This window comes from Balaenoptera physalus (genome assembly GCF_965194825.1).
Source record: "Balaenoptera physalus genome assembly, chromosome: 6".
Taxonomy (NCBI): domain Eukaryota; kingdom Metazoa; phylum Chordata; class Mammalia; order Artiodactyla; family Balaenopteridae; genus Balaenoptera; species Balaenoptera physalus.
In genome coordinates, this window is record NC_138885.1 from 32,027,037 (window position 1) to 32,099,125 (window position 72,089).

Sequence of the window (72,089 nt, forward strand, 5' to 3'; positions counted from 1 at the left end):
AATTGATACTAGTGAAGATATTTCCACAGAGAAAGGCAATCACAGATTCATTAAAAAACTTATGGTTCATCAAATAGAAAGGGATGAGGATTGGATAATTTACCATATTGGGGTTAACAGAGATATACAAACCATGTGAAATATATAATCACCAAAGACGTACGGAAGACCAGGAGAAGACTACTCAACATTGTGTCATAACCTATATGGGAAAAGGATGCGAGGAAGAATAGATACACGTATATGTGTGAAAGAACCACATTTGCCCACCTAGAACAAACAAACCATTGTAATCAAATTTGCTTGGATAAAAAATAAAAAGTAAATTATAAATATGAACAACAAGTAATGAGACATAAACATAAAGGGCTTTTTCCTGGCACATTCCATTCTAATTTACAACCTAGAACACCACTTCCATTAAGGCTCTGTTTCCCCAGTTACCAAATTTGGTAAAGGAGAAATGATGCCACCTTGTGGCCGTTTCCTGCAAGAGCAGCTTTAAACTCACAGCTAAGGGTCACTTAACATTCACAAGGACTCAGGGCTGTAAAGGACACCTGCCCTAAAAAATTGTGCTGAAGTAGGGAATGGACAAAAATTTCAAAACAGGCAAATGTTTCCAGAAGAGAGTATGAATATTAACGTTTTACTCACGCTCTTTTAAAAAAAAGGAAAATGGATAAAAGCTCAACCTCAGGGAGTGTTAGACCCATGAAATCTAATCTACAAAAAGTTTCAACTTACACCAGTCGACTGACCATCAGCAAAAAGTCTACAAACAATAAATGCTGACGGGGTTTTAGAGAACTGTGTACCCTCTACCTGCTGGTGAGACGTAAAGGGGTAACGGCCAATAATGAGAACAGAAAGGAGCTGTGTTTAAAAGTAAAAATGGAGGTACCATTCAATCCAGCAGGCGCACCATTGGACCTCTCACCGGAGAAGACAAGAATCGAGAAGACACAGGCCGCAAAAGCTTCAGTGCAGCCTTATTCACAATAGCCAAGACAGTGAAGGAATCAAAATGTCCAACAACAGGTGAATAGATAAAGAAGAAGTGGTCCATGTACACAATGGAATATTAGCCATGGAAAACAATGAACCATTGTTCTTTGAGGCACCACAAATGAGTCTGGAGATAATCACGAAACATGAGGTAAGTCCGAAAGCAAAAGACCTATATTCTATGATATCACTTACAGGCGTTATCTAATAACTGACACAAATGAACATATTTCCAAAGAGAAAGACAGTCACAGATTTAGAAAACAAACTATGCTCATCTAAAAGGAAAGGTGGGGGGAGTGGATAAATTAAGGTTAGTGTTACTATATGTATACAAACACATATTACATACATATCTCAAAAAGACCTACCATATAGAAGGGAGGTGTGCGGAACCCTCTGTAACATTTTACATGGGAAGGGGATCTGTACTTGAATAGACATATATAATGTACAAATGAACCAGATTGTGTACACCTCGGACAAACAATATTCTAAGCTTTACTCCAATTAAAAAAATTTTTAAAACCAAGAAGAAATAATGAGACATAAACTTATGGGGGTTTCTCCATGCACATTCCAATATAATTTACAACCTAGGAACACGACTTCCAGAAAGGCTCTGCTGCCCTAGTACCCAGATTTGGGAATGGAGGAATGCTGCCTGCTTGAGGCCACTTCCCACAACAGCAGCTTTTAACCCATTACTAAAGGTCACTAAATATGCACCACACTTGCAGTTCGGGAAATGAGACCTGCTCTCTAAAAAAATTCTGGGCTGGAAAATCGACCAAAAAATTTAACAGAGGGCAAGCTTCCAAGAAGACAATTTCAAGAATTATATTGTACTCCCAACTGTTTCCTTTTTTTAGCAGAAAAGAAAACGGCAGAGAAAAATGATGAGTTTTATGAATTTTCAAAGACATGCAAACCCAAAGTACAAAAACCTATCAGCTCACACCAGCCAGAAGGGCCATTAGCATAAATGCTGCAAACAATAAATGCTGAAGCGATTGTGGAGAAATGCGTACCCTCGATTCTAAGGGGGACGTGGTAAGAGCCACTAATGAAAACACAAAGAAGGTGCTTTGATAAGGGTAACACGGTGCTACCAGTCAATCAATCACACCCACTGCTGGGCCTATCACCTGAGAAAATGAGAATCAAAAAGTCACAGGCTTGGGGCTTCCCTGGTGGTGCAGTGGTTGAGAGTCTGCCTGCCAATGCAGGGCACACGGGTTCGAGCCCCGGTCTGGGAAGATCCCACATGCCGCGGAGCAACTGGGCCCGTGAGCCACAACCACTGAGCCTGCGCGCATGGAGCCTGTGCTCCGCAACAAGAGAGGCCGCGATAGTGAGAGACCCACGCACCGCGATGAAGAGTGGCCCCCGCTCGCCGCAACTACAGAAAGCCCTCGCGCACAAACGAAGATCCAACACAGCCAAAAATAAATAAATAAATAAATAAATAAATAAATAAATAAATATTAAAAAAAAAAGTCACAGGCTGGCAATCCTGCACTCCAACAATATTTACCATAGCCAACACTTGGAAGCAATGAAAATGTCCATCAACTGAGGAATGCACAAAGTAGAAGTGGTCCAAGTACACAGTGGAAAATTATTCCAATAAAAAATAAAAATTAAATTTAAAAATCCAACAAAAGTAAAGAGACATCAGCTTGTGTGGGTTTCTCCGGGCACACTCCACTCTAATTTATAACCGAGTAACACCACAGGCCGCAAGGGCATTTCCCTAGTTACCAGGGTGGGGAACATAGAAAGGCTGCCACCCTCTGGCAGTTACCTGCAAAAACAGCTTTAAGGCCTGTGCTAATGGTCATTTCATAGGAAGAATTAATGCAGGACTGTAAATGAAACATGCCCTCAATATGTCTTGAGGGAGGTAATGGCCAAAACATTTCAAAATGTGACACATACTTTAAGAGAACACTTTGAAGAACTAAGGGGTAATCACAGCTTGAAAAATAAAAAGGATATGCCTTAAAGCTCAGTTTCAACGGATTATGAGGCACATGCGAATTCAACCAAAAAGAGGTATCAGCTCACACTTGTCAGAAAAACCATCAGCAAGAAAACTACAAACAATAAATGCTGAAGCTGTTGTGGAGAAATGCATACCCTCAACTCCAAGGGGGACGTAACTTGGAAAGGGCCACAAATGAGAACAGAATGGAGGTGCCTTAAAAAGGTAAACATTGAGCTACCATATGATCCAGCAGGCCCACTCCTCGACCTATAATCTAAGAAGAGAGAATTGGAAAGACACAGGCAGGCAAATCTGCATTGCACAGTATTACAATAGCCAAGATATGGAGGTAACCAAAAAGTCCACCAACAGATGGGTGGACAAAGAAGAACTCCTCCATGTATAGATGGAATATTCGCTAGTGAAAAAAATGAAACAATGCCATTTGCAGCACCATAGATGAGTCTAGACGTAATCACACCACCTGTAGTAAGTGAGAAAGTAAAAGACACATATCCTATCATATCACTTTTAGGAGTTACATAAAAATTGATACTAGTGAAGATATTTCCACAGAGAAAGGCAATCACAGATTCATTAAAAAACTTATGGTTCATCAAATAGAAAGGGATGAGGATTGGATAATTTACCATATTGGGGTTAACAGAGATATACAAACCATGTGAAATATATAATCACCAAAGACGTACGGAAGACCAGGAGAAGACTACTCAACATTGTGTCATAACCTATATGGGAAAAGGATGCGAGGAAGAATAGATACACGTATATGTGTGAAAGAACCACATTTGCCCACCTAGAACAAACAAACCATTGTAATCAAATTTGCTTGGATAAAAAATAAAAAGTAAATTATAAATATGAACAACAAGTAATGAGACATAAACATAAAGGGCTTTTTCCTGGCACATTCCATTCTAATTTACAACCTAGAACACCACTTCCATTAAGGCTCTGTTTCCCCAGTTACCAAATTTGGTAAAGGAGAAATGATGCCACCTTGTGGCCGTTTCCTGCAAGAGCAGCTTTAAACTCACAGCTAAGGGTCACTTAACATTCACAAGGACTCAGGGCTGTAAAGGACACCTGCCCTAAAAAATTGTGCTGAAGTAGGGAATGGACAAAAATTTCAAAACAGGCAAATGTTTCCAGAAGAGAGTATGAATATTAACGTTTTACTCACGCTCTTTTAAAAAAAAGGAAAATGGATAAAAGCTCAACCTCAGGGAGTGTTAGACCCATGAAATCTAATCTACAAAAAGTTTCAACTTACACCAGTCGACTGACCATCAGCAAAAAGTCTACAAACAATAAATGCTGACGGGGTTTTAGAGAACTGTGTACCCTCTACCTGCTGGTGAGACGTAAAGGGGTAACGGCCAATAATGAGAACAGAAAGGAGCTGTGTTTAAAAGTAAAAATGGAGGTACCATTCAATCCAGCAGGCGCACCATTGGACCTCTCACTGGAGAAGACAAGAATCGAGAAGACACAGGCCGCAAAAGCTTCAGTGCAGCCTTATTCACAATAGCCAAGACAGTGAAGGAATCAAAATGTCCAACAACAGGTGAATAGATAAAGAAGAAGTGGTCCATGTACACAATGGAATATTAGCCATGGAAAACAATGAACCATTGTTCTTTGAGGCACCACAAATGAGTCTGGAGATAATCACGAAACATGAGGTAAGTCCGAAAGCAAAAGACCTATATTCTATGATATCACTTACAGGCGTTATCTAATAACTGACACAAATGAACATATTTCCAAAGAGAAAGACAGTCACAGATTTAGAAAACAAACTATGCTCATCTAAAAGGAAAGGTGGGGGGAGTGGATAAATTAAGGTTAGTGTTACTATATGTATACAAACACATATTACATACATATCTCAAAAAGACCTACCATATAGAAGGGAGGTGTGCGGAACCCTCTGTAACATTTTACATGGGAAGGGGATCTGTACTTGAATAGACATATATAATGTACAAATGAACCAGATTGTGTACACCTCGGACAAACAATATTCTAAGCTTTACTCCAATTAAAAAAATTTTTAAAACCAAGAAGAAATAATGAGACATAAACTTATGGGGGTTTCTCCATGCACATTCCAATATAATTTACAACCTAGGAACACGACTTCCAGAAAGGCTCTGCTGCCCTAGTACCCAGATTTGGGAATGGAGGAATGCTGCCTGCTTGAGGCCACTTCCCACAACAGCAGCTTTTAACCCATTACTAAAGGTCACTAAATATGCACCACACTTGCAGTTCGGGAAATGAGACCTGCTCTCTAAAAAAATTCTGGGCTGGAAAATCGACCAAAAAATTTAACAGAGGGCAAGCTTCCAAGAAGACAATTTCAAGAATTATATTGTACTCCCAACTGTTTCCTTTTTTTAGCAGAAAAGAAAACGGCAGAGAAAAATGATGAGTTTTATGAATTTTCAAAGACATGCAAACCCAAAGTACAAAAACCTATCAGCTCACACCAGCCAGAAGGGCCATTAGCATAAATGCTGCAAACAATAAATGCTGAAGCGATTGTGGAGAAATGCGTACCCTCGATTCTAAGGGGGACGTGGTAAGAGCCACTAATGAAAACACAAAGAAGGTGCTTTGATAAGGGTAACACGGTGCTACCAGTCAATCAATCACACCCACTGCTGGGCCTATCACCTGAGAAAATGAGAATCAAAAAGTCACAGGCTTGGGGCTTCCCTGGTGGTGCAGTGGTTGAGAGTCTGCCTGCCAATGCAGGGCACACGGGTTCGAGCCCCGGTCTGGGAAGATCCCACATGCCGCGGAGCAACTGGGCCCGTGAGCCACAACCACTGAGCCTGCGCGCATGGAGCCTGTGCTCCGCAACAAGAGAGGCCGCGATAGTGAGAGACCCACGCACCGCGATGAAGAGTGGCCCCCGCTCGCCGCAACTACAGAAAGCCCTCGCGCACAAACGAAGATCCAACACAGCCAAAAATAAATAAATAAATAAATAAATAAATAAATAAATAAATATTAAAAAAAAAAGTCACAGGCTGGCAATCCTGCACTCCAACAATATTTACCATAGCCAACACTTGGAAGCAATGAAAATGTCCATCAACTGAGGAATGCACAAAGTAGAAGTGGTCCAAGTACACAGTGGAAAATTATTCCAATAAAAAATAAAAATTAAATTTAAAAATCCAACAAAAGTAAAGAGACATCAGCTTGTGTGGGTTTCTCCGGGCACACTCCACTCTAATTTATAACCGAGTAACACCACAGGCCGCAAGGGCATTTCCCTAGTTACCAGGGTGGGGAACATAGAAAGGCTGCCACCCTCTGGCAGTTACCTGCAAAAACAGCTTTAAGGCCTGTGCTAATGGTCATTTCATAGGAAGAATTAATGCAGGACTGTAAATGAAACATGCCCTCAATATGTCTTGAGGGAGGTAATGGCCAAAACATTTCAAAATGTGACACATACTTTAAGAGAACACTTTGAAGAACTAAGGGGTAATCACAGCTTGAAAAATAAAAAGGATATGCCTTAAAGCTCAGTTTCAACGGATTATGAGGCACATGCGAATTCAACCAAAAAGAGGTATCAGCTCACACTTGTCAGAAAAACCATCAGCAAGAAAACTACAAACAATAAATGCTGAAGCTGTTGTGGAGAAATGCATACCCTCAACTCCAAGGGGCACGTAACTTGGAAAGGGCCACAAATGAGAACAGAATGGAGGTGCCTTAAAAAGGTAAACATTGAGCTACCATATGATCCAGCAGGCCCACTCCTCGACCTATAATCTAAGAAGAGAGAATTGGAAAGACACTGGCAGGCAAATCTGCATTGCTCAGTATTACAATAGCCAAGATATGGAGGTAACCAAAAAGTCCACCAACAGATGGGTGGACAAAGAAGAACTCCTCCATGTATAGATGGAATATTCGCTAGTGAAAAAAATGAAACAATGCCATTTGCAGCACCATAGATGAGTCTAGACGTAATCACACCACCTGTAGTAAGTGAGAAAGTAAAAGACACATATCCTATCATATCACTTTTAGGAGTTACATAAAAATTGATACTAGTGAAGATATTTCCACAGAGAAAGGCAATCACAGATTCATTAAAAAACTTATGGTTCATCAAATAGAAAGGGATGAGGATTGGATAATTTACCATATTGGGGTTAACAGAGATATACAAACCATGTGAAATATATAATCACCAAAGACGTACGGAAGACCAGGAGAAGACTACTCAACATTGTGTCATAACCTATATGGGAAAAGGATGCGAGGAAGAATAGATACACGTATATGTGTGAAAGAACCACATTTGCCCACCTAGAACAAACAAACCATTGTAATCAAATTTGCTTGGATAAAAAATAAAAAGTAAATTATAAATATGAACAACAAGTAATGAGACATAAACATAAAGGGCTTTTTCCTGGCACATTCCATTCTAATTTACAACCTAGAACACCACTTCCATTAAGGCTCTGTTTCCCCAGTTACCAAATTTGGTAAAGGAGAAATGATGCCACCTTGTGGCCGTTTCCTGCAAGAGCAGCTTTAAACTCACAGCTAAGGGTCACTTAACATTCACAAGGACTCAGGGCTGTAAAGGACACCTGCCCTAAAAAATTGTGCTGAAGTAGGGAATGCTGAAGTAGGGAATGGACAAAAATTTCAAAACAGGCAAATGTTTCCAGAAGAGAGTATGAATATTAACGTTTTACTCACGCTCTTTTAAAACAAAGGAAAATGGATAAAAGCTCAACCTCAGGGAGTGTTAGACCCATGAAATCTAATCTACAAAAAGTTTCAACTTACACCAGTCGACTGACCATCAGCAAAAAGTCTACAAACAATAAATGCTGACGGGGTTTTAGAGAACTGTGTACCCTCTACCTGCTGGTGAGACGTAAAGGGGTAACGGCCAATAATGAGAACAGAAAGGAGCTGTGTTTAAAAGTAAAAATGGAGGTACCATTCAATCCAGCAGGCGCACCATTGGACCTCTCACCGGAGAAGACAAGAATCGAGAAGACACAGGCCGCAAAAGCTTCAGTGCAGCCTTATTCACAATAGCCAAGACAGTGAAGGAATCAAAATGTCCAACAACAGGTGAATAGATAAAGAAGAAGTGGTCCATGTACACAATGGAATATTAGCCATGGAAAACAATGAACCATTGTTCTTTGAGGCACCACAAATGAGTCTGGAGATAATCACGAAACATGAGGTAAGTCCGAAAGCAAAAGACCTATATTCTATGATATCACTTACAGGCGTTATCTAATAACTGACACAAATGAACATATTTCCAAAGAGAAAGACAGTCACAGATTTAGAAAACAAACTATGCTCATCTAAAAGGAAAGGTGGGGGGAGTGGATAAATTAAGGTTAGTGTTACTATATGTATACAAACACATATTACATACATATCTCAAAAAGACCTACCATATAGAAGGGAGGTGTGCGGAACCCTCTGTAACATTTTACATGGGAAGGGGATCTGTACTTGAATAGACATATATAATGTACAAATGAACCAGATTGTGTACACCTCGGACAAACAATATTCTAAGCTTTACTCCAATTAAAAAAATGTTTAAAACCAAGAAGAAATAATGAGACATAAACTTATGGGGGTTTCTCCATGCACATTCCAATATAATTTACAACCTAGGAACACGACTTCCAGAAAGGCTCTGCTGCCCTAGTACCCAGATTTGGGAATGGAGGAATGCTGCCTGCTTGAGGCCACTTCCCACAACAGCAGCTTTTAACCCATTACTAAAGGTCACTAAATATGCACCACACTTGCAGTTCGGGAAATGAGACCTGCTCTCTAAAAAAATTCTGGGCTGGAAAATCGACCAAAAAATTTAACAGAGGGCAAGCTTCCAAGAAGACAATTTCAAGAATTATATTGTACTCCCAACTGTTTCCTTTTTTTAGCAGAAAAGAAAACGGCAGAGAAAAATGATGAGTTTTATGAATTTTCAAAGACATGCAAACCCAAAGTACAAAAACCTATCAGCTCACACCAGCCAGAAGGGCCATTAGCATAAATGCTGCAAACAATAAATGCTGAAGCGATTGTGGAGAAATGCGTACCCTCGATTCTAAGGGGGACGTGGTAAGAGCCACTAATGAAAACACAAAGAAGGTGCTTTGATAAGGGTAACACGGTGCTACCAGTCAATCAATCACACCCACTGCTGGGCCTATCACCTGAGAAAATGAGAATCAAAAAGTCACAGGCTTGGGGCTTCCCTGGTGGTGCAGTGGTTGAGAGTCTGCCTGCCAATGCAGGGCACACGGGTTCGAGCCCCGGTCTGGGAAGATCCCACATGCCGCGGAGCAACTGGGCCCGTGAGCCACAACCACTGAGCCTGCGCGCATGGAGCCTGTGCTCCGCAACAAGAGAGGCCGCGATAGTGAGAGACCCACGCACCGCGATGAAGAGTGGCCCCCGCTCGCCGCAACTACAGAAAGCCCTCGCGCACAAACGAAGATCCAACACAGCCAAAAATAAATAAATAAATAAATAAATAAATAAATAAATAAATAAATAAATAAATATTAAAAAAAAAAGTCACAGGCTGGCAATCCTGCACTCCAACAATATTTACCATAGCCAACACTTGGAAGCAATGAAAATGTCCATCAACTGAGGAATGCACAAAGTAGAAGTGGTCCAAGTACACAGTGGAAAATTATTCCAATAAAAAATAAAAATTAAATTTAAAAATCCAACAAAAGTAAAGAGACATCAGCTTGTGTGGGTTTCTCCGGGCACACTCCACTCTAATTTATAACCGAGTAACACCACAGGCCGCAAGGGCATTTCCCTAGTTACCAGGGTGGGGAACATAGAAAGGCTGCCACCCTCTGGCAGTTACCTGCAAAAACAGCTTTAAGGCCTGTGCTAATGGTCATTTCATAGGAAGAATTAATGCAGGACTGTAAATGAAACATGCCCTCAATATGTCTTGAGGGAGGTAATGGCCAAAACATTTCAAAATGTGACACATACTTTAAGAGAACACTTTGAAGAACTAAGGGGTAATCACAGCTTGAAAAATAAAAAGGATATGCCTTAAAGCTCAGTTTCAACGGATTATGAGGCACATGCGAATTCAACCAAAAAGAGGTATCAGCTCACACTTGTCAGAAAAACCATCAGCAAGAAAACTACAAACAATAAATGCTGAAGCTGTTGTGGAGAAATGCATACCCTCAACTCCAAGGGGCACGTAACTTGGAAAGGGCCACAAATGAGAACAGAATGGAGGTGCCTTAAAAAGGTAAACATTGAGCTACCATATGATCCAGCAGGCCCACTCCTCGACCTATAATCTAAGAAGAGAGAATTGGAAAGACACTGGCAGGCAAATCTGCATTGCTCAGTATTACAATAGCCAAGATATGGAGGTAACCAAAAAGTCCACCAACAGATGGGTGGACAAAGAAGAACTCCTCCATGTATAGATGGAATATTCGCTAGTGAAAAAAATGAAACAATGCCATTTGCAGCACCATAGATGAGTCTAGACGTAATCACACCACCTGTAGTAAGTGAGAAAGTAAAAGACACATATCCTATCATATCACTTTTAGGAGTTACATAAAAATTGATACTAGTGAAGATATTTCCACAGAGAAAGGCAATCACAGATTCATTAAAAAACTTATGGTTCATCAAATAGAAAGGGATGAGGATTGGATAATTTACCATATTGGGGTTAACAGAGATATACAAACCATGTGAAATATATAATCACCAAAGACGTACGGAAGACCAGGAGAAGACTACTCAACATTGTGTCATAACCTATATGGGAAAAGGATGCGAGGAAGAATAGATACACGTATATGTGTGAAAGAACCACATTTGCCCACCTAGAACAAACAAACCATTGTAATCAAATTTGCTTGGATAAAAAATAAAAAGTAAATTATAAATATGAACAACAAGTAATGAGACATAAACATAAAGGGCTTTTTCCTGGCACATTCCATTCTAATTTACAACCTAGAACACCACTTCCATTAAGGCTCTGTTTCCCCAGTTACCAAATTTGGTAAAGGAGAAATGATGCCACCTTGTGGCCGTTTCCTGCAAGAGCAGCTTTAAACTCACAGCTAAGGGTCACTTAACATTCACAAGGACTCAGGGCTGTAAAGGACACCTGCCCTAAAAAATTGTGCTGAAGTAGGGAATGGACAAAAATTTCAAAACAGGCAAATGTTTCCAGAAGAGAGTATGAATATTAACGTTTTACTCACGCTCTTTTAAAAAAAAGGAAAATGGATAAAAGCTCAACCTCAGGGAGTGTTAGACCCATGAAATCTAATCTACAAAAAGTTTCAACTTACACCAGTCGACTGACCATCAGCAAAAAGTCTACAAACAATAAATGCTGACGGGGTTTTAGAGAACTGTGTACCCTCTACCTGCTGGTGAGACGTAAAGGGGTAACGGCCAATAATGAGAACAGAAAGGAGCTGTGTTTAAAAGTAAAAATGGAGGTACCATTCAATCCAGCAGGCGCACCATTGGACCTCTCACCGGAGAAGACAAGAATCGAGAAGACACAGGCCGCAAAAGCTTCAGTGCAGCCTTATTCACAATAGCCAAGACAGTGAAGGAATCAAAATGTCCAACAACAGGTGAATAGATAAAGAAGAAGTGGTCCATGTACACAATGGAATATTAGCCATGGAAAACAATGAACCATTGTTCTTTGAGGCACCACAAATGAGTCTGGAGATAATCACGAAACATGAGGTAAGTCCGAAAGCAAAAGACCTATATTCTATGATATCACTTACAGGCGTTATCTAATAACTGACACAAATGAACATATTTCCAAAGAGAAAGACAGTCACAGATTTAGAAAACAAACTATGCTCATCTAAAAGGAAAGGTGGGGGGAGTGGATAAATTAAGGTTAGTGTTACTATATGTATACAAACACATATTACATACATATCTCAAAAAGACCTACCATATAGAAGGGAGGTGTGCGGAACCCTCTGTAACATTTTACATGGGAAGGGGATCTGTACTTGAATAGACATATATAATGTACAAATGAACCAGATTGTGTACACCTCGGACAAACAATATTCTAAGCTTTACTCCAATTAAAAAAATTTTTAAAACCAAGAAGAAATAATGAGACATAAACTTATGGGGGTTTCTCCATGCACATTCCAATATAATTTACAACCTAGGAACACGACTTCCAGAAAGGCTCTGCTGCCCTAGTACCCAGATTTGGGAATGGAGGAATGCTGCCTGCTTGAGGCCACTTCCCACAACAGCAGCTTTTAACCCATTACTAAAGGTCACTAAATATGCACCACACTTGCAGTTCGGGAAATGAGACCTGCTCTCTAAAAAAATTCTGGGCTGGAAAATCGACCAAAAAATTTAACAGAGGGCAAGCTTCCAAGAAGACAATTTCAAGAATTATATTGTACTCCCAACTGTTTCCTTTTTTTAGCAGAAAAGAAAACGGCAGAGAAAAATGATGAGTTTTATGAATTTTCAAAGACATGCAAACCCAAAGTACAAAAACCTATCAGCTCACACCAGCCAGAAGGGCCATTAGCATAAATGCTGCAAACAATAAATGCTGAAGCGATTGTGGAGAAATGCGTACCCTCGATTCTAAGGGGGACGTGGTAAGAGCCACTAATGAAAACACAAAGAAGGTGCTTTGATAAGGGTAACACGGTGCTACCAGTCAATCAATCACACCCACTGCTGGGCCTATCACCTGAGAAAATGAGAATCAAAAAGTCACAGGCTTGGGGCTTCCCTGGTGGTGCAGTGGTTGAGAGTCTGCCTGCCAATGCAGGGCACACGGGTTCGAGCCCCGGTCTGGGAAGATCCCACATGCCGCGGAGCAACTGGCCCCGTGAGCCACAACCACTGAGCCTGCGCGCATGGAGCCTGTGCTCCGCAACAAGAGAGGCCGCGATAGTGAGAGACCCACGCACCGCGATGAAGAGTGGCCCCCGCTCGCCGCAACTACAGAAAGCCCTCGCGCACAAACGAAGATCCAACACAGCCAAAAATAAATAAATAAATAAATAAATAAATAAATAAATAAATAAATAAATAAATATTAAAAAAAAAAGTCACAGGCTGGCAATCCTGCACTCCAACAATATTTACCATAGCCAACACTTGGAAGCAATGAAAATGTCCATCAACTGAGGAATGCACAAAGTAGAAGTGGTCCAAGTACACAGTGGAAAATTATTCCAATAAAAAATAAAAATTAAATTTAAAAATCCAACAAAAGTAAAGAGACATCAGCTTGTGTGGGTTTCTCCGGGCACACTCCACTCTAATTTATAACCGAGTAACACCACAGGCCGCAAGGGCATTTCCCTAGTTACCAGGGTGGGGAACATAGAAAGGCTGCCACCCTCTGGCAGTTACCTGCAAAAACAGCTTTAAGGCCTGTGCTAATGGTCATTTCATAGGAAGAATTAATGCAGGACTGTAAATGAAACATGCCCTCAATATGTCTTGAGGGAGGTAATGGCCAAAACATTTCAAAATGTGACACATACTTTAAGAGAACACTTTGAAGAACTAAGGGGTAATCACAGCTTGAAAAATAAAAAGGATATGCCTTAAAGCTCAGTTTCAACGGATTATGAGGCACATGCGAATTCAACCAAAAAGAGGTATCAGCTCACACTTGTCAGAAAAACCATCAGCAAGAAAACTACAAACAATAAATGCTGAAGCTGTTGTGGAGAAATGCATACCCTCAACTCCAAGGGGCACGTAACTTGGAAAGGGCCACAAATGAGAACAGAATGGAGGTGCCTTAAAAAGGTAAACATTGAGCTACCATATGATCCAGCAGGCCCACTCCTCGACCTATAATCTAAGAAGAGAGAATTGGAAAGACACTGGCAGGCAAATCTGCATTGCTCAGTATTACAATAGCCAAGATATGGAGGTAACCAAAAAGTCCACCAACAGATGGGTGGACAAAGAAGAACTCCTCCATGTATAGATGGAATATTCGCTAGTGAAAAAAATGAAACAATGCCATTTGCAGCACCATAGATGAGTCTAGACGTAATCACACCACCTGTAGTAAGTGAGAAAGTAAAAGACACATATCCTATCATATCACTTTTAGGAGTTACATAAAAATTGATACTAGTGAAGATATTTCCACAGAGAAAGGCAATCACAGATTCATTAAAAAACTTATGGTTCATCAAATAGAAAGGGATGAGGATTGGATAATTTACCATATTGGGGTTAACAGAGATATACAAACCATGTGAAATATATAATCACCAAAGACGTACGGAAGACCAGGAGAAGACTACTCAACATTGTGTCATAACCTATATGGGAAAAGGATGCGAGGAAGAATAGATACACGTATATGTGTGAAAGAACCACATTTGCCCACCTAGAACAAACAAACCATTGTAATCAAATTTGCTTGGATAAAAAATAAAAAGTAAATTATAAATATGAACAACAAGTAATGAGACATAAACATAAAGGGCTTTTTCCTGGCACATTCCATTCTAATTTACAACCTAGAACACCACTTCCATTAAGGCTCTGTTTCCCCAGTTACCAAATTTGGTAAAGGAGAAATGATGCCACCTTGTGGCCGTTTCCTGCAAGAGCAGCTTTAAACTCACAGCTAAGGGTCACTTAACATTCACAAGGACTCAGGGCTGTAAAGGACACCTGCCCTAAAAAATTGTGCTGAAGTAGGGAATGGACAAAAATTTCAAAACAGGCAAATGTTTCCAGAAGAGAGTATGAATATTAACGTTTTACTCACGCTCTTTTAAAAAAAAGGAAAATGGATAAAAGCTCAACCTCAGGGAGTGTTAGACCCATGAAATCTAATCTACAAAAAGTTTCAACTTACACCAGTCGACTGACCATCAGCAAAAAGTCTACAAACAATAAATGCTGACGGGGTTTTAGAGAACTGTGTACCCTCTACCTGCTGGTGAGACGTAAAGGGGTAACGGCCAATAATGAGAACAGAAAGGAGCTGTGTTTAAAAGTAAAAATGGAGGTACCATTCAATCCAGCAGGCGCACCATTGGACCTCTCACCGGAGAAGACAAGAATCGAGAAGACACAGGCCGCAAAAGCTTCAGTGCAGCCTTATTCACAATAGCCAAGACAGTGAAGGAATCAAAATGTCCAACAACAGGTGAATAGATAAAGAAGAAGTGGTCCATGTACACAATGGAATATTAGCCATGGAAAACAATGAACCATTGTTCTTTGAGGCACCACAAATGAGTCTGGAGATAATCACGAAACATGAGGTAAGTCCGAAAGCAAAAGACCTATATTCTATGATATCACTTACAGGCGTTATCTAATAACTGACACAAATGAACATATTTCCAAAGAGAAAGACAGTCACAGATTTAGAAAACAAACTATGCTCATCTAAAAGGAAAGGTGGGGGGAGTGGATAAATTAAGGTTAGTGTTACTATATGTATACAAACACATATTACATACATATCTCAAAAAGACCTACCATATAGAAGGGAGGTGTGCGGAACCCTCTGTAACATTTTACATGGGAAGGGGATCTGTACTTGAATAGACATATATAATGTACAAATGAACCAGATTGTGTACACCTCGGACAAACAATATTCTAAGCTTTACTCCAATTAAAAAAAATTTTAAAACCAAGAAGAAATAATGAGACATAAACTTATGGGGGTTTCTCCATGCACATTCCAATATAATTTACAACCTAGGAACACAACTTCCAGAAAGGCTCTGCTGCCCTAGTACCCAGATTTGGGAATGGAGGAATGCTGCCTGCTTGAGGCCACTTCCCACAACAGCAGCTTTTAACCCATTACTAAAGGTCACTAAATATGCACCACACTTGCAGTTCGGGAAATGAGACCTGCTCTCTAAAAAATTCTGGGCTGGAAAATCGACCAAAAAATTTAACAGAGGGCAAGCTTCCAAGAAGACAATTTCAAGAATTATATTGTACTCCCAACTGTTTCCTTTTTTTAGCAGAAAAGAAAACGGCAGAGAAAAATGATGAGTTTTATGAATTTTCAAAGACATGAAAACCCAAAGTACAAAAACCTATCAGCTCACACCAGCCAGAAGGGCCATTAGCATAAATGCTGCAAACAATAAATGCTGAAGCGATTGTGGAGAAATGCGTACCCTCGATTCTAAGGGGGACGTGGTAAGAGCCACTAATGAAAACACAAAGAAGGTGCTTTGATAAGGGTAACACGGTGCTACCAGTCAATCAATCACACCCACTGCTGGGCCTATCACCTGAGAAAATGAGAATCAAAAAGTCACAGGCTTGGGGCTTCCCTGGTGGTGCAGTGGTTGAGAGTCTGCCTGCCAATGCAGGGCACACGGGTTCGAGCCCCGGTCTGGGAAGATCCCACATGCCGCGGAGCAACTGGGCCCGTGAGCCACAACCACTGAGCCTGCGCGCATGGAGCCTGTGCTCCGCAACAAGAGAGGCCGCGATAGTGAGAGACCCACGCACCGCGATGAAGAGTGGCCCCCGCTCGCCGCAACTACAGAAAGCCCTCGCGCACAAACGAAGATCCAACACAGCCAAAAATAAATAAATAAATAAATAAATAAATAAATAAATAAATATTAAAAAAAAAAGTCACAGGCTGGCAATCCTGCACTCCAACAATATTTACCATAGCCAACACTTGGAAGCAATGAAAATGTCCATCAACTGAGGAATGCACAAAGTAGAAGTGGTCCAAGTACACAGTGGAAAATTATTCCAATAAAAAATAAAAATTAAATTTAAAAATCCAACAAAAGTAAAGAGACATCAGCTTGTGTGGGTTTCTCCGGGCAGACTCCACTCTAATTTATAACCGAGTAACACCACAGGCCGCAAGGGCATTTCCCTAGTTACCAGGGTGGGGAACATAGAAAGGCTGCCACCCTCTGGCAGTTACCTGCAAAAACAGCTTTAAGGCCTGTGCTAATGGTCATTTCATAGGAAGAATTAATGCAGGACTGTAAATGAAACATGCCCTCAATATGTCTTGAGGGAGGTAATGGCCAAAACATTTCAAAATGTGACACATACTTTAAGAGAACACTTTGAAGAACTAAGGGGTAATCACAGCTTGAAAAATAAAAAGGATATGCCTTAAAGCTCAGTTTCAACGGATTATGAGGCACATGCGAATTCAACCAAAAAGAGGTATCAGCTCACACTTGTCAGAAAAACCATCAGCAAGAAAACTACAAACAATAAATGCTGAAGCTGTTGTGGAGAAATGCATACCCTCAACTCCAAGGGGGACGTAACTTGGAAAGGGCCACAAATGAGAACAGAATGGAGGTGCCTTAAAAAGGTAAACATTGAGCTACCATATGATCCAGCAGGCCCACTCCTCGACCTATAATCTAAGAAGAGAGAATTGGAAAGACACAGGCAGGCAAATCTGCATTGCACAGTATTACAATAGCCAAGATATGGAGGTAACCAAAAAGTCCACCAACAGATGGGTGGACAAAGAAGAACTCCTCCATGTATAGATGGAATATTCGCTAGTGAAAAAAATGAAACAATGCCATTTGCAGCACCATAGATGAGTCTAGACGTAATCACACCACCTGTAGTAAGTGAGAAAGTAAAAGACACATATCCTATCATATCACTTTTAGGAGTTACATAAAAATTGATACTAGTGAAGATATTTCCACAGAGAAAGGCAATCACAGATTCATTAAAAAACTTATGGTTCATCAAATAGAAAGGGATGAGGATTGGATAATTTACCATATTGGGGTTAACAGAGATATACAAACCATGTGAAATATATAATCACCAAAGACGTACGGAAGACCAGGAGAAGACTACTCAACATTGTGTCATAACCTATATGGGAAAAGGATGCGAGGAAGAATAGATACACGTATATGTGTGAAAGAACCACATTTGCCCACCTAGAACAAACAAACCATTGTAATCAAATTTGCTTGGATAAAAAATAAAAAGTAAATTATAAATATGAACAACAAGTAATGAGACATAAACATAAAGGGCTTTTTCCTGGCACATTCCATTCTAATTTACAACCTAGAACACCACTTCCATTAAGGCTCTGTTTCCCCAGTTACCAAATTTGGTAAAGGAGAAATGATGCCACCTTGTGGCCGTTTCCTGCAAGAGCAGCTTTAAACTCACAGCTAAGGGTCACTTAACATTCACAAGGACTCAGGGCTGTAAAGGACACCTGCCCTAAAAAATTGTGCTGAAGTAGGGAATGGACAAAAATTTCAAAACAGGCAAATGTTTCCAGAAGAGAGTATGAATATTAACGTTTTACTCACGCTCTTTTAAAAAAAAGGAAAATGGATAAAAGCTCAACCTCAGGGAGTGTTAGACCCATGAAATCTAATCTACAAAAAGTTTCAACTTACACCAGTCGACTGACCATCAGCAAAAAGTCTACAAACAATAAATGCTGACGGGGTTTTAGAGAACTGTGTACCCTCTACCTGCTGGTGAGACGTAAAGGGGTAACGGCCAATAATGAGAACAGAAAGGAGCTGTGTTTAAAAGTAAAAATGGAGGTACCATTCAATCCAGCAGGCGCACCATTGGACCTCTCACCGGAGAAGACAAGAATCGAGAAGACACAGGCCGCAAAAGCTTCAGTGCAGCCTTATTCACAATAGCCAAGACAGTGAAGGAATCAAAATGTCCAACAACAGGTGAATAGATAAAGAAGAAGTGGTCCATGTACACAATGGAATATTAGCCATGGAAAACAATGAACCATTGTTCTTTGAGGCACCACAAATGAGTCTGGAGATAATCACGAAACATGAGGTAAGTCCGAAAGCAAAAGACCTATATTCTATGATATCACTTACAGGCGTTATCTAATAACTGACACAAATGAACATATTTCCAAAGAGAAAGACAGTCACAGATTTAGAAAACAAACTATGCTCATCTAAAAGGAAAGGTGGGGGGAGTGGATAAATTAAGGTTAGTGTTACTATATGTATACAAACACATATTACATACATATCTCAAAAAGACCTACCATATAGAAGGGAGGTGTGCGGAACCCTCTGTAACATTTTACATGGGAAGGGGATCTGTACTTGAATAGACATATATAATGTAGAAATGAACCAGATTGTGTACACCTCGGACAAACAATATTCTAAGCTTTACTCCAATTAAAAAAATTTTTAAAACCAAGAAGAAATAATGAGACATAAACTTATGGGGGTTTCTCCATGCACATTCCAATATAATTTACAACCTAGGAACACGACTTCCAGAAAGGCTCTGCTGCCCTAGTACCCAGATTTGGGAATGGAGGAATGCTGCCTGCTTGAGGCCACTTCCCACAACAGCAGCTTTTAACCCATTACTAAAGGTCACTAAATATGCACCACACTTGCAGTTCGGGAAATGAGACCTGCTCTCTAAAAAAATTCTGGGCTGGAAAATCGACCAAAAAATTTAACAGAGGGCAAGCTTCCAAGAAGACAATTTCAAGAATTATATTGTACTCCCAACTGTTTCCTTTTTTTAGCAGAAAAGAAAACGGCAGAGAAAAATGATGAGTTTTATGAATTTTCAAAGACATGAAAACCCAAAGTACAAAAACCTATCAGCTCACACCAGCCAGAAGGGCCATTAGCATAAATGCTGCAAACAATAAATGCTGAAGCGATTGTGGATAAATGCGTACCCTCGATTCTAAGGGGGACGTGGTAAGAGCCACTAATGAAAACACAAAGAAGGTGCTTTGATAAGGGTAACACGGTGCTACCAGTCAATCAATCACACCCACTGCTGGGCCTATCACCTGAGAAAATGAGAATCAAAAAGTCACAGGCTTGGGGCTTCCCTGGTGGTGCAGTGGTTGAGAGTCTGCCTGCCAATGCAGGGCACACGGGTTCGAGCCCCGGTCTGGGAAGATCCCACATGCCGCGGAGCAACTGGGCCCGTGAGCCACAACCACTGAGCCTGCGCGCATGGAGCCTGTGCTCCGCAACAAGAGAGGCCGCGATAGTGAGAGACCCACGCACCGCGATGAAGAGTGGCCCCCGCTCGCCGCAACTACAGAAAGCCCTCGCGCACAAACGAAGATCCAACACAGCCAAAAATAAATAAATAAATAAATAAATAAATAAATAAATAAATATTAAAAAAAAAAGTCACAGGCTGGCAATCCTGCACTCCAACAATATTTACCATAGCCAACACTTGGAAGCAATGAAAATGTCCATCAACTGAGGAATGCACAAAGTAGAAGTGGTCCAAGTACACAGTGGAAAATTATTCCAATAAAAAATAAAAATTAAATTTAAAAATCCAACAAAAGTAAAGAGACATCAGCTTGTGTGGGTTTCTCCGGGCAGACTCCACTCTAATTTATAACCGAGTAACACCACAGGCCGCAAGGGCATTTCCCTAGTTACCAGGGTGGGGAACATAGAAAGGCTGCCACCCTCTGGCAGTTACCTGCAAAAACAGCTTTAAGGCCTGTGCTAATGGTCATTTCATAGGAAGAATTAATGCAGGACTGTAAATGAAACATGCCCTCAATATGTCTTGAGGGAGGTAATGGCCAAAACATTTCAAAATGTGACACATACTTTAAGAGAACACTTTGAAGAACTAAGGGGTAATCACAGCTTGAAAAATAAAAAGGATATGCCTTAAAGCTCAGTTTCAACGGATTATGAGGCACATGCGAATTCAACCAAAAAGAGGTATCAGCTCACACTTGTCAGAAAAACCATCAGCAAGAAAACTACAAACAATAAATGCTGAAGCTGTTGTGGAGAAATGCATACCCTCAACTCCAAGGGGGACGCAACTTGGAAAGGGCCACAAATGACAACAGAATGGAGGTGCCTTAAAAAGGTAAACATTGAGCTACCATATGATCCAGCAGGCCCACTCCTCGACCTATAATCTAAGAAGAGAGAATTGGAAAGACACAGGCAGGCAAATCTGCATTGCACAGTATTACAATAGCCAAGATATGGAGTTAACCAAAAAGTCCACCAACAGATGGGTGGACAAAGAAGAACTCCTCCATGTATAGATGGAATATTCGCTAGTGAAAAAAATGAAACAATGCCATTTGCAGCACCATAGATGAGTCTAGACGTAATCACACCACCTGTAGTAAGTGAGAAAGTAAAAGACACATATCCTATCATATCACTTTTAGGAGTTACATAAAAATTGATACTAGTGAAGATATTTCCACAGAGAAAGGCAATCACAGATTCATTAAAAAACTTATGGTTCATCAAATAGAAAGGGATGAGGATTGGATAATTTACCATATTGGGGTTAACAGAGATATACAAACCATGTGAAATATATAATCACCAAAGACGTACGGAAGACCAGGAGAAGACTACTCAACATTGTGTCATAACCTATATGGGAAAAGGATGCGAGGAAGAATAGATACACGTATATGTGTGAAAGAACCACATTTGCCCACCTAGAACAAACAAACCATTGTAATCAAATTTGCTTGGATAAAAAATAAAAAGTAAATTATAAATATGAACAACAAGTAATGAGACATAAACATAAAGGGCTTTTTCCTGGCACATTCCATTCTAATTTACAACCTAGAACACCACTTCCATTAAGGCTCTGTTTCCCCAGTTACCAAATTTGGTAAAGGAGAAATGATGCCTCCTTGTGGCCGTTTCCTGCAAGAGCAGCTTTAAACTCACGGCTAAGGGTCACTTAACATTCACAAGGACTCAGGGCTGTAAAGGACACCTGCCCTAAAAAATTGTGCTGAAGTAGGGAATGGACAAAAATTTCAAAACAGGCAAATGTTTCCAGAAGAGAGTATGAATATTAACGTTTTACTCACGCTCTTTTAAAAAAAAGGAAAATGGATAAAAGCTCAACCTCAGGGAGTGTTAGACCCATGAAATCTAATCTACAAAAAGTTTCAACTTACACCAGTCGACTGACCATCAGCAAAAAGTCTACAAACAATAAATGCTGACGGGGTTTTAGAGAACTGTGTACCCTCTACCTGCTGGTGAGACGTAAAGGGGTAACGGCCAATAATGAGAACAGAAAGGAGCTGTGTTTAAAAGTAAAAATGGAGGTACCATTCAATCCAGCAGGCGCACCATTGGACCTCTCACCGGAGAAGACAAGAATCGAGAAGACACAGGCCGCAAAAGCTTCAGTGCAGCCTTATTCACAATAGCCAAGACAGTGAAGGAATCAAAATGTCCAACAACAGGTGAATAGATAAAGAAGAAGTGGTCCATGTACACAATGGAATATTAGCCATGGAAAACAATGAACCATTGTTCTTTGAGGCACCACAAATGAGTCTGGAGATAATCACGAAACATGAGGTAAGTCCGAAAGCAAAAGACCTATATTCTATGATATCACTTACAGGCGTTATCTAATAACTGACACAAATGAACATATTTCCAAAGAGAAAGACAGTCACAGATTTAGAAAACAAACTATGCTCATCTAAAAGGAAAGGTGGGGGGAGTGGATAAATTAAGGTTAGTGTTACTATATGTATACAAACACATATTATATACATATCTCAAAAAGACCTACCATATAGAAGGGAGGTGTGCGGAACCCTCTGTAACATTTTACATGGGAAGGGGATCTGTACTTGAATAGACATATATAATGTACAAATGAACCAGATTGTGTACACCTCGGACAAACAATATTCTAAGCTTTACTCCAATTAAAAAAAATTTTAAAACCAAGAAGAAATAATGAGACATAAACTTATGGGGGTTTCTCCATGCACATTCCAATATAATTTACAACCTAGGAACACGACTTCCAGAAAGGCTCTGCTGCCCTAGTACCCAGATTTGGGAATGGAGGAATGCTGCCTGCTTGAGGCCACTTCCCACAACAGCAGCTTTTATCCCATTACTAAAGGTCACTAAATATGCACCACACTTGCAGTTCGGGAAATGAGACCTGCTCTCTAAAAAATTCTGGGCTGGAAAATCGACCAAAAAATTTAACAGAGGGAAAGCTTCCAAGAAGACAATTTCAAGAATTATATTGTACTCCCAACTGTTTCCTTTTTTTAGCAGAAAAGAAAACGGCAGAGAAAAATGATGAGTTTTATGAATTTTCAAAGACATGAAAACCCAAAGTACAAAAACCTATCAGCTCACACCAGCCAGAAGGGCCATTAGCATAAATGCTGCAAACAATAAATGCTGAAGCGATTGTGGAGAAATGCGTACCCTCGATTCTAAGGGGGACGTGGTAAGAGCCACTAATGAAAACACAAAGAAGGTGCTTTGATAAGGGTAACACGGTGCTACCAGTCAATCAATCACACCCACTGCTGGGCCTATCACCTGAGAAAATGAGAATCAAAAAGTCACAGGCTTGGGGCTTCCCTGGTGGTGCAGTGGTTGAGAGTCTGCCTGCCAATGCAGGGCACACGGGTTCGAGCCCCGGTCTGGGAAGATCCCACATGCCGCGGAGCAACTGGGCCCGTGAGCCACAACCACTGAGCCTGCGCGCATGGAGCCTGTGCTCCGCAACAAGAGAGGCCGCGATAGTGAGAGACCCACGCACCGCGATGAAGAGTGGCCCCCGCTCGCCGCAACTACAGAAAGCCCTCGCGCACAAACGAAGATCCAACACAGCCAAAAATAAATAAATAAATAAATAAATAAATAAATAAATATTAAAAAAAAAGTCACAGGCTGGCAATCCTGCACTCCAACAATATTTACCATAGCCAACACTTGGAAGCAATGAAAATGTCCATCAACTGAGGAATGCACAAAGTAGAAGTGGTCCAAGTACACAGTGGAAAATTATTCCAATAAAAAATAAAAATTAAATTTAAAAATCCAACAAAAGTAAAGAGACATCAGCTTGTGTGGGTTTCTCCGGGCACACTCCACTCTAATTTATAACCGAGTAACACCACAGGCCGCAAGGGCATTTCCCTAGTTACCAGGGTGGGGAACATAGAAAGGCTGCCACCCTCTGGCAGTTACCTGCAAAAACAGCTTTAAGGCCTGTGCTAATGGTCATTTCATAGGAAGAATTAATGCAGGACTGTAAATGAAACATGCCCTCAATATGTCTTGAGGGAGGTAATGGCCAAAACATTTCAAAATGTGACACATACTTTAAGAGAACACTTTGAAGAACTAAGGGGTAATCACAGCTTGAAAAATAAAAAGGATATGCCTTAAAGCTCAGTTTCAACGGATTATGAGGCACATGCGAATTCAACCAAAAAGAGGTATCAGCTCACACTTGTCAGAAAAACCATCAGCAAGAAAACTACAAACAATAAATGCTGAAGCTGTTGTGGAGAAATGCATACCCTCAACTCCAAGGGGCACGTAACTTGGAAAGGGCCACAAATGAGAACAGAATGGAGGTGCCTTAAAAAGGTAAACATTGAGCTACCATATGATCCAGCAGGCCCACTCCTCGACCTATAATCTAAGAAGAGAGAATTGGAAAGACACTGGCAGGCAAATCTGCATTGCTCAGTATTACAATAGCCAAGATATGGAGGTAACCAAAAAGTCCACCAACAGATGGGTGGACAAAGAAGAACTCCTCCATGTATAGATGGAATATTCGCTAGTGAAAAAAATGAAACAATGCCATTTGCAGCACCATAGATGAGTCTAGACGTAATCACACCACCTGTAGTAAGTGAGAAAGTAAAAGACACATATCCTATCATATCACTTTTAGGAGTTACATAAAAATTGATACTAGTGAAGATATTTCCACAGAGAAAGGCAATCACAGATTCATTAAAAAACTTATGGTTCATCAAATAGAAAGGGATGAGGATTGGATAATTTACCATATTGGGGTTAACAGAGATATACAAACCATGTGAAATATATAATCACCAAAGACGTACGGAAGACCAGGAGAAGACTACTCAACATTGTGTCATAACCTATATGGGAAAAGGATGCGAGGAAGAATAGATACACGTATATGTGTGAAAGAACCACATTTGCCCACCTAGAACAAACAAACCATTGTAATCAAATTTGCTTGGATAAAAAATAAAAAGTAAATTATAAATATGAACAACAAGTAATGAGACATAAACATAAAGGGCTTTTTCCTGGCACATTCCATTCTAATTTACAACCTAGAACACCACTTCCATTAAGGCTCTGTTTCCCCAGTTACCAAATTTGGTAAAGGAGAAATGATGCCACCTTGTGGCCGTTTCCTGCAAGAGCAGCTTTAAACTCACAGCTAAGGGTCACTTAACATTCACAAGGACTCAGGGCTGTAAAGGACACCTGCCCTAAAAAATTGTGCTGAAGTAGGGAATGGACAAAAATTTCAAAACAGGCAAATGTTTCCAGAAGAGAGTATGAATATTAACGTTTTACTCACGCTCTTTTAAAAAAAAGGAAAATGGATAAAAGCTCAACCTCAGGGAGTGTTAGACCCATGAAATCTAATCTACAAAAAGTTTCAACTTACACCAGTCGACTGACCATCAGCAAAAAGTCTACAAACAATAAATGCTGACGGGGTTTTAGAGAACTGTGTACCCTCTACCTGCTGGTGAGACGTAAAGGGGTAACGGCCAATAATGAGAACAGAAAGGAGCTGTGTTTAAAAGTAAAAATGGAGGTACCATTCAATCCAGCAGGCGCACCATTGGACCTCTCACCGGAGAAGACAAGAATCGAGAAGACACAGGCCGCAAAAGCTTCAGTGCAGCCTTATTCACAATAGCCAAGACAGTGAAGGAATCAAAATGTCCAACAACAGGTGAATAGATAAAGAAGAAGTGGTCCATGTACACAATGGAATATTAGCCATGGAAAACAATGAACCATTGTTCTTTGAGGCACCACAAATGAGTCTGGAGATAATCACGAAACATGAGGTAAGTCCGAAAGCAAAAGACCTATATTCTATGATATCACTTACAGGCGTTATCTAATAACTGACACAAATGAACATATTTCCAAAGAGAAAGACAGTCACAGATTTAGAAAACAAACTATGCTCATCTAAAAGGAAAGGTGGGGGGAGTGGATAAATTAAGGTTAGTGTTACTATATGTATACAAACACATATTACATACATATCTCAAAAAGACCTACCATATAGAAGGGAGGTGTGCGGAACCCTCTGTAACATTTTACATGGGAAGGGGATCTGTACTTGAATAGACATATATAATGTAGAAATGAACCAGATTGTGTACACCTCGGACAAACAATATTCTAAGCTTTACTCCAATTAAAAAAATTTTTAAAACCAAGAAGAAATAATGAGACATAAACTTATGGGGGTTTCTCCATGCACATTCCAATATAATTTACAACCTAGGAACACGACTTCCAGAAAGGCTCTGCTGCCCTAGTACCCAGATTTGGGAATGGAGGAATGCTGCCTGCTTGAGGCCACTTCCCACAACAGCAGCTTTTAACCCATTACTAAAGGTCACTAAATATGCACCACACTTGCAGTTCGGGAAATGAGACCTGCTCTCTAAAAAAATTCTGGGCTGGAAAATCGACCAAAAAATTTAACAGAGGGCAAGCTTCCAAGAAGACAATTTCAAGAATTATATTGTACTCCCAACTGTTTCCTTTTTTTAGCAGAAAAGAAAACGGCAGAGAAAAATGATGAGTTTTATGAATTTTCAAAGACATGCAAACCCAAAGTACAAAAACCTATCAGCTCACACCAGCCAGAAGGGCCATTAGCATAAATGCTGCAAACAATAAATGCTGAAGCGATTGTGGAGAAATGCGTACCCTCGATTCTAAGGGGGACGTGGTAAGAGCCACTAATGAAAACACAAAGAAGGTGCTTTGATAAGGGTAACACGGTGCTACCAGTCAATCAATCACACCCACTGCTGGGCCTATCACCTGAGAAAATGAGAATCAAAAAGTCACAGGCTTGGGGCTTCCCTGGTGGTGCAGTGGTTGAGAGTCTGCCTGCCAATGCAGGGCACACGGGTTCGAGCCCCGGTCTGGGAAGATCCCACATGCCGCGGAGCAACTGGGCCCGTGAGCCACAACCACTGAGCCTGCGCGCATGGAGCCTGTGCTCCGCAACAAGAGAGGCCGCGATAGTGAGAGACCCACGCACCGCGATGAAGAGTGGCCCCCGCTCGCCGCAACTACAGAAAGCCCTCGCGCACAAACGAAGATCCAACACAGCCAAAAATAAATAAATAAATAAATAAATAAATAAATAAATAAATATTAAAAAAAAAAGTCACAGGCTGGCAATCCTGCACTCCAACAATATTTACCATAGCCAACACTTGGAAGCAATGAAAATGTCCATCAACTGAGGAATGCACAAAGTAGAAGTGGTCCAAGTACACAGTGGAAAATTATTCCAATAAAAAATAAAAATTAAATTTAAAAATCCAACAAAAGTAAAGAGACATCAGCTTGTGTGGGTTTCTCCGGGCAGACTCCACTCTAATTTATAACCGAGTAACACCACAGGCCGCAAGGGCATTTCCCTAGTTACCAGGGTGGGGAACATAGAAAGGCTGCCACCCTCTGGCAGTTACCTGCAAAAACAGCTTTAAGGCCTGTGCTAATGGTCATTTCATAGGAAGAATTAATGCAGGACTGTAAATGAAACATGCCCTCAATATGTCTTGAGGGAGGTAATGGCCAAAACATTTCAAAATGTGACACATACTTTAAGAGAACACTTTGAAGAACTAAGGGGTAATCACAGCTTGAAAAATAAAAAGGATATGCCTTAAAGCTCAGTTTCAACGGATTATGAGGCACATGCGAATTCAACCAAAAAGAGGTATCAGCTCACACTTGTCAGAAAAACCATCAGCAAGAAAACTACAAACAATAAATGCTGAAGCTGTTGTGGAGAAATGCATACCCTCAACTCCAAGGGGGACGTAACTTGGAAAGGGCCACAAATGAGAACAGAATGGAGGTGCCTTAAAAAGGTAAACATTGAGCTACCATATGATCCAGCAGGCCCACTCCTCGACCTATAATCTAAGAAGAGAGAATTGGAAAGACACAGGCAGGCAAATCTGCATTGCACAGTATTACAATAGCCAAGATATGGAGGTAACCAAAAAGTCCACCAACAGATGGGTGGACAAAGAAGAACTCCTCCATGTATAGATGGAATATTCGCTAGTGAAAAAAATGAAACAATGCCATTTGCAGCACCATAGATGAGTCTAGACGTAATCACACCACCTGTAGTAAGTGAGAAAGTAAAAGACACATATCCTATCATATCACTTTTAGGAGTTACATAAAAATTGATACTAGTGAAGATATTTCCACAGAGAAAGGCAATCACAGATTCATTAAAAAACTTATGGTTCATCAAATAGAAAGGGATGAGGATTGGATAATTTACCATATTGGGGTTAACAGAGATATACAAACCATGTGAAATATATAATCACCAAAGACGTACGGAAGACCAGGAGAAGACTACTCAACATTGTGTCATAACCTATATGGGAAAAGGATGCGAGGAAGAATAGATACACGTATATGTGTGAAAGAACCACATTTGCCCACCTAGAACAAACAAACCATTGTAATCAAATTTGCTTGGATAAAAAATAAAAAGTAAATTATAAATATGAACAACAAGTAATGAGACATAAACATAAAGGGCTTTTTCCTGGCACATTCCATTCTAATTTACAACCTAGAACACCACTTCCATTAAGGCTCTGTTTCCCCAGTTACCAAATTTGGTAAAGGAGAAATGATGCCACCTTGTGGCCGTTTCCTGCAAGAGCAGCTTTAAACTCACAGCTAAGGGTCACTTAACATTCACAAGGACTCAGGGCTGTAAAGGACACCTGCCCTAAAAAATTGTGCTGAAGTAGGGAATGGACAAAAATTTCAAAACAGGCAAATGTTTCCAGAAGAGAGTATGAATATTAACGTTTTACTCACGCTCTTTTAAAAAAAAGGAAAATGGATAAAAGCTCAACCTCAGGGAGTGTTAGACCCATGAAATCTAATCTACAAAAAGTTTCAACTTACACCAGTCGACTGACCATCAGCAAAAAGTCTACAAACAATAAATGCTGACGGGGTTTTAGAGAACTGTGTACCCTCTACCTGCTGGTGAGACGTAAAGGGGTAACGGCCAATAATGAGAACAGAAAGGAGCTGTGTTTAAAAGTAAAAATGGAGGTACCATTCAATCCAGCAGGCGCACCATTGGACCTCTCACCGGAGAAGACAAGAATCGAGAAGACACAGGCCGCAAAAGCTTCAGTGCAGCCTTATTCACAATAGCCAAGACAGTGAAGGAATCAAAATGTCCAACAACAGGTGAATAGATAAAGAAGAAGTGGTCCATGTACACAATGGAATATTAGCCATGGAAAACAATGAACCATTGTTCTTTGAGGCACCACAAATGAGTCTGGAGATAATCACGAAACATGAGGTAAGTCCGAAAGCAAAAGACCTATATTCTATGATATCACTTACAGGCGTTATCTAATAACTGACACAAATGAACATATTTCCAAAGAGAAAGACAGTCACAGATTTAGAAAACAAACTATGCTCATCTAAAAGGAAAGGTGGGGGGAGTGGATAAATTAAGGTTAGTGTTACTATATGTATACAAACACATATTACATACATATCTCAAAAAGACCTACCATATAGAAGGGAGGTGTGCGGAACCCTCTGTAACATTTTACATGGGAAGGGGATCTGTACTTGAATAGACATATATAATGTAGAAATGAACCAGATTGTGTACACCTCGGACAAACAATATTCTAAGCTTTACTCCAATTAAAAAAATTTTTAAAACCAAGAAGAAATAATGAGACATAAACTTATGGGGGTTTCTCCATGCACATTCCAATATAATTTACAACCTAGGAACACGACTTCCAGAAAGGCTCTGCTGCCCTAGTACCCAGATTTGGGAATGGAGGAATGCTGCCTGCTTGAGGCCACTTCCCACAACAGCAGCTTTTAACCCATTACTAAAGGTCACTAAATATGCACCACACTTGCAGTTCGGGAAATGAGACCTGCTCTCTAAAAAAATTCTGGGCTGGAAAATCGACCAAAAAATTTAACAGAGGGCAAGCTTCCAAGAAGACAATTTCAAGAATTATATTGTACTCCCAACTGTTTCCTTTTTTTAGCAGAAAAGAAAACGGCAGAGAAAAATGATGAGTTTTATGAATTTTCAAAGACATGCAAACCCAAAGTACAAAAACCTATCAGCTCACACCAGCCAGAAGGGCCATTAGCATAAATGCTGCAAACAATAAATGCTGAAGCGATTGTGGAGAAATGCGTACCCTCGATTCTAAGGGGGACGTGGTAAGAGCCACTAATGAAAACACAAAGAAGGTGCTTTGATAAGGGTAACACGGTGCTACCAGTCAATCAATCACACCCACTGCTGGGCCTATCACCTGAGAAAATGAGAATCAAAAAGTCACAGGCTTGGGGCTTCCCTGGTGGTGCAGTGGTTGAGAGTCTGCCTGCCAATGCAGGGCACACGGGTTCGAGCCCCGGTCTGGGAAGATCCCACATGCCGCGGAGCAACTGGGCCCGTGAGCCACAACCACTGAGCCTGCGCGCATGGAGCCTGTGCTCCGCAACAAGAGAGGCCGCGATAGTGAGAGACCCACGCACCGCGATGAAGAGTGGCCCCCGCTCGCCGCAACTACAGAAAGCCCTCGCGCACAAACGAAGATCCAACACAGCCAAAAATAAATAAATAAATAAATAAATAAATAAATAAATAAATAAATATTAAAAAAAAAAGTCACAGGCTGGCAATCCTGCACTCCAACAATATTTACCATAGCCAACACTTGGAAGCAATGAAAATGTCCATCAACTGAGGAATGCACAAAGTAGAAGTGGTCCAAGTACACAGTGGAAAATTATTCCAATAAAAAATAAAAATTAAATTTAAAAATCCAACAAAAGTAAAGAGACATCAGCTTGTGTGGGTTTCTCCGGGCAGACTCCACTCTAATTTATAACCGAGTAACACCACAGGGCGCAAGGGCATTTCCCTAGTTACCAGGGTGGGGAACATAGAAAGGCTGCCACCCTCTGGCAGTTACCTGCAAAAACAGCTTTAAGGCCTGTGCTAATGGTCATTTCATAGGAAGAATTAATGCAGGACTGTAAATGAAACATGCCCTCAATATGTCTTGAGGGAGGTAATGGCCAAAACATTTCAAAATGTGACACATACTTTAAGAGAACACTTTGAAGAACTAAGGGGTAATCACAGCTTGAAAAATAAAAAGGATATGCCTTAAAGCTCAGTTTCAACGGATTATGAGGCACATGCGAATTCAACCAAAAAGAGGTATCAGCTCACACTTGTCAGAAAAACCATCAGCAAGAAAACTACAAACAATAAATGCTGAAGCTGTTGTGGAGAAATGCATACCCTCAACTCCAAGGGGGACGTAACTTGGAAAGGGCCACAAATGAGAACAGAATGGAGGTGCCTTAAAAAGGTAAACATTGAGCTACCATATGATCCAGCAGGCCCACTCCTCGACCTATAATCTAAGAAGAGAGAATTGGAAAGACACAGGCAGGCAAATCTGCATTGCACAGTATTACAATAGCCAAGATATGGAGGTAACCAAAAAGTCCACCAACAGATGGGTGGACAAAGAAGAACTCCTCCATGTATAGATGGAATATTCGCTAGTGAAAAAAATGAAACAATGCCATTTGCAGCACCATAGATGAGTCTAGACGTAATCACACCACCTGTAGTAAGTGAGAAAGTAAAAGACACATATCCTATCATATCACTTTTAGGAGTTACATAAAAATTGATACTAGTGAAGATATTTCCACAGAGAAAGGCAATCACAGATTCATTAAAAAACTTATGGTTCATCAAATAGAAAGGGATGAGGATTGGATAATTTACCATATTGGGGTTAACAGAGATATACAAACCATGTGAAATATATAATCACCAAAGACGTACGGAAGACCAGGAGAAGACTACTCAACATTGTGTCATAACCTATATGGGAAAAGGATGCGAGGAAGAATAGATACACGTATATGTGTGAAAGAACCACATTTGCCCACCTAGAACAAACAAACCATTGTAATCAAATTTGCTTGGATAAAAAATAAAAAGTAAATTATAAATATGAACAACAAGTAATGAGACATAAACATAAAGGGCTTTTTCCTGGCACATTCCATTCTAATTTACAACCTAGAACACCACTTCCATTAAGGCTCTGTTTCCCCAGTTACCAAATTTGGTAAAGGAGAAATGATGCCACCTTGTGGCCGTTTCCTGCAAGAGCAGCTTTAAACTCACAGCTAAGGGTCACTTAACATTCACAAGGACTCAGGGCTGTAAAGGACACCTGCCCTAAAAAATTGTGCTGAAGTAGGGAATGGACAAAAATTTCAAAACAGGCAAATGTTTCCACAAGAGAGTATGAATATTAACGTTTTACTCACGCTCTTTTAAAAAAAAGGAAAATGGATAAAAGCTCAACCTCAGGGAGTGTTAGACCCATGAAATCTAATCTACAAAAAGTTTCAACTTACACCAGTCGACTGACCATCAGCAAAAAGTCTACAAACAATAAATGCTGACGGGGTTTTAGAGAACTGTGTACCCTCTACCTGCTGGTGAGACGTAAAGGGGTAACGGCCAATAATGAGAACAGAAAGGAGCTGTGTTTAAAAGTAAAAATGGAGGTACCATTCAATCCAGCAGGCGCACCATTGGACCTCTCACCGGAGAAGACAAGAATCGAGAAGACACAGGCCGCAAAAGCTTCAGTGCAGCCTTATTCACAATAGCCAAGACAGTGAAGGAATCAAAATGTCCAACAACAGGTGAATAGATAAAGAAGAAGTGGTCCATGTACACAATGGAATATTAGCCATGGAAAACAATGAACCATTGTTCTTTGAGGCACCACAAATGAGTCTGGAGATAATCACGAAACATGAGGTAAGTCCGAAAGCAAAAGACCTATATTCTATGATATCACTTACAGGCGTTATCTAATAACTGACACAAATGAACATATTTCCAAAGAGAAAGACAGTCACAGATTTAGAAAACAAACTATGCTCATCTAAAAGGAAAGGTGGGGGGAGTGGATAAATTAAGGTTAGTGTTACTATATGTATACAAACACATATTACATACATATCTCAAAAAGACCTACCATATAGAAGGGAGGTGTGCGGAACCCTCTGTAACATTTTACATGGGAAGGGGATCTGTACTTGAATAGACATATATAATGTACAAATGAACCAGATTGTGTACACCTCGGACAAACAATATTCTAAGCTTTACTCCAATTAAAAAAATTTTTAAAACCAAGAAGAAATAATGAGACATAAACTTATGGGGGTTTCTCCATGCACATTCCAATATAATTTACAACCTAGGAACACGACTTCCAGAAAGGCTCTGCTGCCCTAGTACCCAGATTTGGGAATGGAGGAATGCTGCCTGCTTGAGGCCACTTCCCACAACAGCAGCTTTTAACCCATTACTAAAGGTCACTAAATATGCACCACACTTGCAGTTCGGGAAATGAGACCTGCTCTCTAAAAAAATTCTGGGCTGGAAAATCGACCAAAAAATTTAACAGAGGGCAAGCTTCCAAGAAGACAATTTCAAGAATTATATTGTACTCCCAACTGTTTCCTTTTTTTAGCAGAAAAGAAAACGGCAGAGAAAAATGATGAGTTTTATGAATTTTCAAAGACATGCAAACCCAAAGTACAAAAACCTATCAGCTCACACCAGCCAGAAGGGCCATTAGCATAAATGCTGCAAACAATAAATGCTGAAGCGATTGTGGAGAAATGCGTACCCTCGATTCTAAGGGGGACGTGGTAAGAGCCACTAATGAAAACACAAAGAAGGTGCTTTGATAAGGGTAACACGGTGCTACCAGTCAATCAATCACACCCACTGCTGGGCCTATCACCTGAGAAAATGAGAATCAAAAAGTCACAGGCTTGGGGCTTCCCTGGTGGTGCAGTGGTTGAGAGTCTGCCTGCCAATGCAGGGCACACGGGTTCGAGCCCCGGTCTGGGAAGATCCCACATGCCGCGGAGCAACTGGGCCCGTGAGCCACAACCACTGAGCCTGAGCGCATGGAGCCTGTGCTCCACAACAAGAGAGGCCGCAATAGTGAGAGACCCACGCACCGCGATGAAGAGTGGCCCCCGCTCGCCGCAACTACAGAAAGCCCTCGCGCACAAACGAAGATCCAACACAGCCAAAAATAAATAAATAAATAAATAAATAAATAAATAAATAAATAAATATTAAAAAAAAAAGTCACAGGCTGGCAATCCTGCACTCCAACAATATTTACCATAGCCAACACTTGGAAGCAATGAAAATGTCCATCAACTGAGGAATGCACAAAGTAGAAGTGGTCCAAGTACACAGTGGAAAATTATTCCAATAAAAAATAAAAATTAAATTTAAAAATCCAACAAAAGTAAAGAGACATCAGCTTGTGTGGGTTTCTCCGGGCACACTCCACTCTAATTTATAACCGAGTAACACCACAGGCCGCAAGGGCATTTCCCTAGTTACCAGGGTGGGGAACATAGAAAGGCTGCCACCCTCTGGCAGTTACCTGCAAAAACAGCTTTAAGGCCTGTGCTAATGGTCATTTCATAGGAAGAATTAATGCAGGACTGTAAATGAAACATGCCCTCAATATGTCTTGAGGGAGGTAATGGCCAAAACATTTCAAAATGTGACACATACTTTAAGAGAACACTTTGAAGAACTAAGGGGTAATCACAGCTTGAAAAATAAAAAGGATATGCCTTAAAGCTCAGTTTCAACGGATTATGAGGCACATGCGAATTCAACCAAAAAGAGGTATCAGCTCACACTTGTCAGAAAAACCATCAGCAAGAAAACTACAAACAATAAATGCTGAAGCTGTTGTGGAGAAATGCATACCCTCAACTCCAAGGGGCACGTAACTTGGAAAGGGCCACAAATGAGAACAGAATGGAGGTGCCTTAAAAAGGTAAACATTGAGCTACCATATGATCCAGCAGGCCCACTCCTCGACCTATAATCTAAGAAGAGAGAATTGGAAAGACACTGGCAGGCAAATCTGTATTGCTCAGTATTACAATAGCCAAGATATGGAGGTAACCAAAAAGTCCACCAACAGATGGGTGGACAAAGAAGAACTCCTCCATGTATAGATGGAATATTCGCTAGTGAAAAAAATGAAACAATGCCATTTGCAGCACCATAGATGAGTCTAGACGTAATCACACCACCTGTAGTAAGTGAGAAAGTAAAAGACACATATCCTATCATATCACTTTTAGGAGTTACATAAAAATTGATACTAGTGAAGATATTTCCACAGAGAAAGGCAATCACAGATTCATTAAAAAACTTATGGTTCATCAAATAGAAAGGGATGAGGATTGGATAATTTACCATATTGGGGTTAACAGAGATATACAAACCATGTGAAATATATAATCACCAAAGACGTACGGAAGACCAGGAGAAGACTACTCAACATTGTGTCATAACCTATATGGGAAAAGGATGCGAGGAAGAATAGATACACGTATATGTGTGAAAGAACCACATTTGCCCACCTAGAACAAACAAACCATTGTAATCAAATTTGCTTGGATAAAAAATAAAAAGTAAATTATAAATATGAACAACAAGTAATGAGACATAAACATAAAGGGCTTTTTCCTGGCACATTCCATTCTAATTTACAACCTAGAACACCACTTCCATTAAGGCTCTGTTTCCCCAGTTACCAAATTTGGTAAAGGAGAAATGATGCCACCTTGTGGCCGTTTCCTGCAAGAGCAGCTTTAAACTCACAGCTAAGGGTCACTTAACATTCACAAGGACTCAGGGCTGTAAAGGACACCTGCCCTAAAAAATTGTGCTGAAGTAGGGAATGGACAAAAATTTCAAAACAGGCAAATGTTTCCAGAAGAGAGTATGAATATTAACGTTTTACTCACGCTCTTTTAAAAAAAAGGAAAATGGATAAAAGCTCAACCTCAGGGAGTGTTAGACCCATGAAATCTAATCTACAAAAAGTTTCAACTTACACCAGTCGACTGACCATCAGCAAAAAGTCTACAAACAATAAATGCTGACGGGGTTTTAGAGAACTGTGTACCCTCTACCTGCTGGTGAGACGTAAAGGGGTAACGGCCAATAATGAGAACAGAAAGGAGCTGTGTTTAAAAGTAAAAATGGAGGTACCATTCAATCCAGCAGGCGCACCATTGGACCTCTCACCGGAGAAGACAAGAATCGAGAAGACACAGGCCGCAAAAGCTTCAGTGCAGCCTTATTCACAATAGCCAAGACAGTGAAGGAATCAAAATGTCCAACAACAGGTGAATAGATAAAGAAGAAGTGGTCCATGTACACAATGGAATATTAGCCATGGAAAACAATGAACCATTGTTCTTTGAGGCACCACAAATGAGTCTGGAGATAATCACGAAACATGAGGTAAGTCCGAAAGCAAAAGACCTATATTCTATGATATCACTTACAGGCGTTATCTAATAACTGACACAAATGAACATATTTCCAAAGAGAAAGACAGTCACAGATTTAGAAAACAAACTATGCTCATCTAAAAGGAAAGGTGGGGGGAGTGGATAAATTAAGGTTAGTGTTACTATATGTATACAAACACATATTATATACATATCTCAAAAAGACCTACCATATAGAAGGGAGGTGTGCGGAACCCTCTGTAACATTTTACATGGGAAGGGGATCTGTACTTGAATAGACATATATAATGTACAAATGAACCAGATTGTGTACACCTCGGACAAACAATATTCTAAGCTTTACTCCAATTAAAAAAAATTTTAAAACCAAGAAGAAATAATGAGACATAAACTTATGGGGGTTTCTCCATGCACATTCCAATATAATTTACAACCTAGGAACACGACTTCCAGAAAGGCTCTGCTGCCCTAGTACCCAGATTTGGGAATGGAGGAATGCTGCCTGCTTGAGGCCACTTCCCACAACAGCAGCTTTTATCCCATTACTAAAGGTCACTAAATATGCACCACACTTGCAGTTCGGGAAATGAGACCTGCTCTCTAAAAAATTCTGGGCTGGAAAATCGACCAAAAAATTTAACAGAGGGAAAGCTTCCAAGAAGACAATTTCAAGAATTATATTGTACTCCCAACTGTTTCCTTTTTTTAGCAGAAAAGAAAACGGCAGAGAAAAATGATGAGTTTTATGAATTTTCAAAGACATGAAAACCCAAAGTACAAAAACCTATCAGCTCACACCAGCCAGAAGGGCCATTAGCATAAATGCTGCAAACAATAAATGCTGAAGCGATTGTGGAGAAATGCGTACCCTCGATTCTAAGGGGGACGTGGTAAGAGCCACTAATGAAAACACAAAGAAGGTGCTTTGATAAGGGTAACACGGTGCTACCAGTCAATCAATCACACCCACTGCTGGGCCTATCACCTGAGAAAATGAGAATCAAAAAGTCACAGGCTTGGGGCTTCCCTGGTGGTGCAGTGGTTGAGAGTCTGCCTGCCAATGCAGGGCACACGGGTTCGAGCCCCGGTCTGGGAAGATCCCACATGCCGCGGAGCAACTGGGCCCGTGAGCCACAACCACTGAGCCTGCGCGCATGGAGCCTGTGCTCCACAACAAGAGAGGCCGCGATAGTGAGAGACCCACGCACCGCGATGAAGAGTGGCCCCCGCTCGCCGCAACTACAGAAAGCCCTCGCGCACAAACGAAGATCCAACACAGCCAAAAATAAATAAATAAATAAATAAATAAATAAATAAATATTAAAAAAAAAAGTCACAGGCTGGCAATCCTGCACTCCAACAATATTTACCATAGCCAACACTTGGAAGCAATGAAAATGTCCATCAACTGAGGAATGCACAAAGTAGAAGTGGTCCAAGTACACAGTGGAAAATTATTCCAATAAAAAATAAAAATTAAATTTAAAAATCCAACAAAAGTAAAGAGACATCAGCTTGTGTGGGTTTCTCCGGGCACACTCCACTCTAATTTATAACCGAGTAACACCACAGGCCGCAAGGGCATTTCCCTAGTTACCAGGGTGGGGAACATAGAAAGGCTGCCACCCTCTGGCAGTTACCTGCAAAAACAGCTTTAAGGCCTGTGCTAATGGTCATTTCATAGGAAGAATTAATGCAGGACTGTAAATGAAACATGCCCTCAATATGTCTTGAGGGAGGTAATGGCCAAAACATTTCAAAATGTGACACATACTTTAAGAGAACACTTTGAAGAACTAAGGGGTAATCACAGCTTGAAAAATAAAAAGGATATGCCTTAAAGCTCAGTTTCAACGGATTATGAGGCACATGCGAATTCAACCAAAAAGAGGTATCAGCTCACACTTGTCAGAAAAACCATCAGCAAGAAAACTACAAACAATAAATGCTGAAGCTCTTGTGGAGAAATGCATACCCTCAACTCCAAGGGGCACGTAACTTGGAAAGGGCCACAAATGAGAACAGAATGGAGGTGCCTTAAAAAGGTAAACATTGAGCTACCATATGATCCAGCAGGCCCACTCCTCGACCTATAATCTAAGAAGAGAGAATTGGAAAGACACTGGCAGGCAAATCTGCATTGCTCAGTATTACAATAGCCAAGATATGGAGGTAACCAAAAAGTCCACCAACAGATGGGTGGACAAAGAAGAACTCCTCCATGTATAGATGGAATATTCGCTAGTGAAAAAAATGAAACAATGCCATTTGCAGCACCATAGATGAGTCTAGACGTAATCACACCACCTGTAGTAAGTGAGAAAGTAAAAGACACATATCCTATCATATCACTTTTAGGAGTTACATAAAAATTGATACTAGTGAAGATATTTCCACAGAGAAAGGCAATCACAGATTCATTAAAAAACTTATGGTTCATCAAATAGAAAGGGATGAGGATTGGATAATTTACCATATTGGGGTTAACAGAGATATACAAACCATGTGAAATATATAATCACCAAAGACGTACGGAAGACCAGGAGAAGACTACTCAACATTGTGTCATAACCTATATGGGAAAAGGATGCGAGGAAGAATAGATACACGTATATGTGTGAAAGAACCACATTTGCCCACCTAGAACAAACAAACCATTGTAATCAAATTTGCTTGGATAAAAAATAAAAAGTAAATTATAAATATGAACAACAAGTAATGAGACATAAACATAAAGGGCTTTTTCCTGGCACATTCCATTCTAATTTACAACCTAGAACACCACTTCCATTAAGGCTCTGTTTCCCCAGTTACCAAATTTGGTAAAGGAGAAATGATGCCACCTTGTGGCCGTTTCCTGCAAGAGCAGCTTTAAACTCACAGCTAAGGGTCACTTAACATTCACAAGGACTCAGGGCTGTAAAGGACACCTGCCCTAAAAAATTGTGCTGAAGTAGGGAATGGACAAAAATTTCAAAACAGGCAAATGTTTCCAGAAGAGAGTATGAATATTAACGTTTTACTCACGCTCTTTTAAAAAAAAGGAAAATGGATAAAAGCTCAACCTCAGGGAGTGTTAGACCCATGAAATCTAATCTACAAAAAGTTTCAACTTACACCAGTCGACTGACCATCAGCAAAAAGTCTACAAACAATAAATGCTGACGGGGTTTTAGAGAACTGTGTACCCTCTACCTGCTGGTGAGACGTAAAGGGGTAACGGCCAATAATGAGAACAGAAAGGAGCTGTGTTTAAAAGTAAAAATGGAGGTACCATTCAATCCAGCAGGCGCACCATTGGACCTCTCACCGGAGAAGACAAGAATCGAGAAGACACAGGCCGCAAAAGCTTCAGTGCAGCCTTATTCACAATAGCCAAGACAGTGAAGGAATCAAAATGTCCAACAACAGGTGAATAGATAAAGAAGAAGTGGTCCATGTACACAATGGAATATTAGCCATGGAAAACAATGAACCATTGTTCTTTGAGGCACCACAAATGAGTCTGGAGATAATCACGAAACATGAGGTAAGTCCGAAAGCAAAAGACCTATATTCTATGATATCACTTACAGGCGTTATCTAATAACTGACACAAATGAACATATTTCCAAAGAGAAAGACAGTCACAGATTTAGAAAACAAACTATGCTCATCTAAAAGGAAAGGTGGGGGGAGTGGATAAATTAAGGTTAGTGTTACTATATGTATACAAACACATATTACATACATATCTCAAAAAGACCTACCATATAGAAGGGAGGTGTGCGGAACACTCTGTAACATTTTACATGGGAAGGGGATCTGTACTTGAATAGACATATATAATGTACAAATGAACCAGATTGTGTACACCTCGGACAAACAATATTCTAAGCTTTACTCCAATTAAAAAAAATTTTAAAACCAAGAAGAAATAATGAGACATAAACTTATGGGGGTTTCTCCATGCACATTCCAATATAATTTACAACCTAGGAACACAACTTCCAGAAAGGCTCTGCTGCCCTAGTACCCAGATTTGGGAATGGAGGAATGCTGCCTGCTTGAGGCCACTTCCCACAACAGCAGCTTTTAACCCATTACTAAAGGTCACTAAATATGCACCACACTTGCAGTTCGGGAAATGAGACCTGCTCTCTAAAAAATTCTGGGCTGGAAAATCGACCAAAAAATTTAACAGAGGGCAAGCTTCCAAGAAGACAATTTCAAGAATTATATTGTACTCCCAACTGTTTCCTTTTTTTAGCAGAAAAGAAAACGGCAGAGAAAAATGATGAGTTTTATGAATTTTCAAAGACATGAAAACCCAAAGTACAAAAACCTATCAGCTCACACCAGCCAGAAGGGCCATTAGCATAAATGCTGCAAACAATAAATGCTGAAGCGATTGTGGAGAAATGCGTACCCTCGATTCTAAGGGGGACGTGGTAAGAGCCACTAATGAAAACACAAAGAAGGTGCTTTGATAAGGGTAACACGGTGCTACCAGTCAATCAATCACACCCACTGCTGGGCCTATCACCTGAGAAAATGAGAATCAAAAAGTCACAGGCTTGGGGCTTCCCTGGTGGTGCAGTGGTTGAGAGTCTGCCTGCCAATGCAGGGCACACGGGTTCGAGCCCCGGTCTGGGAAGATCCCACATACCGCGGAGCAACTGGGCCCGTGAGCCACAACCACTGAGCCTGCGCGCATGGAGCCTGTGCTCCGCAACAAGAGAGGCCGCGATAGTGAGAGACCCACGCACCGCGATGAAGAGTGGCCCCCGCTCGCCGCAACTACAGAAAGCCCTCGCGCACAAACGAAGATCCAACACAGCCAAAAATAAATAAATAAATAAATAAATAAATAAATAAATAAATAAATATTAAAAAAAAAAGTCACAGGCTGGCAATCCTGCACTCCAACAATATTTACCATAGCCAACACTTGGAAGCAATGAAAATGTCCATCAACTGAGGAATGCACAAAGTAGAAGTGGTCCAAGTACACAGTGGAAAATTATTCCAATAAAAAATAAAAATTAAATTTAAAAATCCAACAAAAGTAAAGAGACATCAGCTTGTGTGGGTTTCTCCGGGCAGACTCCACTCTAATTTATAACCGAGTAACACCACAGGCCGCAAGGGCATTTCCCTAGTTACCAGGGTGGGGAACATAGAAAGGCTGCCACCCTCTGGCAGTTACCTGCAAAAACAGCTTTAAGGCCTGTGCTAATGGTCATTTCATAGGAAGAATTAATGCAGGACTGTAAATGAAACATGCCCTCAATATGTCTTGAGGGAGGTAATGGCCAAAACATTTCAAAATGTGACACATACTTTAAGAGAACACTTTGAAGAACTAAGGGGTAATCACAGCTTGAAAAATAAAAAGGATATGCCTTAAAGCTCAGTTTCAACGGATTATGAGGCACATGCGAATTCAACCAAAAAGAGGTATCAGCTCACACTTGTCAGAAAAACCATCAGCAAGAAAACTACAAACAATAAATGCTGAAGCTGTTGTGGAGAAATGCATACCCTCAACTCCAAGGGGGACGTAACTTGGAAAGGGCCACAAATGAGAACAGAATGGAGGTGCCTTAAAAAGGTAAACATTGAGCTACCATATGATCCAGCAGGCCCACTCCTCGACCTATAATCTAAGAAGAGAGAATTGGAAAGACACAGGCAGGCAAATCTGCATTGCACAGTATTACAATAGCCAAGATATGGAGGTAACCAAAAAGTCCACCAACAGATGGGTGGACAAAGAAGAACTCCTCCATGTATAGATGGAATATTCGCTAGTGAAAAAAATGAAACAATGCCATTTGCAGCACCATAGATGAGTCTAGACGTAATCACACCACCTGTAGTAAGTGAGAAAGTAAAAGACACATATCCTATCATATCACTTTTAGGAGTTACATAAAAATTGATACTAGTGAAGATATTTCCACAGAGAAAGGCAATCACAGATTCATTAAAAAACTTATGGTTCATCAAATAGAAAGGGATGAGGATTGGATAATTTACCATATTGGGGTTAACAGAGATATACAAACCATGTGAAATATATAATCACCAAAGACGTACGGAAGACCAGGAGAAGACTACTCAACATTGTGTCATAACCTATATGGGAAAAGGATGCGAGGAAGAATAGATACACGTATATGTGTGAAAGAACCACATTTGCCCACCTAGAACAAACAAACCATTGTAATCAAATTTGCTTGGATAAAAAATAAAAAGTAAATTATAAATATGAACAACAAGTAATGAGACATAAACATAAAGGGCTTTTTCCTGGCACATTCCATTCTAATTTACAACCTAGAACACCACTTCCATTAAGGCTCTGTTTCCCCAGTTACCAAATTTGGTAAAGGAGAAATGATGCCACCTTGTGGCCGTTTCCTGCAAGAGCAGCTTTAAACTCACAGCTAAGGGTCACTTAACATTCACAAGGACTCAGGGCTGTAAAGGACACCTGCCCTAAAAAATTGTGCTGAAGTAGGGAATGGACAAAAATTTCAAAACAGGCAAATGTTTCCAGAAGAGAGTATGAATATTAACGTTTTACTCACGCTCTTTTAAAAAAAAGGAAAATGGATAAAAGCTCAACCTCAGGGAGTGTTAGACCCATGAAATCTAATCTACAAAAAGTTTCAACTTACACCAGTCGACTGACCATCAGCAAAAAGTCTACAAACAATAAATGCTGACGGGGTTTTAGAGAACTGTGTACCCTCTACCTGCTGGTGAGACGTAAAGGGGTAACGGCCAATAATGAGAACAGAAAGGAGCTGTGTTTAAAAGTAAAAATGGAGGTACCATTCAATCCAGCAGGCGCACCATTGGACCTCTCACCGGAGAAGACAAGAATCGAGAAGACACAGGCCGCAAAAGCTTCAGTGCAGCCTTATTCACAATAGCCAAGACAGTGAAGGAATCAAAATGTCCAACAACAGGTGAATAGATAAAGAAGAAGTGGTCCATGTACACAATGGAATATTAGCCATGGAAAACAATGAACCATTGTTCTTTGAGGCACCACAAATGAGTCTGGAGATAATCACGAAACATGAGGTAAGTCCGAAAGCAAAAGACCTATATTCTATGATATCACTTACAGGCGTTATCTAATAACTGACACAAATGAACATATTTCCAAAGAGAAAGACAGTCACAGATTTAGAAAACAAACTATGCTCATCTAAAAGGAAAGGTGGGGGGAGTGGATAAATTAAGGTTAGTGTTACTATATGTATACAAACACATATTACATACATATCTCAAAAAGACCTACCATATAGAAGGGAGGTGTGCGGAACCCTCTGTAACATTTTACATGGGAAGGGGATCTGTACTTGAATAGACATATATAATGTACAAATGAACCAGATTGTGTACACCTCGGACAAACAATATTCTAAGCTTTACTCCAATTAAAAAAATTTTTAAAACCAAGAAGAAATAATGAGACATAAACTTATGGGGGTTTCTCCATGCACATTCCAATATAATTTACAACCTAGGAACACGACTTCCAGAAAGGCTCTGCTGCCCTAGTACCCAGATTTGGGAATGGAGGAATGCTGCCTGCTTGAGGCCACTTCCCACAACAGCAGCTTTTATCCCATTACTAAAGGTCACTAAATATGCACCACACTTGCAGTTCGGGAAATGAGACCTGCTCTCTAAAAAATTCTGGGCTGGAAAATCGACCAAAAAATTTAACAGAGGGAAAGCTTCCAAGAAGACAATTTCAAGAATTATATTGTACTCCCAACTGTTTCCTTTTTTTAGCAGAAAAGAAAACGGCAGAGAAAAATGATGAGTTTTATGAATTTTCAAAGACATGAAAACCCAAAGTACAAAAACCTATCAGCTCACACCAGCCAGAAGGGCCATTAGCATAAATGCTGCAAACAATAAATGCTGAAGCGATTGTGGAGAAATGCGTACCCTCGATTCTAAGGGGGACGTGGTAAGAGCCACTAATGAAAACACAAAGAAGGTGCTTTGATAAGGGTAACACGGTGCTACCAGTCAATCAATCACACCCACTGCTGGGCCTATCACCTGAGAAAATGAGAATCAAAAAGTCACAGGCTTGGGGCTTCCCTGGTGGTGCAGTGGTTGAGAGTCTGCCTGCCAATGCAGGGCACACGGGTTCGAGCCCCGGTCTGGGAAGATCCCACATGCCGCGGAGCAACTGGGCCCGTGAGCCACAACCACTGAGCCTGCGCGCATGGAGCCTGTGCTCCACAACAAGAGAGGCCGCGATAGTGAGAGACCCACGCACCGCGATGAAGAGTGGCCCCCGCTCGCCGCAACTACAGAAAGCCCTCGCGCACAAACGAAGATCCAACACAGCCAAAAATAAATAAATAAATAAATAAATAAATAAATAAATATTAAAAAAAAAAGTCACAGGCTGGCAATCCTGCACTCCAACAATATTTACCATAGCCAACACTTGGAAGCAATGAAAATGTCCATCAACTGAGGAATGCACAAAGTAGAAGTGGTCCAAGTACACAGTGGAAAATTATTCCAATAAAAAATAAAAATTAAATTTAAAAATCCAACAAAAGTAAAGAGACATCAGCTTGTGTGGGTTTCTCCGGGCACACTCCACTCTAATTTATAACCGAGTAACACCACAGGCCGCAAGGGCATTTCCCTAGTTACCAGGGTGGGGAACATAGAAAGGCTGCCACCCTCTGGCAGTTACCTGCAAAAACAGCTTTAAGGCCTGTGCTAATGGTCATTTCATAGGAAGAATTAATGCAGGACTGTAAATGAAACATGCCCTCAATATGTCTTGAGGGAGGTAATGGCCAAAACATTTCAAAATGTGACACATACTTTAAGAGAACACTTTGAAGAACTAAGGGGTAATCACAGCTTGAAAAATAAAAAGGATATGCCTTAAAGCTCAGTTTCAACGGATTATGAGGCACATGCGAATTCAACCAAAAAGAGGTATCAGCTCACACTTGTCAGAAAAACCATCAGCAAGAAAACTACAAACAATAAATGCTGAAGCTGTTGTGGAGAAATGCATACCCTCAACTCCAAGGGGCACGTAACTTGGAAAGGGCCACAAATGAGAACAGAATGGAGGTGCCTTAAAAAGGTAAACATTGAGCTACCATATGATCCAGCAGGCCCACTCCTCGACCTATAATCTAAGAAGAGAGAATTGGAAAGACACTGGCAGGCAAATCTGCATTGCTCAGTATTACAATAGCCAAGATATGGAGGTAACCAAAAAGTCCACCAACAGATGGGTGGACAAAGAAGAACTCCTCCATGTATAGATGGAATATTCGCTAGTGAAAAAAATGAAACAATGCCATTTGCAGCACCATAGATGAGTCTAGACGTAATCACACCACCTGTAGTAAGTGAGAAAGTAAAAGACACATATCCTATCATATCACTTTTAGGAGTTACATAAAAATTGATACTAATGAAGATATTTCCACAGAGAAAGGCAATCACAGATTCATTAAAAAACTTATGGTTCATCAAATAGAAAGGGATGAGGATTGGATAATTTACCATATTGGGGTTAACAGAGATATACAAACCATGTGAAATATATAATCACCAAAGACGTACGGAAGACCAGGAGAAGACTACTCAACATTGTGTCATAACCTATATGGGAAAAGGATGCGAGGAAGAATAGATACACGTATATGTGTGAAAGAACCACATTTGCCCACCTAGAACAAACAAACCATTGTAATCAAATTTGCTTGGATAAAAAATAAAAAGTAAATTATAAATATGAACAACAAGTAATGAGACATAAACATAAAGGGCTTTTTCCTGGCACATTCCATTCTAATTTACAACCTAGAACACCACTTCCATTAAGGCTCTGTTTCCCCAGTTACCAAATTTGGTAAAGGAGAAATGATGCCACCTTGTGGCCGTTTCCTGCAAGAGCAGCTTTAAACTCACAGCTAAGGGTCACTTAACATTCACAAGGACTCAGGGCTGTAAAGGACACCTGCCCTAAAAAATTGTGCTGAAGTAGGGAATGGACAAAAATTTCAAAACAGGCAAATGTTTCCAGAAGAGAGTATGAATATTAACGTTTTACTCACGCTCTTTTAAAAAAAAGGAAAATGGATAAAAGCTCAACCTCAGGGAGTGTTAGACCCATGAAATCTAATCTACAAAAAGTTTCAACTTACACCAGTCGACTGACCATCAGCAAAAAGTCTACAAACAATAAATGCTGACGGGGTTTTAGAGAACTGTGTACCCTCTACCTGCTGGTGAGACGTAAAGGGGTAACGGCCAATAATGAGAACAGAAAGGAGCTGTGTTTAAAAGTAAAAATGGAGGTACCATTCAATCCAGCAGGCGCACCATTGGACCTCTCACCGGAGAAGACAAGAATCGAGAAGACACAGGCCGCAAAAGCTTCAGTGCAGCCTTATTCACAATAGCCAAGACAGTGAAGGAATCAAAATGTCCAACAACAGGTGAATAGATAAAGAAGAAGTGGTCCATGTACACAATGGAATATTAGCCATGGAAAACAATGAACCATTGTTCTTTGAGGCACCACAAATGAGTCTGGAGATAATCACGAAACATGAGGTAAGTCCGAAAGCAAAAGACCTATATTCTATGATATCACTTACAGGCGTTATCTAATAACTGACACAAATGAACATATTTCCAAAGAGAAAGACAGTCACAGATTTAGAAAACAAACTATGCTCATCTAAAAGGAAAGGTGGGGGGAGTGGATAAATTAAGGTTAGTGTTACTATATGTATACAAACACATATTACATACATATCTCAAAAAGACCTACCATATAGAAGGGAGGTGTGCGGAACCCTCTGTAACATTTTACATGGGAAGGGGATCTGTACTTGAATAGACATATATAATGTACAAATGAACCAGATTGTGTACACCTCGGACAAACAATATTCTAAGCTTTACTCCAATTAAAAAAAATTTTAAAACCAAGAAGAAATAATGAGACATAAACTTATGGGGGTTTCTCCATGCACATTCCAATATAATTTACAACCTAGGAACACAACTTCCAGAAAGGCTCTGCTGCCCTAGTACCCAGATTTGGGAATGGAGGAATGCTGCCTGCTTGAGGCCACTTCCCACAACAGCAGCTTTTAACCCATTACTAAAGGTCACTAAATATGCACCACACTTGCAGTTCGGGAAATGAGACCTGCTCTCTAAAAAATTCTGGGCTGGAAAATCGACCAAAAAATTTAACAGAGGGCAAGCTTCCAAGAAGACAATTTCAAGAATTATATTGTACTCCCAACTGTTTCCTTTTTTTAGCAGAAAAGAAAACGGCAGAGAAAAATGATGAGTTTTATGAATTTTCAAAGACATGAAAACCCAAAGTACAAAAACCTATCAGCTCACACCAGCCAGAAGGGCCATTAGCATAAATGCTGCAAACAATAAATGCTGAAGCGATTGTGGAGAAATGCGTACCCTCGATTCTAAGGGGGACGTGGTAAGAGCCACTAATGAAAACACAAAGAAGGTGCTTTGATAAGGGTAACACGGTGCTACCAGTCAATCAATCACACCCACTGCTGGGCCTATCACCTGAGAAAATGAGAATCAAAAAGTCACAGGCTTGGGGCTTCCCTGGTGGTGCAGTGGTTGAGAGTCTGCCTGCCAATGCAGGGCACACGGGTTCGAGCCCCGGTCTGGGAAGATCCCACATACCGCGGAGCAACTGGGCCCGTGAGCCACAACCACTGAGCCTGCGCGCATGGAGCCTGTGCTCCGCAACAAGAGAGGCCGCGATAGTGAGAGACCCACGCACCGCGATGAAGAGTGGCCCCCGCTCGCCGCAACTACAGAAAGCCCTCGCGCACAAACGAAGATCCAACACAGCCAAAAATAAATAAATAAATAAATAAATAAATAAATAAATAAATAAATAAATATTAAAAAAAAAAGTCACAGGCTGGCAATCCTGCACTCCAACAATATTTACCATAGCCAACACTTGGAAGCAATGAAAATGTCCATCAACTGAGGAATGCACAAAGTAGAAGTGGTCCAAGTACACAGTGGAAAATTATTCCAATAAAAAATAAAAATTAAATTTAAAAATCCAACAAAAGTAAAGAGACATCAGCTTGTGTGGGTTTCTCCGGGCAGACTCCACTCTAATTTATAACCGAGTAACACCACAGGCCGCAAGGGCATTTCCCTAGTTACCAGGGTGGGGAACATAGAAAGGCTGCCACCCTCTGGCAGTTACCTGCAAAAACAGCTTTAAGGCCTGTGCTAATGGTCATTTCATAGGAAGAATTAATGCAGGACTGTAAATGAAACATGCCCTCAATATGTCTTGAGGGAGGTAATGGCCAAAACATTTCAAAATGTGACACATACTTTAAGAGAACACTTTGAAGAACTAAGGGGTAATCACAGCTTGAAAAATAAAAAGGATATGCCTTAAAGCTCAGTTTCAACGGATTATGAGGCACATGCGAATTCAACCAAAAAGAGGTATCAGCTCACACTTGTCAGAAAAACCATCAGCAAGAAAACTACAAACAATAAATGCTGAAGCTGTTGTGGAGAAATGCATACCCTCAACTCCAAGGGGGACGTAACTTGGAAAGGGCCACAAATGAGAACAGAATGGAGGTGCCTTAAAAAGGTAAACATTGAGCTACCATATGATCCAGCAGGCCCACTCCTCGACCTATAATCTAAGAAGAGAGAATTGGAAAGACACAGGCAGGCAAATCTGCATTGCACAGTATTACAATAGCCAAGATATGGAGGTAACCAAAAAGTCCACCAACAGATGGGTGGACAAAGAAGAACTCCTCCATGTATAGATGGAATATTCGCTAGTGAAAAAAATGAAACAATGCCATTTGCAGCACCATAGATGAGTCTAGACGTAATCACACCACCTGTAGTAAGTGAGAAAGTAAAAGACACATATCCTATCATATCACTTTTAGGAGTTACATAAAAATTGATACTAGTGAAGATATTTCCACAGAGAAAGGCAATCACAGATTCATTAAAAAACTTATGGTTCATCAAATAGAAAGGGATGAGGATTGGATAATTTACCATATTGGGGTTAACAGAGATATACAAACCATGTGAAATATATAATCACCAAAGACGTACGGAAGACCAGGAGAAGACTACTCAACATTGTGTCATAACCTATATGGGAAAAGGATGCGAGGAAGAATAGATACACGTATATGTGTGAAAGAACCACATTTGCCCACCTAGAACAAACAAACCATTGTAATCAAATTTGCTTGGATAAAAAATAAAAAGTAAATTATAAATATGAACAACAAGTAATGAGACATAAACATAAAGGGCTTTTTCCTGGCACATTCCATTCTAATTTACAACCTAGAACACCACTTCCATTAAGGCTCTGTTTCCCCAGTTACCAAATTTGGTAAAGGAGAAATGATGCCACCTTGTGGCCGTTTCCTGCAAGAGCAGCTTTAAACTCACAGCTAAGGGTCACTTAACATTCACAAGGACTCAGGGCTGTAAAGGACACCTGCCCTAAAAAATTGTGCTGAAGTAGGGAATGGACAAAAATTTCAAAACAGGCAAATGTTTCCAGAAGAGAGTATGAATATTAACGTTTTACTCACGCTCTTTTAAAAAAAAGGAAAATGGATAAAAGCTCAACCTCAGGGAGTGTTAGACCCATGAAATCTAATCTACAAAAAGTTTCAACTTACACCAGTCGACTGACCATCAGCAAAAAGTCTACAAACAATAAATGCTGACGGGGTTTTAGAGAACTGTGTACCCTCTACCTGCTGGTGAGACGTAAAGGGGTAACGGCCAATAATGAGAACAGAAAGGAGCTGTGTTTAAAAGTAAAAATGGAGGTACCATTCAATCCAGCAGGCGCACCATTGGACCTCTCACCGGAGAAGACAAGAATCGAGAAGACACAGGCCGCAAAAGCTTCAGTGCAGCCTTATTCACAATAGCCAAGACAGTGAAGGAATCAAAATGTCCAACAACAGGTGAATAGATAAAGAAGAAGTGGTCCATGTACACAATGGAATATTAGCCATGGAAAACAATGAACCATTGTTCTTTGAGGCACCACAAATGAGTCTGGAGATAATCACGAAACATGAGGTAAGTCCGAAAGCAAAAGACCTATATTCTATGATATCACTTACAGGCGTTATCTAATAACTGACACAAATGAACATATTTCCAAAGAGAAAGACAGTCACAGATTTAGAAAACAAACTATGCTCATCTAAAAGGAAAGGTGGGGGGAGTGGATAAATTAAGGTTAGTGTTACTATATGTATACAAACACATATTACATACATATCTCAAAAAGACCTACCATATAGAAGGGAGGTGTGCGGAACCCTCTGTAACATTTTACATGGGAAGGGGATCTGTACTTGAATAGACATATATAATGTACAAATGAACCAGATTGTGTACACCTCGGACAAACAATATTCTAAGCTTTACTCCAATTAAAAAAATTTTTAAAACCAAGAAGAAATAATGAGACATAAACTTATGGGGGTTTCTCCATGCACATTCCAATATAATTTACAACCTAGGAACACGACTTCCAGAAAGGCTCTGCTGCCCTAGTACCCAGATTTGGGAATGGAGGAATGCTGCCTGCTTGAGGCCACTTCCCACAACAGCAGCTTTTAACCCATTACTAAAGGTCACTAAATATGCACCACACTTGCAGTTCGGGAAATGAGACCTGCTCTCTAAAAAAATTCTGGGCTGGAAAATCGACCAAAAAATTTAACAGAGGGCAAGCTTCCAAGAAGACAATTTCAAGAATTATATTGTACTCCCAACTGTTTCCTTTTTTTAGCAGAAAAGAAAACGGCAGAGAAAAATGATGAGTTTTATGAATTTTCAAAGACATGCAAACCCAAAGTACAAAAACCTATCAGCTCACACCAGCCAGAAGGGCCATTAGCATAAATGCTGCAAACAATAAATGCTGAAGCGATTGTGGAGAAATGCGTACCCTCGATTCTAAGGGGGACGTGGTAAGAGCCACTAATGAAAACACAAAGAAGGTGCTTTGATAAGGGTAACACGGTGCTACCAGTCAATCAATCACACCCACTGCTGGGCCTATCACCTGAGAAAATGAGAATCAAAAAGTCACAGGCTTGGGGCTTCCCTGGTGGTGCAGTGGTTGAGAGTCTGCCTGCCAATGCAGGGCACACGGGTTCGAGCCCCGGTCTGGGAAGATCCCACATGCCGCGGAGCAACTGGGCCCGTGAGCCACAACCACTGAGCCTGCGCGCATGGAGCCTGTGCTCCGCAACAAGAGAGGCCGCGATAGTGAGAGACCCACGCACCACGATGAAGAGTGGCCCCCGCTCGCCGCAACTACAGAAAGCCCTCGCGCACAAACGAAGATCCAACACAGCCAAAAATAAATAAATAAATAAATAAATAAATAAATAAATAAATATTAAAAAAAAAAGTCACAGGCTGGCAATCCTGCACTCCAACAATATTTACCATAGCCAACACTTGGAAGCAATGAAAATGTCCATCAACTGAGGAATGCACAAAGTAGAAGTGGTCCAAGTACACAGTGGAAAATTATTCCAATAAAAAATAAAAATTAAATTTAAAAATCCAACAAAAGTAAAGAGACATCAGCTTGTGTGGGTTTCTCCGGGCAGACTCCACTCTAATTTATAACCGAGTAACACCACAGGCCGCAAGGGCATTTCCCTAGTTACCAGGGTGGGGAACATAGAAAGGCTGCCACCCTCTGGCAGTTACCTGCAAAAACAGCTTTAAGGCCTGTGCTAATGGTCATTTCATAGGAAGAATTAATGCAGGACTGTAAATGAAACATGCCCTCAATATGTCTTGAGGGAGGTAATGGCCAAAACATTTCAAAATGTGACACATACTTTAAGAGAACACTTTGAAGAACTAAGGGGTAATCACAGCTTGAAAAATAAAAAGGATATGCCTTAAAGCTCAGTTTCAACGGATTATGAGGCACATGCGAATTCAACCAAAAAGAGGTATCAGCTCACACTTGTCAGAAAAACCATCAGCAAGAAAACTACAAACAATAAATGCTGAAGCTGTTGTGGAGAAATGCATACCCTCAACTCCAAGGGGGACGTAACTTGGAAAGGGCCACAAATGACAACAGAATGGAGGTGCCTTAAAAAGGTAAACATTGAGCTACCATATGATCCAGCAGGCCCACTCCTCGACCTATAATCTAAGAAGAGAGAATTGGAAAGACACAGGCAGGCAAATCTGCATTGCACAGTATTACAATAGCCAAGATATGGAGGTAACCAAAAAGTCCACCAACAGATGGGTGGACAAAGAAGAACTCCTCCATGTATAGATGGAATATTCGCTAGTGAAAAAAATGAAACAATGCCATTTGCAGCACCATAGATGAGTCTAGACGTAATCACACCACCTGTAGTAAGTGAGAAAGTAAAAGACACATATCCTATCATATCACTTTTAGGAGTTACATAAAAATTGATACTAGTGAAGATATTTCCACAGAGAAAGGCAATCACAGATTCATTAAAAAACTTATGGTTCATCAAATAGAAAGGGATGAGGATTGGATAATTTACCATATTGGGGTTAACAGAGATATACAAACCATGTGAAATATATAATCACCAAAGACGTACGGAAGACCAGGAGAAGACTACTCAACATTGTGTCATAACCTATATGGGAAAAGGATGCGAGGAAGAATAGATACACGTATATGTGTGAAAGAACCACATTTGCCCACCTAGAACAAACAAACCATTGTAATCAAATTTGCTTGGATAAAAAATAAAAAGTAAATTATAAATATGAACAACAAGTAATGAGACATAAACATAAAGGGCTTTTTCCTGGCACATTCCATTCTAATTTACAACCTAGAACACCACTTCCATTAAGGCTCTGTTTCCCCAGTTACCAAATTTGGTAAAGGAGAAATGATGCCACCTTGTGGCCGTTTCCTGCAAGAGCAGCTTTAAACTCACAGCTAAGGGTCACTTAACATTCACAAGGACTCAGGGCTGTAAAGGACACCTGCCCTAAAAAATTGTGCTGAAGTAGGGAATGGACAAAAATTTCAAAACAGGCAAATGTTTCCAGAAGAGAGTATGAATATTAACGTTTTACTCACGCTCTTTTAAAAAAAAGGAAAATGGATAAAAGCTCAACCTCAGGGAGTGTTAGACCCATGAAATCTAATCTACAAAAAGTTTCAACTTACACCAGTCGACTGACCATCAGCAAAAAGTCTACAAACAATAAATGCTGACGGGGTTTTAGAGAACTGTGTACCCTCTACCTGCTGGTGAGACGTAAAGGGGTAACGGCCAATAATGAGAACAGAAAGGAGCTGTGTTTAAAAGTAAAAATGGAGGTACCATTCAATCCAGCAGGCGCACCATTGGACCTCTCACCGGAGAAGACAAGAATCGAGAAGACACAGGCCGCAAAAGCTTCAGTGCAGCCTTATTCACAATAGCCAAGACAGTGAAGGAATCAAAATGTCCAACAACAGGTGAATAGATAAAGAAGAAGTGGTCCATGTACACAATGGAATATTAGCCATGGAAAACAATGAACCATTGTTCTTTGAGGCACCACAAATGAGTCTGGAGATAATCACGAAACATGAGGTAAGTCCGAAAGCAAAAGACCTATATTCTATGATATCACTTACAGGCGTTATCTAATAACTGACACAAATGAACATATTTCCAAAGAGAAAGACAGTCACAGATTTAGAAAACAAACTATGCTCATCTAAAAGGAAAGGTGGGGGGAGTGGATAAATTAAGGTTAGTGTTACTATATGTATACAAACACATATTATATACATATCTCAAAAAGACCTACCATATAGAAGGGAGGTGTGCGGAACCCTCTGTAACATTTTACATGGGAAGGGGATCTGTACTTGAATAGACATATATAATGTACAAATGAACCAGATTGTGTACACCTCGGACAAACAATATTCTAAGCTTTACTCCAATTAAAAAAAATTTTAAAACCAAGAAGAAATAATGAGACATAAACTTATGGGGGTTTCTCCATGCACATTCCAATATAATTTACAACCTAGGAACACGACTTCCAGAAAGGCTCTGCTGCCCTAGTACCCAGATTTGGGAATGGAGGAATGCTGCCTGCTTGAGGCCACTTCCCACAACAGCAGCTTTTATCCCATTACTAAAGGTCACTAAATATGCACCACACTTGCAGTTCGGGAAATGAGACCTGCTCTCTAAAAAATTCTGGGCTGGAAAATCGACCAAAAAATTTAACAGAGGGAAAGCTTCCAAGAAGACAATTTCAAGAATTATATTGTACTCCCAACTGTTTCCTTTTTTTAGCAGAAAAGAAAACGGCAGAGAAAAATGATGAGTTTTATGAATTTTCAAAGACATGAAAACCCAAAGTACAAAAACCTATCAGCTCACACCAGCCAGAAGGGCCATTAGCATAAATGCTGCAAACAATAAATGCTGAAGCGATTGTGGAGAAATGCGTACCCTCGATTCTAAGGGGGACGTGGTAAGAGCCACTAATGAAAACACAAAGAAGGTGCTTTGATAAGGGTAACACGGTGCTACCAGTCAATCAATCACACCCACTGCTGGGCCTATCACCTGAGAAAATGAGAATCAAAAAGTCACAGGCTTGGGGCTTCCCTGGTGGTGCAGTGGTTGAGAGTCTGCCTGCCAATGCAGGGCACACGGGTTCGAGCCCCGGTCTGGGAAGATCCCACATGCCGCGGAGCAACTGGGCCCGTGAGCCACAACCACTGAGCCTGCGCGCATGGAGCCTGTGCTCCACAACAAGAGAGGCCGCGATAGTGAGAGACCCACGCACCGCGATGAAGAGTGGCCCCCGCTCGCCGCAACTACAGAAAGCCCTCGCGCACAAACGAAGATCCAACACAGCCAAAAATAAATAAATAAATAAATAAATAAATAAATAAATATTAAAAAAAAAAGTCACAGGCTGGCAATCCTGCACTCCAACAATATTTACCATAGCCAACACTTGGAAGCAATGAAAATGTCCATCAACTGAGGAATGCACAAAGTAGAAGTGGTCCAAGTACACAGTGGAAAATTATTCCAATAAAAAATAAAAATTAAATTTAAAAATCCAACAAAAGTAAAGAGACATCAGCTTGTGTGGGTTTCTCCGGGCACACTCCACTCTAATTTATAACCGAGTAACACCACAGGCCGCAAGGGCATTTCCCTAGTTACCAGGGTGGGGAACATAGAAAGGCTGCCACCCTCTGGCAGTTACCTGCAAAAACAGCTTTAAGGCCTGTGCTAATGGTCATTTCATAGGAAGAATTAATGCAGGACTGTAAATGAAACATGCCCTCAATATGTCTTGAGGGAGGTAATGGCCAAAACATTTCAAAATGTGACACATACTTTAAGAGAACACTTTGAAGAACTAAGGGGTAATCACAGCTTGAAAAATAAAAAGGATATGCCTTAAAGCTCAGTTTCAACGGATTATGAGGCACATGCGAATTCAACCAAAAAGAGGTATCAGCTCACACTTGTCAGAAAAACCATCAGCAAGAAAACTACAAACAATAAATGCTGAAGCTGTTGTGGAGAAATGCATACCCTCAACTTCAAGGGGGACGTAACTTGGAAAGGGCCACAAATGAGAACAGAATGGAGGTGCCTTAAAAAGGTAAACATTGAGCTACCATATGATCCAGCAGGCCCACTCCTCGACCTATAATCTAAGAAGAGAGAATTGGAAAGACACTGGCAGGCAAATCTGCATTGCTCAGTATTACAATAGCCAAGATATGGAGGTAACCAAAAAGTCCACCAACAGATGGGTGGACAAAGAAGAACTCCTCCATGTATAGATGGAATATTCGCTAGTGAAAAAAATGAAACAATGCCATTTGCAGCACCATAGATGAGTCTAGACGTAATCACACCACCTGTAGTAAGTGAGAAAGTAAAAGACACATATCCTATCATATCACTTTTAGGAGTTACATAAAAATTGATACTAATGAAGATATTTCCACAGAGAAAGGCAATCACAGATTCATTAAAAAACTTATGGTTCATCAAATAGAAAGGGATGAGGATTGGATAATTTACCATATTGGGGTTAACAGAGATATACAAACCATGTGAAATATATAATCACCAAAGACGTACGGAAGACCAGGAGAAGACTACTCAACATTGTGTCATAACCTATATGGGAAAAGGATGCGAGGAAGAATAGATACACGTATATGTGTGAAAGAACCACATTTGCCCACCTAGAACAAACAAACCATTGTAATCAAATTTGCTTGGATAAAAAATAAAAAGTAAATTATAAATATGAACAACAAGTAATGAGACATAAACATAAAGGGCTTTTTCCTGGCACATTCCATTCTAATTTACAACCTAGAACACCACTTCCATTAAGGCTCTGTTTCCCCAGTTACCAAATTTGGTAAAGGAGAAATGATGCCACCTTGTGGCCGTTTCCTGCAAGAGCAGCTTTAAACTCACAGCTAAGGGTCACTTAACATTCACAAGGACTCAGGGCTGTAAAGGACACCTGCCCTAAAAAATTGTGCTGAAGTAGGGAATGGACAAAAATTTCAAAACAGGCAAATGTTTCCAGAAGAGAGTATGAATATTAACGTTTTACTCACGCTCTTTTAAAAAAAAGGAAAATGGATAAAAGCTCAACCTCAGGGAGTGTTAGACCCATGAAATCTAATCTACAAAAAGTTTCAACTTACACCAGTCGACTGACCATCAGCAAAAAGTCTACAAACAATAAATGCTGACGGGGTTTTAGAGAAATGTGTACCCTCTACCTGCTGGTGAGACGTAAAGGGGTAACGGCCAATAATGAGAACAGAAAGGAGCTGTGTTTAAAAGTAAAAATGGAGGTACCATTCAATCCAGCAGGCGCACCATTGGACCTCTCACCGGAGAAGACAAGAATCGAGAAGACACAGGCCGCAAAAGCTTCAGTGCAGCCTTATTCACAATAGCCAAGACAGTGAAGGAATCAAAATGTCCAACAACAGGTGAATAGATAAAGAAGAAGTGGTCCATGTACACAATGGAATATTAGCCATGGAAAACAATGAACCATTGTTCTTTGAGGCACCACAAATGAGTCTGGAGATAATCACGAAACATGAGGTAAGTCCGAAAGCAAAAGACCTATATTCTATGATATCACTTACAGGCGTTATCTAATAACTGACACAAATGAACATATTTCCAAAGAGAAAGACAGTCACAGATTTAGAAAACAAACTATGCTCATCTAAAAGGAAAGGTGGGGGGAGTGGATAAATTAAGGTTAGTGTTACTATATGTATACAAACACATATTATATACATATCTCAAAAAGACCTACCATATAGAAGGGAGGTGTGCGGAACCCTCTGTAACATTTTACATGGGAAGGGGATCTGTACTTGAATAGACATATATAATGTACAAATGAACCAGATTGTGTACACCTCGGACAAACAATATTCTAAGCTTTACTCCAATTAAAAAAAATTTTAAAACCAAGAAGAAATAATGAGACATAAACTTATGGGGGTTTCTCCATGCACATTCCAATATAATTTACAACCTAGGAACACGACTTCCAGAAAGGCTCTGCTGCCCTAGTACCCAGATTTGGGAATGGAGGAATGCTGCCTGCTTGAGGCCACTTCCCACAACAGCAGCTTTTATCCCATTACTAAAGGTCACTAAATATGCACCACACTTGCAGTTCGGGAAATGAGACCTGCTCTCTAAAAAATTCTGGGCTGGAAAATCGACCAAAAAATTTAACAGAGGGAAAGCTTCCAAGAAGACAATTTCAAGAATTATATTGTACTCCCAACTGTTTCCTTTTTTTAGCAGAAAAGAAAACGGCAGAGAAAAATGATGAGTTTTATGAATTTTCAAAGACATGAAAACCCAAAGTACAAAAACCTATCAGCTCACACCAGCCAGAAGGGCCATTAGCATAAATGCTGCAAACAATAAATGCTGAAGCGATTGTGGAGAAATGCGTACCCTCGATTCTAAGGGGGACGTGGTAAGAGCCACTAATGAAAACACAAAGAAGGTGCTTTGATAAGGGTAACACGGTGCTACCAGTCAATCAATCACACCCACTGCTGGGCCTATCACCTGAGAAAATGAGAATCAAAAAGTCACAGGCTTGGGGCTTCCCTGGTGGTGCAGTGGTTGAGAGTCTGCCTGCCAATGCAGGGCACACGGGTTCGAGCCCCGGTCTGGGAAGATCCCACATGCCGCGGAGCAACTGGGCCCGTGAGCCACAACCACTGAGCCTGCGCGCATGGAGCCTGTGCTCCACAACAAGAGAGGCCGCGATAGTGAGAGACCCACGCACCGCGATGAAGAGTGGCCCCCGCTCGCCGCAACTACAGAAAGCCCTCGCGCACAAACGAAGATCCAACACAGCCAAAAATAAATAAATAAATAAATAAATAAATAAATAAATATTAAAAAAAAAAGTCACAGGCTGGCAATCCTGCACTCCAACAATACTGACCATAGCCAACACTTGGAAGCAATGAAAATGTCCATCAACCGAGGAATGCACAAAGTAGAAGTGGTCCACGTACACAGTGGAAAATTACTCCAATAAAAAATAAAAATTAAATTTAAAAATCCAACAAAGTAAAGAGACATCAGCTTGTGTGGGATTCTCCGGGCACACTCCACTCTAATTTATAACCGAGAAACACCACAGGCCGCAAGGGCATTTCCCTAGTTACCAGGGTGGGGAACATAGAAAGGCTGCCGCCCTCTGGCAGTTACCTGCAAAACCAGTTTTAAGGCCTGTGGTAATGATCATTTCATAGGAAGAAGTAATGCAGGACTGTAAATGAAACCTGCCCTCAAAATGTCTTGAGGGAGGTAATGGCCAAAACATTTCAAAATGTGACACATACTTTAAGAGAACACTTTGAAGAACTAAGGGGTAATCACAGCTTGAAAAATAAAAAGGATATGCCTTAAAGCTCCATTTCAACGGATTATGAGGCACATGTTAATTCAACCAAAAAGATTTGTCAGCTTACACTTGTCAGAAAAACCATCAGCAAGAAAACTACAAACAATAAGTGCTGAAGCTGTTGTAGAGAAATGCATACCCTCAACTTCAAGGGGGACGTAACTTGGAAAGGGCCACGAATGAGAACAGAATGGAGGTGCCTTTAAAATGTAATCCTTGAGCTACCATATGATCCAGCAGGCCCACTCGTCGACCTATAATCTAAGAAGAGAGAATTGGAAAGACACAGGCAGGCAAATCTGCATTGCACAGTATTAAAATAGCCAAGATATGGAGGTAATCAAAAAGTCCACCAACAGATGTGTGGACAAAGAAGAACTCCTCCATGTATAGATGGAATATTCGCTAGTGAAAAAAATGAAACAATGCCATTTGCAGCACCATAGATGAGTCTAGACGTAATCACACCACCTGTAGTAAGTGAGAAAGTAAAAGACACATATCCTATCATATCACTTTTAGGAGTTACATAAAAATTGATACTAATGAAGATATTTCCACAGAGAAAGGCAATCACAGATTCATTAAAAAACTTATGGTTCACCAAATAGAAAGGGATGAGGATTGGATAATTTACCATATTGGGGTTAACAGAGATATACAAACCATGTGAAATATATAATCACCAAAGACGTACGGAAGACCAGGAGAAGACTACTCAACATTGAGTCATAACCTACATGGGAAAAGGATGCGAGGAAGAATAGATACACGTATATGTGTGAAAGAACCACATTTGCCCACCTAGGACAAAAAAACCATTGTAATCAAATTTGCTTGGATAAAAAATAAAAAGTAAATTATAAATATGAACAAGAAGTAATGAGTCATAAACATAAAGGGTTTTTCCTGGCACATTCCATTCTAATTTACAACCTAGAACACCACTTCCATTAAGGCTCTGTTTCCCCAGTTACCAAATTTGGTAAAGGAGAAATGATGCCACCTTGTGGCCGTTTCCTGCAAGAGCAGCTTTAAACTCACAGCTAATGGTCACTTAAAATGCACAAGGACTCAGGGCTGTAAAGGAAACCTGCCCTAAAAAATTGTGCTGAAGTAGGGAATGGACAAAAAATTCAAAACAGGCAAATGTTTCCAGAAGAGAGTATGAATATTAACGTTTTACTCACGCTCTTTTAAAAAAAAGGAAAATGGATAAAAGCTCAACCTCAGGGAGTGTTAGACCCATGCAATCTAATCTACAAAAAGTTTCAACTTACACCAGTCGACTGACTATCAGCAAAAAGTCTACAAACAATAAATGCTGAAGGGGTTTTAGAGAACTGTGTACCCTCTACCTGCTGGTGAGACTTAAAGGGGTAACGGCCAATAATGAGAACAGAAAGGAGCTGTGTTTAAAAGTAAAAATGGAGGTACCATTCAATCCAGCAGGCGCACCATTGGACCTCTCACCGGAGAAGACAAGAATCGAGAAGACACAGGCCGCAAAAGCTTCAGTGCAGCCTTATTCACAATAGCCAAGACAGTGAAGGAATCAAAATGTCCAACAACAGGTGAATGGATAAAGAAGAAGTGGTCCATGTACACAATGGAATATTAGCCATGGAAAACACTGAACCATTGTTCTTTGAGGCACCACAAATGAGTCTGGAGATAATCACGAAACATGAGGGAAGTCCGAAAGCAAAAGACCTATATCTTATGATATCACTTATAGGCGTTATCTAATAACTGACACAAATGAACATATTTCCACAGAGAATGTCACTCACAGACTTAGAAAACAAACTATGCTCATCTAAAAGGAAAGGTGGGGGGAGTGGATAAATTAAGGTCAGTGTTACTATATGTATACAAACACATATTATATACATATCTCAAAAAGACCGACCATATACTAGGGAGGTGTGCGGAACCCTCTGTAACATTTTACATGGGAAGGGGATCTGTACTTGAATAGACATATATAATGTATAAATGAACCAGCTTGTGTACACCTCGGACAAACAATATTCTAAGCTTTACCCCAATTAAAATAATTTTTAAAACCAAGAAGAAATAATGAGACATAAACGTATGGTAGTTTCTCCATGCACATTCCAATATAATTTACAACCTAGGAACACGACTTCCAGCAAGGCTCTGCTGTCCTAGTACCCAGATTTGGGAATGGAGGAATGCTGCCTGCTTGAGGCCAATTCCCACAACAGCAGCTTTTAACCCATTGCTAAAGGTCACTAAATATTCAACAAACTTGCAGTTCGGTAAATGAGACCTGCTCTCTAAAAAAATTCTGGGCTGGAAAATCGACCAAAAAATTTAACAGAGGGCAAGCTTCCAAGAAGACAATTTCAAGAATTATATTGTACTCCCAACTGTTTCCTTTTTTTGCAGAAAAGAAAACGGCAGAAAAATGATGAGTTTTATGAATTTTCAAAGACATGAAAACCCAAAGTACAAAAACCTATCAGCTCACACCAGCCAGAAGGGCCATTAGCATAAATGCTGCAAACAATAAATGCTGAAGCGATTGTGGAGAAATGCGTACCCTCGATTCTAAGGGGGACGTGGTAAGAGCCACTAATGAAAACACAAAGAAGGTGCTTTGATAAGGGTAACACGATGCTACCAGTCAATCAATCACACCCACTGCTGGGCCTATCACCTGAGAAAATGAGAATCAAAAAGTCACAGGCTTGGGGCTTCCCTGGTGGTGCAGTGGTTGAGAGTCTGCCTGCCAATGCAGGGCACACGGGTTCGAGCCCCGGTCTGGGAAGATCCCACATGCCGCGGAGCAACTGGGCCCGTGAGCCACAACCACTGAGCCTGCGCGCATGGAGCCTGTGCTCCGCAACAAGAGAGGCCGCGATAGTGAGAGACCCACGCACCGCGATGAAGAGTGGCCCCCGCTCGCCGCAACTACAGAAAGCCCTCGCGCACAAACGAAGATCCAACACAGCCAAAAATAAATAAATAAATAAATAAATAAATATTAAAAAAAAAAAGTCACAGGCTGGCAATCCTGCACTCCAACAATACTGACCATAGCCAACACTTGGAAGCAATGAAAATGTCCATCAACCGAGGAATGCACAAAGTAGAAGTGGTCCACGTACACAGTGGAAAATTACTCCAATAAAAAATAAAAATTAAATTTAAAAATCCAACAAAGTAAAGAGACATCAGCTTGTGTGGGATTCTCCGGGCACACTCCACTCTAATTTATAACCGAGAAACACCACAGGCCGCAAGGGCATTTCCCTAGTTACCAGGGTGGGGAACATAGAAAGGCTGCCGCCCTCTGGCAGTTACCTGCAAAACCAGTTTTAAGGCCTGTGGTAATGATCATTTCATAGGAAGAAGTAATGCAGGACTGTAAATGAAACCTGCCCTCAAAATGTCTTGAGGGAGGTAATGGCCAAAACATTTCAAAATGTGACACATACTTTAAGAGAACACTTTGAAGAACTAAGGGGTAATCACAGCTTGAAAAATAAAAAGGATATGCCTTAAAGCTCCATTTCAACGGATTATGAGGCACATGTTAATTCAACCAAAAAGATTTGTCAGCTCACACTTGTCAGAAGAACCATCAGCAAGAAAACTACAAACAATAAGTGCTGAAGCTGTTGTAGAGAAATGCATACCCTCAACTTCAAGGGGGACGTAACTTGGAAAGGGCCACGAATGAGAACAGAATGGAGGTGCCTTTAAAATGTAATCCTTGAGCTACCATATGATCCAGCAGGCCCACTCGTCGACCTATAATCTAAGAAGAGAGAATTGGAAAGACACAGGCAGGCAAATCTGCATTGCACAGTATTAAAATAGCCAAGATATGGAGGTAATCAAAAAGTCCACCAACAGATGTGTGGACAAAGAAGAACTCCTCCATGTATAGATGGAATATTCGCTAGTGAAAAAAATGAAACAATGCCATTTGCAGCACCATAGATGAGTCTAGACGTAATCACACCACCTGTAGTAAGTGAGAAAGTAAAAGACACATATCCTATCATATCACTTTTAGGAGTTACATAAAAATTGATACTAATGAAGATATTTCCACAGAGAAAGGCAATCACAGATTCATTAAAAAACTTATGGTTCACCAAATAGAAAGGGATGAGGATTGGATAATTTACCATATTGGGGTTAACAGAGATATACAAACCATGTGAAATATATAATCACCAAAGACGTACGGAAGACCAGGAGAAGACTACTCAACATTGAGTCATAACCTACATGGGAAAAGGATGCGAGGAAGAATAGATACACGTATATGTGTGAAAGAACCACATTTGCCCACCTAGGACAAAAAAACCATTGTAATCAAATTTGCTTGGATAAAAAATAAAAAGTAAATTATAAATATGAACAAGAAGTAATGAGTCATAAACATAAAGGGTTTTTCCTGGCACATTCCATTCTAATTTACAACCTAGAACACCACTTCCATTAAGGCTCTGTTTCCCCAGTTACCAAATTTGGTAAAGGAGAAATGATGCCACCTTGTGGCCGTTTCCTGCAAGAGCAGCTTTAAACTCACAGCTAATGGTCACTTAAAATGCACAAGGACTCAGGGCTGTAAAGGAAACCTGCCCTAAAAAATTGTGCTGAAGTAGGGAATGGACAAAAAATTCAAAACAGGCAAATGTTTCCAGAAGAGAGTATGAATATTAACGTTTTACTCACGCTCTTTTAAAAAAAAGGAAAATGGATAAAAGCTCAACCTCAGGGAGTGTTAGACCCATGCAATCTAATCTACAAAAAGTTTCAACTTACACCAGTCGACTGACTATCAGCAAAAAGTCTACAAACAATAAATGCTGAAGGGGTTTTAGAGAACTGTGTACCCTCTACCTGCTGGTGAGACTTAAAGGGGTAACGGCCAATAATGAGAACAGAAAGGAGCTGTGTTTAAAAGTAAAAATGGAGGTACCATTCAATCCAGCAGGCGCACCATTGGACCTCTCACCGGAGAAGACAAGAATCGAGAAGACACAGGCCGCAAAAGCTTCAGTGCAGCCTTATTCACAATAGCCAAGACAGTGAAGGAATCAAAATGTCCAACAACAGGTGAATGGATAAAGAAGAAGTGGTCCATGTACACAATGGAATATTAGCCATGGAAAACACTGAACCATTGTTCTTTGAGGCACCACAAATGAGTCTGGAGATAATCACGAAACATGAGGGAAGTCCGAAAGCAAAAGACCTATATTTTATGATATCACTTATAGGCGTTATCTAATAACTGACACAAATGAACATATTTCCACAGAGAATGTCACTCACAGACTTAGAAAACAAACTATGCTCATCTAAAAGGAAAGGTGGGGGGAGTGGATAAATTAAGGTCAGTGTTACTATATGTATACAAACACATATTATATACATATCTCAAAAAGACCGACCATATACTAGGGAGGTGTGCGGAACCCTCTGTAACATTTTACATGGGAAGGGGATCTGTACTTGAATAGACATATATAATGTATAAATGAACCAGCTTGTGTACACCTCGGACAAACAATATTCTAAGCTTTACCCCAATTAAAATAATTTTTAAAACCAAGAAGAAATAATGAGACATAAACGTATGGTAGTTTCTCCATGCACATTCCAATATAATTTACAACCTAGGAACACGACTTCCAGCAAGGCTCTGCTGTCCTAGTACCCAGATTTGGGAATGGAGGAATGCTGCCTGCTTGAGGCCAATTCCCACAACAGCAGCTTTTAACCCATTGCTAAAGGTCACTAAATATTCAACAAACTTGCAGTTCGGTAAATGAGACCTGCTCTCTAAAAAAATTCTGGGCTGGAAAATCGACCAAAAAATTTAACAGAGGGCAAGCTTCCAAGAAGACAATTTCAAGAATTATATTGTACTCCCAACTGTTTCCTTTTTTTGCAGAAAAGAAAACGGCAGAAAAATGATGAGTTTTATGAATTTTCAAAGACATGAAAACCCAAAGTACAAAAACCTATCAGCTCACACCAGCCAGAAGGGCCATTAGCATAAATGCTGCAAACAATAAATGCTGAAGCGATTGTGGAGAAATGCGTACCCTCGATTCTAAGGGGGACGTGGTAAGAGCCACTAATGAAAACACAAAGAAGGTGCTTTGATAAGGGTAACACGATGCTACCAGTCAATCAATCACACCCACTGCTGGGCCTATCACCTGAGAAAATGTGAATCAAAAAGTCACAGGCTTGGGGCTTCCCTGGTGATGCAGTGGTTGAGAGTCTGCCTGCCAATGCAGGGCACACGGGTTCGAGCCCCGGTCTGGGAAGATCCCACATGCCGCGGAGCAACTGGGCCCGTGAGCCACAACCACTGAGCCTGCGCGCATGGAGCCTGTGCTCCGCAACAAGAGAGGCCGCGATAGTGAGAGACCCACGCACCGCGATGAAGAGTGGCCCCCGCTCGCCGCAACTACAGAAAGCCCTCGCGCACAAACGAAGATCCAACACAGCCAAAAATAAATAAATAAATAAATAAATAAATAAATAAATAAATAAATATTAAAAAAAAAAAGTCACAGGCTGGCAATCCTGCACTCCAACAATATTTACCATAGCCAACACTTGGAAGCAATGAAAATGTCCATCAACTGAGGAATGCACGAAGTAGAAGTGGTCCAAGTACACAGTGGAAAATTACTCCAATAAAAAATAAAAATTAAATTAAAAATTGAACAAAAGTAAAGAGACATCAGCTTGTGTGGGTTTTTCCGGGCACACTCCACTCTAATTTATAACTGAGAAACACCACAGGCCGCAAGGGCATTTCCCTAGTTACCAGGGTGGGGAACATAGAAAGGCTGCCACCCTCTGGCAGTTACCTGCAAAAACAGCTTTAAGGCCTGTGCTAATGGTCATTTCATAGGAAGAAGTAATGCAGGACTGTAAATGAAACATGCCCTCAATATGTCTTGAGGGAGGTAGTGGCCAAAACATTTCAAAATGTGACACATACTTTAAGAGAACACTTTGAAGAACTTAGGAGTAATCACAGCTTGAAAAATAAAAAGGATATGCCTTAAAGCTCAGTTTCAACGGATTATGAGGCACATGCGAATTCAACCAAAAAGAGGTATCAGCTCACACTTGTCAGAAAAACCATCAGCAAGAAAACTACAAACAATAAATGCTGAAGCTGTTGTGGAGAAATGCATACCCTCAACTTCAAGGCGGACGTAACTTGGAAAGGGCCACAAATGAGAACAGAATGGAGGTGCCTTAAAAAGGTAAACATTGAGCTACCATATGATCCAGCAGGCCCACTCCTCGACCTATAATCTAAGAAGAGAGAATTGGAAAGACACAGGCAGGCAAATCTGCATTGCACAGTATTACAATAGACAAGATATGGAGGTAACCAAAAAGTCCACCAACAGATGGGTGGACAAAGAAGAACTCCTCCATGTATAGATGGAATATTCGCCAGTGGAAAAAATGAAATAATGCCATTTGCAGCACCATAGATGAGTCTAGACGTAATCACACCACCTGTAGTAAGTGAGAAAGTAAAAGACACATATCCTATCATATCACTTTTAGGAGTTACATAAAAATTGATACTAATGAAGATATTTCCACAGAGAAAGGCAATCACAGATTCATTAAAAAACTTATGGTTCATCAAATAGAAAGGGATGAGGATTGGATAATTTACCATATTGGGGTTAACAGAGATATACAAACCATGTGAAATATATAATCACCAAAGACGTACGGAAGACCAGGAGAAGACTACTCAACATTGTGTCATAACCTATATGGGAAAAGGATGCGAGGAAGAATAGATACACGTATATGTGTGAAAGAACCACATTTGCCCACCTAGGACAAACAAACCATTGTAATCAAATTTGCTTGGATAAAAAATAAAAAGTAAATTATAAATATGAACAACAAGTAATGAGACATAAACATAAAGGGCTTTTTCCTGGCACATTCCATTCTAATTTACCACCTAGAACACCACTTCCATTAAGGCTCTGTTTCCCCAGTTACCAAATTTGGTAAAGGAGAAATGATGCCACCTTGTGGCCGTTTCCTGCAAGAGCAGCTTTAAACTCACAGCTAACGGTCACTTAACATTCACAAGGACTCAGGGCTGTAAAGGACACCTGCCCTAAAAAATTGTGCTGAAGTAGGGAATGGACAAAAATTTCAAAACAGGCAAATGTTTCCAGAAGAGAGTATGAATATTAACGTTTTACTCACGCTCTTTTAAAAAAAAGGAAAATGGATAAAAGCTCAACCTCAGGGAGTGTTAGACCCATGAAATCTAATCTACAAAAAGTTTCAACTTACACCAGTCGACTGACCATCAGCAAAAAGTCTACAAACAATAAATGCTGACGGGGATTTAGAGAACTGTGTACCCTCTACCTGCTGGTGAGACGTAAAGGGGTAACGGCCAATAATGAGAACAGAAAGGAGCTGTGTTTAAAAGTAAAAATGGAGGTACCATTCAATCCAGCAGGCGCACCATTGGACCTCTCACTGGAGAAGACAAGAATCGAGAAGACACAGGCCGCAAAAGCTTCAGTGCAGCCTTATTCACAATAGCCAAGACAGTGAAGGAATCAAAATGTCCAACAACAGGTGAATAGATAAAGAAGAAGTGGTCCATGTACACAATGGAATATTAGCCATGGAAAACAATGAACCATTGTTCTTTGAGACACCACAAATGAGTCTGGAGATAATCACGAAACATGAGGTAAGTCCGAAAGCAAAAGACCTATATTCTATGATATCACTTACAGGCGTTATCTAATAACTGACACAAATGAACATATTTCCAAAGAGAAAGATACTCACAGATTTAGAAAACAAACTATGCTCATCTAAAAGGAAAGGTGGGGGGAGTGGATAAATTAAGGTTAGTGTTACTATATGTATACAAACACATATTATATACATATCTCAAAAAGACCTACCATATAGAAGGGAGGTGTGCGGAACCCTCTGTAACATTTTACATGGGAAGGGGATCTGTACTTGAATAGACATATATAATGTACAAATGAACCAGATTGTGTACACCTCGGACAAACAATATTCTAAGCTTTACTCCAATTAAAAAAATTTTTTAAACCAAGAAGAAATAATGAGACATAAACTTATGGGGGTTTCTCCATGCACATTCCAATATAATTTACAACCTAGGAACACGACTTCCAGAAAGGCTCTGCTGCCCTAGTACCCAGATTTGGGAATGGAGGAATGCTGCCTGCTTGAGGCCACTTCCCACAACAGCAGCTTTTAACCCATTACTAAAGGTCACTAAATATGCACCACACTTGTAGTTCGGGAAATGAGACCTGCTCTCTAAAAAAATTCTGGGCTGGAAAATCGACCAAAATATTTAACAGAGGGCAAGCTTCCAAGAAGACAATTTCAAGAATTATATTGTACTCCCAACTGTTTCCTTTTTTTAGCAGAAAAGAAAACGGCAGAGAAAAATGATGAGTTTTATGAATTTTCAAAGACATGAAAACCCAAAGTACAAAAACCTATCAGCTCACACCAGCCAGAAGGGCCATTAGCATAAATGCTGCAAACAATAAATGCTGAAGCGATTGTGGAGAAATGCGTACCCTCGATTCTAAGGGTGACGTGGTAAGAGCCACTAATGAAAACACAAAGAAGGTGCTTTGATAAGGGTAACACGGTGCTACCAGTCAATCAATCACACCCACTGCTGGGCCTATCACCTGAGAAAATGAGAATCAAAAAGTCACAGGCTTGGGGCTTCCCTGGTGGTGCAGTGGTTGAGAGTCTGCCTGCCAATGCAGGGCACACGGGTTCGAGCCCCGGTCTGGGAAGATCCCACATGCCGCGGAGCAACTGGGCCCGTGAGCCACAACCACTGAGCCTGCGCGCATGGAGCCTGTGCTCCGCAACAAGAGAGGCCGCGATAGTGAGAGACCCACGCACCGCGATGAAGAGTGGCCCCCGCTCGCCGCAACTACAGAAAGCCCTCGCGCACAAACGAAGATCCAACACAGCCAAAAATAAATAAATAAATAAATAAATAAATAAATAAATAAATAAATAAATAAATATTAAAAAAAAAAGTCACAGGCTGGCAATCCTGCACTCCAACAATATTTACCATAGCCAACACTTGGAAGCAATGAAAATGTCCATCAACCGAGGAATGCACAAAGAAGAAGTGGTCCACGTACACAGTGGAAAATTACTCCAATAAAAAATAAAAATTAAATTTAAAAATCCAACAAAAGTAAGGAGACATCAGCTTGTGTGGGTTTGTCCGGGCACACTCCACTCTAATTTATGAACGAGAAACACCACAGGCCGCAAGGGCTTTTCCCTAGTTACCAGGGTGGGGAATATAGAAAGGCTACCGCCCTCTGGCAGTTACCTGCAAAAGCAGTTTTAAAGCTTTTGCTAATGGTCATTTCGTAGGAACAAGTACTGCAGAACTGTAAATGAAACCTGCCCTCAAAATGTCTTCAGGGAAGTAATGGCCAAAACATTTCAAAATGTCACACATACTTTAAGAGAACACTTTGAAGAACTAAGGGGTAATCACAGCTTGAAAAATAAAAAGGATATGCCTTAAAGCTCAATTTCAACGGATTATGAGGCACGTGCGAATTCAACCACAAAGATTTATCAGCTCACACTTGTCAGAATAACCATCAGCAAGAAAACTACAAACAATAAATGCTGAAGGTGTTGTGGAGAAATGCATACCCTCAACTTCAAGTGGGACGTAAGTTGGAACCGACCACGAACTAGAACAGAATGGAGGTGATTTAAAAACATTAACACTGAGCTACCATATGATCCAGCAGGCCCACTCCTCCACCTATAATCTAAGAAGAGAGAATTGGAAAGACACAGGGAGGCAAATCTGCATGGCACAGTATTACAATAGCCAAGATATGGAAGTAACCAAAAAGTCCACCAACAGATGGGTGGACAAAGAAGAACTCCTCCATGTACAACTGGAATATTCGCTAGTGAAAAAAATGAAACAATGCCTTTTGCAGCGCCGTAGATGAGTCTAGACGTAATCACGTGACATGTAGTCAGTGAGAAAGCAAAATACATATATCCTATGATATCACTTTCAGGAGTTACTTAAAAGTTGATACCAATGTAGATATTTCCACAAAGAAAGGCAATCACAGATTCATTAAAAAACTTATGGTTCACCAAATAGAAAGGGATGAGGATTGGATACATTACCATATTGGGGTTAACAGAGATATACAAACCATGTGAAATATATAACCACCAAAGACGTATGGAAGACCAGGAGAAGACTACTCAACATTGTTTCATAACCTACATGGGAAAAGGATGCAAGGAAGAAAACATAAACGTATATGTGTGAAAGACCCACATATTGCACACCAAGAGCAAAAAAACCAATGTAATCAAATCAGCTGGGATAAAAAATAAAAAGAAAATTATAAATATGAACAAGAAGTAATGAGACATAAACTTTAAGGGCTTTTTCCTGGCACATTCCATTCTAATTTACAACGTACAACACCACTTCTGTTAAGCCTCTGTTTCCCCAGTTACCAAATTAGGTAAAGAAGAAATGCTGACACCTTGTGGCCGATTCCTGCAAGAGAAGCTTTAAACTCACAGCTAATGGTTACTTAACATTCACAAGGACTCAGGGCTGTAAAGGACACCTCCCCTAAAAAATTGTGCTGAAGTAGTGAATGGACAAAAAAATTCAAAACAGGCAAATGTTTCAAAAAGAGAGTATGAAGATTTATGTTTTACTCACTCTCTCTAAAAAAAAAGGAAAATGGATAAAAGCTCAACCTCAAGGTGTGTTAGACCCATGCAATCTAATCTACAAAAAGTTTCAACTTACACCAGTCGACTGACCATCAGCAAAAAGTCTACAAACAATAAATGCTGAAGGGGATTTAGAGAACTGTGTACCCTCTACCTTCTGGTGAGACATAAAGGGGTAACAGCCAATAATGAGAACAGAAAGGAGCTGTGTTTAAAAGTAAAAATGGAGGTACCATTCAATCCCCAGGCGCACAATTGGACCTCTAACCTGTGAAGACAAGAATCGAGAAGACACAGGCTGCAAAAGATGCAGTGCAGCCTTATTCACAATAGCCAAGACAGTGAAGGAATCAAAATGTCCAACAACAGGTGAATGGATAAAGAAGAAGTGGTCCATGTACACAATGGAATATTAGCAATGGAAGACAATGAACCATTGCTCTTTGAGGCACCACAAATGAGTCTGCAGATAATCATGAAAGATGAGGTAA